Source organism: Scyliorhinus torazame, chromosome 17, assembly GCF_047496885.1.
Source record: "Scyliorhinus torazame isolate Kashiwa2021f chromosome 17, sScyTor2.1, whole genome shotgun sequence".
NCBI classification, from domain to species: Eukaryota; Metazoa; Chordata; class Chondrichthyes; order Carcharhiniformes; family Scyliorhinidae; genus Scyliorhinus; species Scyliorhinus torazame.
Genome location: NC_092723.1, coordinates 106,655,198 through 106,727,286, shown reverse-complemented (window position 1 = coordinate 106,727,286; position 72,089 = coordinate 106,655,198). Strand labels below are relative to the sequence as shown.

At 51.0% G+C, this 72,089-nt stretch overlaps 1 protein-coding gene across 1 annotated transcript; it reads right to left on the bottom strand.

Annotated features, from left to right (window-relative positions):
* Positions 1–37,028: 37,028 nt before the first annotated feature.
* On the bottom strand, positions 37,029–46,002 carry LOC140394045 (QRFP-like peptide receptor). Its single transcript, XM_072480835.1, has one exon. It carries the CDS (start codon positions 44,986–44,988, stop codon positions 43,639–43,641), a length of 1,350 nt encoding a protein of 449 aa, XP_072336936.1. The 5' UTR covers positions 44,989–46,002; the 3' UTR covers positions 37,029–43,638.
* Between the last annotated feature and the right edge of the window lie 26,087 nt (positions 46,003–72,089).

Genomic DNA, 72,089 nt, shown 5'->3' with positions numbered 1-72,089 from the left:
GGGGTCCGTGCCGGGGAGGAGGATGGGGTCCGTGCCAGGGAAGAGGATGGGGGGGTCCGTGCCGGGGAGGAGGATGGGGCCCGTGCCGGGGAGGAGGATGGGGTCCGTGCCGGGGAGGAGGATGGGGGGGGGTGGGGGGGGGTCCGTGCCGGGGAGGGGGGATGGTGGGGTCCGTGCCGGGGAGGGGGGATGGGGAGGTCCGTGCCGGGGAGGAGGTTGGGGTGGTCCGTGCCGGGGAGGAGGAGGATGGGGCCCGTGCCGGGGAGGTGGATGGGGTCCGTGCCGGGGAGGAGGATGGGGGGGTCCGTGCCGGGGAGGAGGAGGATGGGGTCCGTGCTGGGAGGAGGATGGGGGGGCGGGATGGGGGGGGGTCCGTGCCGGGGAGGGGGGATGGGGGCGTCCGTGCCGGGGAGGAGGATGGGGGGTCCGTGCTGGGGAGGAGGAGGATGGGGTCCGTGCCGGGGAGGAGGATGGGGGGGCGGGATGGGGGGGGTCCGTGCCGGGGAGGGGGGATGGGGGCGTCCGTGCCGGGGAGGAGGATGGGGGGTCCGTGCTGGGGAGGAGGAGGATGGGGTCCGTGCCGGGGAGGAGGATGGGGTCCGTGCCGGGGAGGAGGATGGGGGCGGGGCCGTGCCAGGGAGGGGGGATGGGGGGTCCGTGCCGGGGAGGAGGATGGGGGGGTCCGTGCCGGGGAGGAGGAGGATGGGGTCCGTGCTGGGGAGGAGGATGGGGGGGCGGGATGGGGGGGGTCCGTGCCGGGGAGGGGGGATGGGGGCGTCCGTGCCGGGGAGGAGGATGGGGGGTCCGTGCTGGGGAGGAGGAGGATGGGGTCCGTGCCGGGGAGGAGGATGGGGTCCGTGCCGGGGAGGAGGATGGGGGCGGGGCCGTGCCAGGGAGGGGGGATGGGGGGTCCGTGCCGGGGAGGAGGATGGGGGGGTCCGAGCCGGGGAGGAGGATGGGGGGGTCCGTGCCGGGGAGGGGGGATGGGGGGGGGTCCGTGCCGGGGAGGGGAGATGGGGGGGTCCGTGCCGGGGAGGAGGTTGGGGGGTCCGTGCTGGGGAGGAGGAGGATGGGGTCCGTGCCGGGAGGAGGATGGGGGGTTCCATGCCGGGGAGTAGGAGGATGGGGTCCGCGCCGGGGAGGAGGATTGGGGGTTCCATGCCGGGGAGGAGGTTGGGGGGTCCGTGCTGGGGAGGAGGAGGATGGGGTCCGTGCCGGGAGGAGGATGGGGGGTTCCATGCCGGGGAGTAGGAGGATGGGGTCCGCGCCGGGGAGGAGGATTGGGGGGAAGCCGTGCGGGGGAGGGGGACGGGGGGGTCCGTGCCGGGGAGGAGGATGGGGGGGTCCGTGCCGGGGAGGAGGATGGGGGCGTCCGTGCCGGGGAGGAGGAGGATGGGGTCCATGACGGGGAGGAGGATGGAGGGGGGTGGGGCGTGCCGGGGAGGGGGGATAGGGGGGCCCGTGCCGGGGAGGGGGGATGGGGGTCCGTGCCGGGGAGGGGGGATGGGGGGGTCCATGCCGGGGGGGAGGATGGGGTCCGTGCCGGGGAGGAGGATGGGGGGGTCCGTGCCGGGGAGGAGGAAGATGGGGTCCGTGCCGGGGAGGAGGATGGGGTCCGTGCCGGGGGGGGGGGGGAGGATGGGGGGTTCCGTGCCGGGGAGGGGGGTGCGAGGGCAAGTGAGTTGGTCCACCTGGCCAGGTGCCAGCCTCCAACAGTTGGACCAATGCGGTCCATGCCCCCTGGCTGGGGGGAGGAGTGGGTATGGGCAATGATGAAATGATGACATGTCGTCGTTCCCCCCCCCAAACCAGGCCGTCATGTTTTCCGATCATCCAGCGATGTTGGCCGCCGTGGCGGCAGCCGCTAATTTCTATGTTGCCCTGGATGAGGAGGAGGAGGAGGAGGAGCGTGCCAGAGAGGTGGCGCAGGCTGCCGCAGAGGGGCAGGCGGCAGCCGACCAGGCTGGAGGGACACCTGACCGACAGGACGAGGAGGGGGAGGAGGACGTCGGGGCCCCACGGCAACGAAGGCACCCAAGGGCGCCCCGTGTGTACCGGCCCCGGCTGTCATACCAGGACCTCACGGTCCGGGAATGCAGGAGGAGACTCCGGATGAGGCGGGAAACCGTGGCACACATCTGCCACCTGCTGGCACACCTGTCACCGCGTGGCACTGGCGGGGGACACCCTCTCCCCGTGTCCGTCAAGGTTACGGTGGCCCTGAACCTTTATGCAACGGGGTCATTCCAGGCACCGAGTGGTGACCTGTCCGTCATATCGCAGACATTGGTGCACTGGTGCATCCGGGCAGTGACAGACGCCCTATATGCCATGGCGCACCGCTACATCCGCTTCCCTGTGGACCGGGCCAGCCAAGATGCCCGGGCCGTGGGCTTCTCTGCCGTGGCCGGGTTCCCCATGGTCTAGGGCGCGATCGATGGGATGCACGTCGCCGTGCGGCCACCTACAGATAACAGGGCCGTGTTCACCAATAGGAAGGGGACCTATTCGATGAACATACAGGTGGTCTGCGACCACCGCATGATGATCCTGCACGTCTGCGCCCGTTACCCGGGCAGTGTACATGACTCATACGTGTTGTCGCGGTCACACATCACCGGCATGTACGAGGGACGCCATCCCCGGCTGAGGGGCTGGTTGCTGGGAGAAAGGGGCTACCCATTGTGATCGTGGCTGATGACGCCTATACGGAGGCCACGCAATGAGGCGGAGAACCGCTACAATGATGCCCATGTAGCGACAAGGGGAGTGATAGAGAGGTGCTATGGCGTGCTGAAGATGCGTTTCAGGTGCCTGGACCTCATTGGGGGCGCCCTCCAGTATCGGTCAGATAGGGTCGGCCGCATCATTGTGGTGTGCTGCGTCCTGCACAATATAGCCCAGCAGAGGGGTGATGTGCCGCAGGCAGAGGAGGGCGGAGTGGAGGAGCAGCAGGAAGAGGAGTAGTCCTCCCCTGATGAGGGGGATGGGGGTAATGGTCAGGGCAGAGGGGGTAGACACGGGCGGGTGGCTGTCCACCATTACCGGCTTGGCCAGCAGGCACGGGACAGGCTGATAGCCGCCCGCTTCACTGACTAGATGGGCGTGGGAATCGGGTAGTATGGCCACAGACCGCACACCATGGCAACAGCCGACCACCCACACCCCCTACCCATCCACCCACCCAACACCCTCACCCCCCTCCCCAACCCCACCCACCCCACCCCCCCATTGCCGATCCACCTGCGGCACAACGGCCGGGCTCACACAGTTGCGGGTGGACGCGTGTCTATTGCAGGCCATGGAGGATGATGACAACCCGCCCTGCGGTGAGCTCCTGACTCTACATCGTTGGACTATGTCTGACCCATGGTCACAGTACCACCATCCACCCGGACCATCCCTGCATGCGGCTGTGACACTGCAGCGCACGGTCCCGTCCTCTGCCCGGGGGGATGTTGATGGCGGCCCAGGGGGAAGGGGGCAGACTCACCTGGGGCTGAGGTAAGACCACCCCTCACACACACACTTGCGCTCAACGTACATGACACCCCCGCACGCTTTGGACAGAGCACAAAGGCAGCTTCTGTAGGTGTAACATTGACTTTAATAACCAAACGAGTTCATGCACGTGCCCTAGCCCCTAAAACTCATCTGTGCCCTGCACCCGTGCCAACTTACTCAGTGTCTAATTGTTTGGCCTTACGGGCCCTTTGACTACGTCTACGTGGTTCCCCAGACGGCACAGCAGAACTGGAGGTGGACTCCTGTGATTCCTGCCCTCTGACACGGGATCCCTTTGGCGGACGTTTCCTGGGGCCTCCTGGCCTAGATGGGCCAGGCTGCGGCCCGGGCGACTGGGATGGCGAGCTGCCAGCCTGTCCTGCCCGTTGTCCACCCGATGCACCTGGGACGGAAGGGGGGGGGAGTCCGAGGTGTTGCGGTGTTCCGGGACCTCCCCTACAGGGGGACCCGGGACGATCCACAGCACCTCCTCCTCCCTCGGGGTGCCCGATGGCACCCAGGCCTCTACATAGGTGGGGAATGCAAACGGACTGGCCATCCGATGCCCCCCCGACACCTGGCGCTGCCAGTCCTGGAGGCCCGTGCTGGTATCGACAGGGGTCTGCAGGTTTGCAGCCATGGAGCTCAGGGGATTGGCAAACCCTGTCTGTGACTGTGCGACGCCGGCTCGCACATGGCCAATGGCGCCGATGCCCTCAGCGATGGCCTGCTGAGACTGGGCCATGGCCTGCAGAGACTGGGCCATGGCCTGCAGAGACTGGGCTATGGACTGCTGAGACTGGGCTATGGACTGCTGAGACTGGGCTATGGACTGCTGAGACTGGGCTATGGACTGCTGAGACTGGGCTATGGACTGCTGAGACTGGGCCATGGCGTTGAGCGCCTCTGCCATCTGGCGCTGGCTCATGGCCTCCTGTGAGAGGGCAGACATGTCCTGGGCCACAGATGCCGCCTGCACGGAAAGCCCCAGGCCTCGCAAACCGTTCCCCATGTCTGACACCGTCGCACCCATTGCGTGGCACGCATGACCGGCACCACTCCCAGCTCCTGGACGCGGGTGGACTCCTCCAACTGCGACTGCAGCCGCCGCAAGCCGGCCGTCACCCTCTTCGCTCGTCTCTGGTTCGGTGGTTGCATCGGATCTATGGGTGGGTGTGGTAACTCCAGGAACCCGGGATCCATCTGGGCGGCAGATGTTCGCTTGGGCTGGGCTGCCCTCCGACCTCCCGGCCCCTCTGCTGCTCCTACCTCCACCTGCTGTACCGGGACGGCTGTGTTGTGCGCACCAGTGAGTGAACCAGACGCCTCATCACTAAAGTGCCCAACCGAGGTGAGTGTTTCTGCGATGGTGGAGGGTGTTGGTGACAGCAGTGGCGTTGTGTCGTGCTCTTCATCCCACTCTGAATCCATGGCACTTTGGGGTGGGGGTTCGTCTCCACCCATCCACTCTGTGTCACTGTCCGGTATTTCGTTTTCCTGGGTAGTGCTGTCCCGGGTAGGGGTGTCCTGGGTAGTGGTGTCCTGGGTAGTGGTGTCCTGGGGAGTGGTGTCCTGGCTCGGCTGTGACGGGGCCTGTGGCTGCCCCTCTCGTCGCTGGGTGGCACACGCCTGCGTCGTCGCACCCGCACGAGTCGGGGGCGTCGTCTCCCTGTTGCTCCAGGTCTCTCCGTCTCCAGTGGTCTCCAAGGGACATCCTGCGGGCGTCGCATGCCGGAGGGTCCGGGTCTCTCCGTCTCCCGTGGTGTGCGAGGGGCATCCTGCGGGCGTCGCATGCCGGAGGGTCCGGGTCTCTCCGTCTCCCGTGGTGTGCGAGGAGCATCCTGCGGGCGTCGCATGCCGGAGGGTCCGAGTCTCTCCGACTCCAGTGGCCTCCGAGGGGCATCATGCGGGCGTCGCATGCCGGAGGGTCCGAGTCTCTCCGTCTCCCGTGGCCTCCGAGGGGCATCATGCGGGCTGTCTGCATCTGCGGGGATGGGTGCCTCGACGTTTGGGCCTGCGATACACAATGAAGCATGCATGGTTAGACACGCAGGCAGTGATCAGGTGATATGGGGGAGGGGGGATATGGGGACGGGCTGTCGGTGGCTCACTTGCTGGTGGGCCCCCGACCTCTGCATCAGCAACCTCCCGGTCCTCAGGTCCGCCAGCCAGTTCCAGGGCCCTTCCCTCATGTTCGGTCAGTGGCCTCTCATCAGCGGGGCCTCCTCCAGTCCTCACATGCTCCCTGATGTTGTGTGCGCGCTTCTCCTGTGGGGGGTGGTGGCAGGGGTAAAAGGCAACAGTGTTAGACAGGTATATGAATGCACGCCATCGGTTGCGCGTGTGTTGCAGAGGTTAAGGTTTCCTCACACCGTCCAAAGATATGCAGGTTAGGTGGGGTTACAGGGATACGGTGGGGGATTTGGCCTAGGTAGGGTGCTCTTTCAGGGTGTCCATGCAGACTCGATGGGCTGAATGGCCTCCTTCTGCACAGTAAGAATTTTTTTGAGTCAAGCATATTGCTGTAGTCACATGTAGGTCAGGGAATGATGCCAGATTTCCTTCCCTATAGGACATAAGACCATAAGACCATAAGACATAGGAGCGGAAGTAAGGCCATTTGGCCCAACGAGTCCACTCCACCATTCAATCATGGCTGATTTCAACTCCATTTACCCGCTCTCTCTCCATAGCCCTTAATTCCTCGAAAAATCAAGAATTTATCAACTTCTGTCTTAAAGACACATCAGTGAACCAATTCTGACAATTAGCAATGGTCATCATCAGACTTTTAATCCAGATTTTTTTTATTGAATTCAAATTTCACCATCTGCCATGGTGGGATTCGACTTCAGGCCCCCGGAGCATTGCCCAGGCTATCTGTGTTGATAGTCCAGCAACAATACCACTGCACCACTGCCTCACCTGGAAGCTCAGTAGTAAGTGAGTGGTGCCCATGCAATCGGAAACCAGGTGGGAAACCCATGCATGGGGCAATATCAAGCACAATGCTGGCTTAGAGGTGCCCTGTCATCATGAAGCAAAGACTCATGCTCAGATGTGGGTGAAAGTTACATTGAGGTGGCTGAATGACTGCCTCAGCACCCCATAACCACAGGCATGGCATTGAACATTTACAGTGGGCGCGATTCAGCTGACTCAGGTTAAAGTCTGCAGAATGGCGCATTTAGCAGCTGCAGCGCCAAGAAACGTCCCGCTATCCAATGGCACGTTGCTGTTCTTTTTGGCCTTGGGGAGAGTCTCTCCACCAAGTCTGCACTTACAGTGATTTCCTGCTGGCGAGTGTCAACCTGGCACCTGGTCACCCTGGCACGGCCAGCCTGTCAGTGCCCCTGGCACCTTGTCAGTGCCACCCAGGCACCATGACAGTGCCAGGTTGACATTGCCAGGATGCCAGGCTGGCAGTGCCGAGGTGCCCAGATGATAGGGGGAGTTCCAAGGTGCCACCCTGCCTTGTCCCCGACCACCCAGGCACTCCAATGGCGTGGGAGACCCCCCAGGTGCTGTTATGCCTGGTCCACATTTGTGTGGACCTGTACTAAACCATGCCCTGGTGAGATCTCCCAGGTGAAGCCGGTGAGTTATGGGCGCTGGGTGAATCCGATGTCCAGGCATTTAAATGAGCTATAGGCACTTTTAAATATTCAGATCTGGATCATGGCACATGGAGCCAGTCAGGTGACTCGCGATCGGCCCGACGCAGAGCCCGATTTAGGGTGCGCGTGATTCATCCATTTCGTCTGTATCTTGCCCGTGGCTGAATCGTGCCCATTATCTCAGATGAAGCAGTACATAGGCACCGTGAGCCAACACTGACTTTGCCCATTTTCAGGTTTACAGCAGACGCACGTACAGAATGCCAGGGAGGGCCAACAGAGCAGCGATGGAGCAGCCGTTATCACTCACTTGATGCGGATGGAAGAGCACAAGGCTCTGGGGAAAAAAATTAGGTATCATCCAAAATTGCCGAGACCTTGTATGGCATTAGGCTCCTGTGAGGGCCATTGGAAACTCCTTACCAGCGGGAGGATGGAAAATAGGGGCAGGAGGAGGCCATTTGGCCCTTCGAGCCTCCCCGCCATTCATTGTGGTCATGGCTCATCACCCAACACAACGGCTTAATCCCACTTTCCCACATATCCTTTGATAGAAATAAAGAAAATAGAGACCACAGGTGGTAGAACCAACTGTTGCACTTTAGTGTCTCCTCTCCATCACACCTAGCATTAGCTGAGGAACAGATGAGTGATTCACCCACCCTGGAATGCTCACAGGATGTCATGCCTTCGAAGATACTGGCTGGGATTTTTCACTCCTGATTGGGGCAGGCGGGTTCGGCAACGATTGTAGAAAATATTGCGAGACCAGCCACATTGCATTTTGTCATGGAAATGTCATTTTAAGAAATGTTTGTCTTCTCAAGTGGCTGCAGTGATGTCATTGTGAGGGTGGAGCTGGGCTCTGCTCTGCTTTTTACTTTCCCTTTGACCTGGAAGCTATTTTGGGCTCTGAGGTTTTGTTTCATTTTTCAGTTGAGGAGCTGCATTCAAACCAAGGAGCTGTTCTCTCTCTCTCTGCCTATTAAAGAATGTCTCCAGATCACTTGATGACTTCAAAGTAATACCTGTTTCTGGAAGGAATGCAAATCTACTGGGCGCAATTCTCCCATCGGGAGTCTAAGTGCCGACGCCGGAGTGAAAACCGGAGTGTTTAACTCCGGTGTCGGAGCCCGCTCCCAGCCCCCTATTCTCCTTCCCCCGGGGGGCTAGCAGCGGCGTCGCGTCATTTACGCGCGCCGGGCCTTGGTGCCGTGTAAAAGCAGTGCCGCGTAAATGACATGGCCGGCGCTGCGTAAATGACGGCACCCGCGCATGCGCAGGTTGCCGAACTCCCCAAGGCCGCCCCGCATGAAGATGTCAGATAGCTCTTGCGGAGCGGCGGAGGAAAGGAGGTCCTCCTTCAGAGATGCCGGCCCGCCGATTGGTGGGCACCGATCGTGGGCCAGACCCCATTTGAGGCCCCCCCAGTGCAGGAACTTCCCCACCCCCACAGGCTGTCCCCCCCCCCCAGTGTTCCCGCGCTGTTCCCACCGTCAGCGACCAGGTGTGGATGGCGCCAGCGGGAAGCCGTCGTATTGGGCAGGCTGCTCGGCCTATCCGGGCCGGAGAATCGCCACCCGCCCATTGCGAACGGCGAGCAGTGATTCTCCCAGTGGCCAGCCGTGATTCTCGCCACGCCGGTTTGGGGGGGGTGGGAGGATCGCGTGCAGGCGTCTTGGCGGCGTGGTGGGACACGCACGGCGCCTCGGCGATTCTCCCACCCGGCGTGGGGGGGGGGGGGAATTCCGCCCACTATCTTTGTTAAAAAGGGTTTTTGACTTATGGATATTGTTAGGAAAGTTATTAAGGGTTACCTATAGAGTATTGTATCTGTGGGGATTATCAGTGTTGATAGTTGATAAGATGTTTACTGTGTGTTTATAAAATGTTATCTGGATTCATAGAATAAACATTGTTTTTCTTTAAACATACTTTAGATCTCTGTTGCATCACACCTGTAAAGTGTGCTCCCCATAACCAAACTCTATGAAACATTGTGGGTCGTGTAAACTCCATGATATACTTTGGTGTTCTCTAAACCCTCGCCCATAATAATTTCATGTTGATATAACTGCGTAATGCGATTGTCCCCTCCCCCGCCATTTCCTCAACATGGGAACATCATTTGCATTCATTAACACATCATTATCAGACCTCTATGCCTTGATCTTCTCCCCATCAGTCATCGGTGTGACGACAGAATGGCATAAAACCCGACTGGTCTCCCAAGGTGTGCACGTGGCGAGCAGACTCCCAGGGGAGCTCAGATGAGTGCATTGCTCAGGGGGCTGAGAGTCATACCTAGGGGGGGTTGCCAGGCAGTGCCAGGAGTTACTAAGTTGCTGGCGGGGCGGGCGAATCAGAGGGAACCCTGCCAGTGATGTGCCATGGAACCTGCCCCTTGATGTTTTCTTTTCCAAGTCCTGCAGTATATGCCATTGCTGTCGGCGGCTTGATCGCTACATTTCCTGCCCACTATCGGCCTTTGCCAATTTCTGGGAAAACCATGCCCATTGTTTTACTACATCCCTCTGGCAACGTGTATACACATATTTTGCCGGACCCTGCAGAATTGGTGGCACAGCCTGGTGAACACCGCACAGGCCCACAAACGAGATAGCTGCAGCCATGACCCCTCAGAGAAATAAGGGGTGGCCCAACCATGTTCAACTCTAAGCAGATGGTGAGCCAAGCAGCAAAGACTCCAGCTCATGCATCAAAACCTCCTTACCTTGCAGGTCAGCTGGGAGCGGGAGAGAGAGAGAGAGCCGGGACATTGAAAACAGCGCGGGAGATTTAAAAAGCCCGGGAGCTGCGAGTCAGAGCGGAGAGTTTAAAAGTTCGCGGCCTGGGAGAGGTAAGTGCTGTTTAAAAAGTTCCTTACCTTGCAGGTCAGCCGTTAGTTTCGGGAGTTCAGTGCCGGGAGCGGCCACAGGGAGCAAGTGCTGCTGGGAGAGGTAAGTGCTGTTTAAAAAGTTCCTTACCTTGCAGGTCAGCTGTTAGTTTCGGGAGATCAGTTTCGGGAGCAGGCCTATTGGCTGACTGTAAATCAGGAAGGATACAAAAGGTGTGGCTGAAGGGCCTTTAGAAATGGAGTGCTGGAAGCAAACAGAGTGTATCTGAGTTTGGGTAAGGCTGAGTTCGGGTAAGAGGTGAGTGAGGGCTGTGTTTTTTGGAGTTTGGTGTTTGGGGTTGAGTTTCCAAAAAAAAAAAAAAAATCCAATTAATTTAGTAAATTAATTAACTAGTTAAGGGAATTTGGTGCTCATCTTAAGGAGGTGCAGAGAAGCAGACCTGTGAGGGAGTCTCGGGAGCAATTACATCACAGCCAGCAGGTAAGTGATTGGCTTGTGACTGGTAAGTGATTTTTCTCTCTTTGACTTTCTCTTAGCTGTGTAGTGTAGTTCAAATTTAACTTCAGGTTTAAGTCATGGCAGGAGAGCTCAGACCCGTGTCATGCTCCTCTTGTGAGATGTGGCAAGTCAGGGACCCTTCTGGTGTCCCTGACTCCTTCATCTGCAAGAAGTGTGTCCAACTGCAGCTCCTGTTAGACCGCTTGACGGCTCTGGAGCTGCGGATTGACTCACTTTGGAGTATCCGCAATGCTGAGGAAGTTGTGGATAGCACATTCAGTGAGTTGGTCACACCGCAGATTAAAATTACTGAGGCAGATAGGGAATGGGTGACCAACAGACAGAGGAAGAGTAGGAAGGCAGTGCAGGGATCCCCTGCGGTCATCTCCCTCCAAAACAGATTTACCGTTTTGCAAACTGTTGGGGGAGATGGCTCACCAGGGGAAGGTGGCAGCAGCCAGGTTCATGGCACCGTGGCTGGCTCTGCTGCACAGAAGGGCGGGAAAAAGAGTGGCAGAGCTATAGTGATAGGGGATTCAATTGTAAGGGGAATAGACAGGCGTTTCTGCGGACGCAAACGAGAATCCAGGTTGGTATGTTGCCTCCCTGGTGCAAGGGTCAAGGATGTCTCGGAGCGGCTGCAGGGCATTCTGGAGGGGGAGGGTGAACAGCCAGCTGTCGTGGTGCATATAGGCACCAACGATATAGGTAAAAAACGGGATGAGGTCCTACAAGCTGAATTTAGGGAGTTAGGAGTTAAACTAAAAAGTAGGACCTCAAAGGTAGTAATCTCAGGATTGCTACCAGTGTCACGTGATAGTCAGAGTAGGAATGACAGGATAGCTAGGATGAATACGTGGCTTGAGAGATGGTGCAAGAGGGAGGGTTTCAAATTCCTGGGACATTGGGACCGGTTCTGGGGAGGTGGGGCCTGTACAAATCGAACGGTCTGCATCTGGGTGGGACCAGAACCAATGTTCTCGGGGGTGTGTTTGCTAGTGCAGTTGGGGAGGGTTTAAACTAATGTGGCAGGGGAATGGGAACCGATGTAGGAAGTCAGTGGGGACGGAAACAAAAGGCAGGAAGGGAGAGTGTGTAAAGCATGACCAGAGAAAGCAGGGCAGAGAGCAAGGAAAGTCTACATTAAACTGCATTTATTTCAATGCAAGGGGCCTGACGGGCAAAGCGGATGAACTCAGGGCATGGATGGGCACATGGGACTGGGATATTATAGCTATGACTGAAACATGGCTAAGGGAGGGGCAGGACTGGCAGCTCAATGTTCCGGGGTACAGATGCTATAGAAAGGATAGAACAGGTGGTAAGAGAGGAGGGGGAGTGGCGTTTTTGATTAGAGAGAACATCACGGCAGTACTTAGAGGGGATATATCCGAGGGTTCGCCCACTGAGTCTATATGGGTGGAACTGAAAAATAAGAAGGGAGAGATCACCTTGATAGGACTGTACTACAGGCCCCCAAATAGTCAGCGGGAAATTGAGGAGCAAATATGTAAGGAGATTACAGATGGCTGCAAGAAAAATAGGGTGGTAATAGTAGGGGACTTTAACTTTCCCAACATTGACTGGGACAGCCATAGCATTAGGGGCTTGGATGGAGGGAAATTTGTTGAGTGTATTCAGGAGCAATTTCTCATTCAGTATGTGGATGGACCGACTAGAGAGGGGGCAAAACATGACCTCGTCTTGGGAAATAAGGAAGGGCAAGTGACAGAAGTGTTAGTGAGGGATCACTTTGGGACAAGTGACCATAACTCCATTAGTTTTAAGATAGCTATGGAGAATGATAGGTCTGGCCCAAGAGTTAAAATTCTTAATTGGGGCAAGGCCAATTATGATGGTATCAGACAGGAACTTTCAGAGGTAGATTGGGGGAGACTGTTGGCAGGCAAAGGGACGGCTGGTAAATGGGAGGCTTTTAAAAATGTGTTAACCAGGGTTCAGGGTAAGCACATTCCCTTTAGAGTGAAGGGCAAGGCTGGTAGAAGTAGGGAACCCTGGATGACTCGAGATATTGAGACTCTGGTCAAAAAGAAGAAGGAGGCATATGACGTACATAAACAACTGGGATCAAGTGGATCCTTTGAAGAGTATAGAGATTGTCGAAATAGAGTTAAGAGGGAAATCAGGAGGGCAAAAAGGGGACATGAAATTGCTTTGGCAAATAATGCAAAGGAGAATCCAAAGAGCTTCTACAGATACATAAAGGGAAAAAGAGTAACTAGGGACAGAGTAGGGCCTCTTAAGGATCAACAAGGACATCTATGTGCAGAGCCACAAGAGTTGGGTGAGATCCTGAATGAATATTTCTCATCGGTATTCACGGTGGAGAAAGGCATGGATGTTAGGAAACTAAGGGAAATAAATAGTGATGTCTTGAGAAGTGTGCATATTACAGAGGAGGAGGTGCTGGAAGTCTTAAAGCGCATCAAGGTAGATAAATCCCCGGGACCTGATGAAATGTATCCCAGAATGTTGTGGGAGGCTAGGGAGGAAATTGCGGGTCCCCTAACAGAGATATTTGAATCATCGGCAGCCACAGGTGAGGTGCCTGAAGATTGGAGAGTGGCGAATGTTGTGCCCTTGTTTAAGAAGGGCAGCAGGGAAAAGCCTGGGAACTACAGACCGGTGAGCCTAACGTCTGTAGTAGGTAAGTTGCTAGCAGGTATTCTGAGAGACAGGATCTACAAGCATTTAGAGAGGCAAGGACTGATTCGGGGCAGTCAGCATGGCTTTGTGCGTGGAAAATCATGTCTCACAAATTTGATTGAGTTTTTTGAGGGGGTGACCAAGAAGGTAGATGAGGGCAGTGCAGTAGACGTTGTCTACATGGACTTTAGCAAAGCCTTTGACAAGGTACCGCATGGTAGGTTGTTGCAGAAGGTTAAAGCTCACGGGATCCAGGGTGAGGTTGCCAATTGGATTCAAAATTGGCTGGACGACAGAAGACAGAGGGTGGTTGTAGAGGGTTGTTTTTCAAACTAGAGGCCTGTGACCAGTGGTGTGCCTCAGGGATCGGTGCTGGGTCCACTGTTATTTGTGATTTATATTAATGATATGGATGAGAATTTAGGAGGCATGGTTAGTAAGTTTGCAGATGACACCAAGATTGGTGGCACAGTGGATAGTGAAGAAGGTTATCTAGGATTGCAACGGGATCTTGATCAATTAGGCCAGTGGGCCGACGAATGGCAGATGGAGTTTAATTTAGATAAATGTGAGGTGATGCATTTTGGCAGATCGAATCAGGCCAGGACCTACTCAGTTAATGGTATGGCGTTGGGGAGAGTTATAGAACAAAGAGATCTAGGAGTACAGGTTCATAGCTCCTTGAAGGTGGAGTCGCAGGTGGACAGGGTGGTGAAGAAGGCATTCGGCATGCTTGGTTTCATTGGTCAGAACATTGAATACAGGAGTTGGGACGTCTTGTTGAAGTTGTACAAGACATTGGTACGGCCACACTTGGAATACTGTGTGCAGTTCTGGTCACCCTATTATAGAAAGGATATTATTAAACTAGAAAGAGTGCAGAAAAGATTTACTAGGATGTTACCGGGACTTGATGGTTCGAGTTATAAGGAGAGGCTGGATAGACTGGGACTTTTTTCCCTGGAGCGTAGGAGGCTTAGGGGTGATCTTATAGAGGTCTATAAAATAATGAGGGGCATAGATAAGGTAGATAGTCAACATCTTTTCCCAAAGGTAGGGGAGTCTAAAACTAGAGGGCATAGGTTTAAGGCGAGAGGGGAGAGATTCAGAAGGGCCCAGAGGGGCAATTTCTTCACTCAGAGGGTAGTGAGTGTCTGGAATGTGCTGCCAGAGGTAGTAGTAGAGGCGGGTACAATTGTGTCTTTTAAAAAGCATTTAGATAGTTACATGGGTAAGATGGGTATAGAGGGTTATGGGCCAAGTGCGGGCAACTGGGACTAGCTTAATGGTAAAAACTGGGCGGCATGGACTGGTTGGGCCGAAGGGCCTGTTTCCATGCTGTAAACTTCTATGATTCTATGATATGTTTGGGATGAAGTCGTAATTTCCAGTTGCAGTGAAGTCGCATGCTCAGATATTGGAGGAGTCTCTCCATAAGATCAGTGGCTCCCCATTCTTGGCGTGTGAACATATGGGGCGAAATTCTCCGTAATCGGCGCGATGTCCGCCGGCCGGCGCCAAAAACGGCGCAAATCAGTCCGGGATCGCGTGCCCCAAAGGTGTGGAAGTCTCCCCATCTTGAGCGGCCGAGCCCTAACCTTGATGGGCTAGGCCCGCGCTGGACTGATTTCCGCCCCGCCAGCTGGCGGGAAAGGTCTTTGGTGCCCCGCCAGCTGGCGCGGAAATGACATTGCCGGGCGGCGCATGCGCGGGAGCGTCCGGACCCCGGACCCCGGAGCCCGCCCGTGCCGCCGTGTCCCGCCAGTAAGAGAGGCGGTTTAATCCACGCCGGCGGGACAGGCATTCCAGCAGCGGGACTTCGGCCCATCCGGGCCGGAGAATCGCCGGGGGGGGCCCGCCAACCGGCAGGGTTCGATTCCCGCCCCCGCCGAATCTCCGGTGCCGGAGAATTCGGCAACTGACGGGGGCGGGATTCACGCCAGCCCCCGGCGATTCTCCGACCCGGCGGGGGATCGGAGAATCTCGCCCGTGGTTTCCTCCATTGAGAGAATGGCAAACCTCATGGAGAGATATATGGGGTGGGATTCTTCATCAGCCAACGCCGTAATCGGGAAAGACGATTGGGCGGAGAATCGGTCGGGAGGCCAAAATTGTGGCTGGCACCAGGCGGTCACCAAAATGCCAAGCCCCGGTGCCTCGACAGCGGCATCAATGTGTTCCACTTTGCACGTACAGTAAACACTGTTGGCATTTCATTAGCAGTCCTGACCCTGTATTCTCTGGGGCCTCTATGATGCTCCGCCTCAGCCCGGAGGAATTGCCGACGAGTCTCACTTGTTGTTTTAAAAATCAGGAAATAGGCGTTGTGGCCGACGAGGGAGAGAGAGGAGGCAGGACATGCAGGGGCGTGACCATGGGCTGCTGGTCCTGCCACTGGCGGTATGGTTGTGGGGTGGGGGAGAGTATGGCAGGCCTGGGGGAGGGAGGGGTGGGAGCAGTGGGGGGTGATGGGGGATGACCGGGCCATGGGCCATGGGCTCGGGATGATGCCTCACGGACCGGGGCATCCAGGTACGGACCGCCATTGCTGTGGCCTGCAAGGCAGCCATCTTGCTTCGCACTCCACTGACCGACCTCCGAAGCCTGTGGTTGCACAGGATGACACCGGCCGCATGGGTGCCCTCACCTCACTACCTCCGCACACCGCCAAGGTCGCCCTGAACCTTTATGCCATGGGTCCTTCCAGGCACCGAGTGTGGACCTGTCTGGGACCTCTCAGACTTCTGTGCACAGGTGCATCTGCACTGTCACAGAGGTCCTGTATGCCTGGGCGGCACGATATATCAAATTCAATGTGGACTGAACCCACCAGAATGCCCGGGCAGCAGGGTTCACCATGATTGACAAGATGGCCCAGGTCCAGGGGGTCAGCGACGAGATACATGTCGCCCTACAGGCAACTGCAGATGACAGGCCACTCTACACAAACCAAAAGGGGTTCCACGCAATGAACGTGCAGCTTGTCTGTGACCATCAGCTGCACATCATGCACGTCTGCGCCAATGCTCGGGCAGTGTGTACTACGCCTTCATCCTGGCACACTAAATGGTTCCTAACATATTCAAGGCGCAACCCCAGCTTAGGAGTTGGCTCCTGGGTGACAGGGGTTATCCGCTGTGGTCGTAGCTGACGACGCCTATCCGGAGGCTACAGACCGACGTGGAGACGCCTTACAATGATGCCCATGCTTTGACCAGGGGCATGAATCATGCAGTGCTTCAGCATCCTGAAGATGCGGTTCAGGTGTCTGGACCGCACTGGAGGGGCCCTCCAGTATAACAATAGGATGGTCTCCCACATAATGGTGGCCTGCAGCATCCTCGACGTCATTGCGCAGCAGAGGGGCGACGTACTGCAGGCCTCGTCTGATGAAGAAGGTGCGGGGAGGGAGAGGATGGGCAGGACACGGGGCACGGGTAGGCACAGGTGACCGCACAATGTGTGAGCCAGGGTCTATCTGCACGGGATGCGCTAATCGGCTCCAGGTTCACCGACAAGGGGGCCTGGTCAACGGCACGGACAGCCTGTCCCACCCCCACAACCCCTCCGGCCAACCGCCCCTTACCATGAACACCCTCCTTATGTCACCCCCCCCCCCCGAAACCCCCTCCGTGATTCCTCATGTGTTATGCTTCTTTGTGTAGCATAAGCTGCTTCCTTGATGTATGCTTTGACAAAAGAAGGTCCAGACTTTGTAATGAGTTCAATATGTTTATTGAACTATTAACACAGTTCTTAAATGAATTCGACTCTCCTGCTAATCTAACTGTAGTAACTCAGTCTAACTAAACCAGTCTGCCCTAAGCCACGTGCTGGGTGTGATGCTTCTGATCAACCCTGATGTACTCTCTAGATGTCTGTCTGCGGAAAGAGACAGAGCATGTGTGCCCTGTCCTTTTATATGGGTTGTGTAATGCCCCCTTGTGGTAATGCCACCTCTGGGTGTCTTGACTGCTCATTGGTTGTGTCCTATTATAAGTGTCCATTAGCTGCATGTTTGCATATCATGATATCTCCGGTGCTCCCTCTAGTGTTTACTTAGTTGTAGTGTATTTACATTAACCCCTTATGTATATACAGTAATGCATATCACCACAATTCCTACCTGCCTCACTACTGGGCATGGGCCCTGGACTGGCAGGAACAGCGGGTCTGGCCCATGGGATGGAGGATGATGACAACCCGCTCTGCAATGAGCTCTGGGGCTCCGCACCCTTTGACAATGTCTGACTCTTGCCCATGATAGCACTTTCTCCCATCCACCTGGGTGACCCCTGCATGTGAGCTGGCCATTCTATCATACGGTCCCATCGATTCCCTCGGGGTGGTGGAGGTGGGGATGGTGATGATGGCGGTGGGGGGGAGGGGGGGGGGGAGTGGTGGAGAAGGGGGGTAGGCGGGGGTGTATGGGGGGGGGGGGAGGGATGGGAGTGGGGCACCAGAGCGGCGAGAGCTGGCTGAACTGGGGTCCCTGGCCCAAGCCCACCCCCAACGTCTGACCAACGCCCCCCCCCCCCCCCCCCCCCCCCCCGCCCCCTCACATCCCCTCTGCAGCCAGCCTAGCCACGTCCTCCCCTCACACCCTTCTGACAAAGCACCAAGGCAGGTTGAAACGTTGTGACTAGGTGTTGATTGTGCAACGGCGAACACATATGTACAGGTTTGTGTTTATTTTTCTTGTGCTGATTCAAACATGACAAGATTTATTAACTTCAATTTCATGACTTTCCAGGTCGAGATTTGAGCTCACAGCCTCCACTATGGTCATTGCTATACTATCCAATTCTATTTTCTGTTTGCTAAATTATTAAGTACTGCTCTAAAATTAAGTCATTATCAGTGCATCACACCTTTATTGATGCAGTCTTTAAGATTTTAAAATGGTGCAATTGTTCTCCGTACGAGGGCTTTCCGCTGCATTGATCTTCATCAAAAAGCATTGGGGATATTTTGACATAACAACAATTTGCTCCATATTGTTTGATAATTTTTCCCATTCCTGAAGTACCCAAAGACAAACGATTTCTAAAGTTGTGAGGCATGTTGACATAGGTCTCAAATGGACAGCTAGCAAACATCTCTTAACAGTGGCAGATAGATTTGAATGCAAACTCAAGATTGGCAGCATCTGACTTACTGGTTTGGCAGCACTGTAATTTCAAAACTCTTCCACTTGGAGATGATTTTTGTGAAATGCTTTATTTCAACAACTTGCTGAGGTAGTTCTGAATGTTGTGAATCCGTTGGGCACACTAATTCAGACTATTATTTAGCAGCGGAAATCTACTTAAGTGTCAATCTCAATGGCAAAGGCATATATATCAGGAACTGGCACAGGCAGAATGCTTTCCAATAAACTGGAATGGACAATATATCAATATTATCCAGGCAAACCTTTATTTACAGGTAAAATACCAGCATATGAATGAAAGAGAAATCTCAGAGAGGAACAGATTATGGGACAAGAGAGAACCATCTCCAATGCATGAGTAGTGAATATAAAGATCACGGGCGGGATACTCCGGTCGCCAACGCCAAAATGGCATTCGCCGATCGACCGGAGAATCAACGTTCGCGCTGGAACCGGGGTGGTGCCGCTATTGCGATGCTCCGCCCCCTCCAAAGCAGCGTTCTCCCGCACGCCATATCAATGGCCTCAGGACGTTGCCTGAGGCCCGCCCCCGACCCGCCGAGTTCCCTATGGCGTGGGCCTCGCATGCGATTATTTGTTGGGAACTCGGCGTGGCAGCTGCAGACTCAGTCCAGTGCCGCCACAGTTGGGGGACAGCCGATTTGCGGGCAGGGGGGACATTGGCAGGAGCTGGAGGCACTGTTGGGGGGTAGTCCAGGGGCACTTTGGCTGCAGGCCACCGCCATACGCATGCGCGGTCACGGACCCGGCAATTCTCTGGCTGTATCGGCAGCTAGAGCTGGGTGCTCTACGCTAACCTCCACCAACCGGAGGATCGGTGGCCGTTTTCCGCCAGATTTTCGGTCATAAAAAGCCACCGTTCCCACGCTGGTGTCAGGACATAGCCTGAGAATCGGAGAATCCAGCCCCGGATGTAATTTTTTGAAAAGAAAAAGCATTATTAAAATGCACACTGCTAGCTCATAACACACAAGGCAAAATATGACTGTACAGTCGGAGCTCCATTGTCAACTTACATTAATGTTACATGGTCTTTGCATCTTAAAACGGAAACAAACTTATCGTAAAGATACACTTTCTCACACCATATTCATGAAGCCCCTGCCTTCTCAACATTTCCCCTTGCCTGAAGTGTGGTGATCCTCAGGTTAAACCACCACCTCAAAGGGGAAAGCAGCCTCTGGTCATCTGGGCTATGGTAACTTTACCTTACCTAATGAACACAAACGGCATTAATAAGAATTGTTCAGCAGCCTCATGCCTGTAGCTAGCTCCCAACATGTCTCTTGCCTAAGAGGACTCCACCCCCGGGGTGATTTTCCACTCTGAGCCCCAATTGGACCCTTACTCTGCTGTGTTGCCCTTAAAGGGACAATCACCACATCCCTCCCTCTTTAACTCCCTGATACAATTTTTAATAACTAAGTTACTCAATCCTAAATATATATGAGTTGGATGCTTATACAGCGAGCCTTTGAGGGTTCTTTCTGTTTCTTGTAGAGCAGTGTAATTCTGTTGTGTGAGATGCTTCCACAGGACCGACACGAACAGGAACTGCAAAACGGATACCTCTTCTGGCACAGGAAGCTCATTACTACTTGCTACTTTTGTAAGGACCCTCTTGTGAATCCTCGTCAGACTCTTGTTTCCCATTTAATTCCTGTTCTTTCGACTGTTATCCTTCCTGTACCTGGGCATTGTTGGGGCCTACCCCTTTAATAAAAACAAAACAAAAGCAGGGGCAGCATGTGGCGCAGTGATTAGCACTGCTGCCTATGGCGCTGAGGACCCAGGTTCGAATCCCAACCCTGGGTCACTGTCCATGTGGAGTTTGCACATTCTCCTTGTGTATGTTCACGCTCACCCTGTGTCTTTCTTGTGTGTGTCTGGGTGGAGGGTGGGATGGGGTTTGGGGAAAAGTTAAACTAGTATGCCATTGTTCTATTATTTCCATTGCATGTTTATCTCTTCTCTTATTATAAATAAACCGTTTTTTAAAGTGTTTTACTTACAAATCTGGTGCCTGTAAGTTATTAGAGCAGTCAAGGGTCAAATAGCTCAGGGAAATATATGAATTATTGGTTAATTCACACTTATGTTGGGACTCTGGGGTCTGTGGGGCTGGAATTGACCGTGCACTCACGCAATTCCCATGGGTAGATATGTTATGCCGCAGGTGAGAGTTACTGCCTAGCGTCCCAACCAGATTGAGGCTTGGACACCTTGCCTGAACACTAATGCTTCAACACCACAGAGGCAGAAGCCGACATCCAAACACCCAAGCATTGGGGCCATCCCTGCAACCAGAAGGTGGATGTGTGCACCATAAAGGGAACCAGTGCCCGATCCAGGTAACATTACCAGCGGGAGTCCGGGGTACAGGGTCTGGGGTCCAGTGCCAGTGGCTGGGGACTCATGTGCAGGGCATGTGAGATGGCACCCTGAGGGATGGCAGTGGATGTAAGGGGGTTGGAGGTGGGAGCCATGTCTTGTGTGTGTCTGGGTGGAGGGTGGGATGGGGTTTGGGAAAAAGTTAGACTAGTATGCCATTGTTCTATTATTTCCATTGCATGTTTATCTCTTCTCTTATTATAAATAAACCGTTTTTTAAAGTGTTTTACTTACAAATCTGGTGCCTGTAAGTTATTAGAGCAGTCAAGGGTCAAAAAAGGGGGCCTGGTGGAGGGGAAGGAGCTAATTGACGAACAAAGCCTCATTCAAGTGGGCGTGGATGAGGGCTTCCCTTGTCCTCCAGGCATGCCAGACACTTGCTGATGCCTGTCCTCCTTTCCCCCCGCTGCTTCCACAGGTCCTTCCTGGTGTTGTCCTGCAGCCCCTCCAGTCTGGCCCCTCCTCTTAATCTTACTCAGTTGGAGAAGCATGTCCCTCCTCCTCCACCTCCAGCACATCGCCCCGCTGCTGTGCCAGATTGTGGAGGGCACAGCAGGCCACCACAAAGTGTGAGATCCTCTGGGGGGTGTACTGCAGTGCACCACCAGGGTGGACTAGGCATCGGAACCGCATTTTCAGCAGCCCGATGCACCGCTCAGTGACAGCACAGGTGACAACATGGGCCTCGTTATAACGGGTCTCCGCCTCAGTCTCCGGTCTCCGTACTGGTGTCATCGGCCAGTGCCTCAGCAGGTACCTCTTATCCCCCAAGAGCCAACCCTTCATCCTGCAGTGGTCTTTGAAGACACTGGGATCTCTGAACATCCCATGATGTTGCTGTCATGCACACTCCCTGGGAAGCATGCACACCAATGCATGATCTGGAGGTAGGCATCGCACACGAGTTGAACATTCAGGGATTGGAACCGCTCCCTGTTGATGAAGGGTGTCCCCTAGTGCACGCAGGAGACTACGCATGCTAACTATTACCCCCGGACCTGGGGCATCCTGGTTGCAGAGATGGCGTTTAACCTACGGTGATGTGCCAGTTACATGCAGCACTTACCGCACCAGCAACAAAAGCATCAGCAATCTGCGAAAGGATTTCTTCAATGGCGTCAGCAGATGGTCCATTTGGAACAATATCACGTACAGGTCCCGCAGCGTCTTCTTGCTTCAAACCGGATTGCCTTCTGGACTCGTATGTCCCCCTGAGCCCGGTGTTCCAGGAACCAGGTATCTGAGAAAGAATTTTCCTTCTTTCCGGCTACAAAAAGGAAGGAAACAGCAACAGCAACCTCCAGGCATTTGCAGCCACCAGCGGGAGTAAGCAGCAAAAACACCCTGCAAATGTGAAGTCCTCCCACAACTGACAATGCCAATTACTTATTTTAAAAAAACCTTCAGCTGCTCACAGTCAGAGGGAGTTAAAAAGATCTTCCCCTAGCTTTCTCTCTTCCTTTAAGATGCTCCTTAAACCCTGCAGTCATTCAACTGCTGGAGTGGCTGAAGGAGCAGTAACCTTAGGAAGATCAACAGTGGGAGGTTCCACCGATGTATCCGTGGCAGAGTTGGTGGTTGAAGTCAGCATGAGATGCGTTGTTTGTTGTGATGTCCCAATAAGAACATCGCTGTGACTGCATGATGTGAGGGCACAGATCCAGTCTCCACCCAATGAAGTAAGAAGTTCATTGACCTCTCAAAAGTGGCCGGGATAAGTGAAGACACTGTTACCCATTACACAATGCTGGTCAATTTAATGGCCTCTTACCTCGAAAGGACAGGACCCTGTGATCACTCACTGCATTAATAACATATTTAGCATTTCAGGCAGCATCTAAGGATGACAGTTGGAGTTACGACTAACTTTTAAATTGACCTGTTTTAACGTTCCTGACTCATCAGCAGGCTTCACACATAGTTCACAAACTGATTAATCTGGCTTGTTTCACACAGCTTCCCACCTCGACGGAATTGGCAACCTCAAGGAAAATTGTTCTCGGAAAAGTCACTTAACTCGCAAACCCAACATCACTTTAAGCGGACTCCTGCTCACAACCTGCCACACTTCTCACCATAGGGAAATTGGCAGGATTGGGAATGGTATGACAAGTATAACATTGCGGTCCCACATGCCTTCCATTTGGTCCTCCTGACACGGGTTTGCTCAGCATCATGGGGGTGAACATTCAGACATAATTGCTTGAACCACGGAACATGGGACAGAAAGGCAGCCGATGGCAAAATCCCAATCATGGGACATTAGTTCCTGAAGTGAATATATGGCAAAAGGTTAAAAATTTCATTCTGAAAAATAATTGTTGAGGCTTAAATATGATCCTTAAACTTCAAAAACATAATTCTTGCAGTTTTTTGCCATTTTATACATACCATTTTATGACACTCTCTGACTGAGAATATTTGGATAAAGTTGATTGTTAGGAAAGTGCTCATAAACCCCCATGGAAAACCATTCATTCAGGCCGGAGTCGATATTTAAAGGCACAATCATTGACCGGCAGGGTAACTGATTGGATTGGAAGATTAAGAATTTTAACCTTTAAAATATTAAGTTAACTTTTTTTCATTAAGTGTAAGGGCCTAAAATTTGGGTTGTGCCCAAATTTGAAATATATTCTCTGCATATGAAACTCAACCCCAGTAGCACTAAGTCAAGAAATTTACTGTCGTGAATATTTGGATTTCTGGCTGAATTTTTTAAAAAAATCTGTGAAATATTTTCCAGTTAACTAGAGGCCAGTTTTCTTTTTCAACTTCAGAATACACAGTGGGAAGCAGGAGTCAGACCTAAACGGCCAAATACTGTTGCGTTTTTAATCTAGAATAGAGAACAAGGCTCCCAATGATCTAGTGGATAAATGCACCATGTAATAGTATGATTCTGTACAAACCAGAACTAGGGCAGCACGGTAGCATTGTGGATAGCACAATTGCTTCACAGCTCCAGGGTCCCAGGTTCGATTCTGGCTTGGGTCACTGTCTGTGCGGAGTCTGCACATTCTCCCCGTGTGTGCGTGGGTTTCCTCCGGGTGCTCCGGTTTCCTCCCACAGTCCAAAGATGTGCAGGTTAGGTGGATTGGCCATGATAAATTGCCCTTAGTGTCCAAAATTGCCCTTAGTGTTGGGTGGGGTTACTGGGTTATGGGGATAGGGTGGAGGTGTTGACCTTGGGTAGGGAGCTCTTTCCAAGAGCCGGTGCAGACTCGATGGGCTGAATGGCCTCCTTCTGCACTGTAAATTCTATGGTAAACCAGAAGGACCCAGGTTTCCAATGTTCCCTAGTTTTATTTTTTAGATGCATCCATGAGTTATGTCTTAATCTCACAGAAACAGAAAAACAACAGTTGCTGAGTCAATGATAAGCTGAGAGGTGTTTTGCTGAAATGTTTAGCTAGGTTTCTAATCGTATAAAGCTTAAAAATCCCACAAATTATAGAAAGGGACTCTTGCATTTTACTTGTAAGCCAAATGGATAAATAATTAATTCAATTAAATTTAAGAAGGTTAGTGTAAACAGAAGGTGGGCCTATCAATAAAGAGCTTTCTTTTTGAATGTTGTACCTTTCAAGGAAAGGGGTGTTACAATTGGAAAATGGAACACTTTTTCACTTCAGGCATCCAATGTCATCATTACATTAATAAAATGTTTTGATTGAATGGTGTTTGTCAGGGGACTAAGGGATATTAATTAAACGCTCATATTATCTGGCTAGTATGCACAACTGAAAAAATAATGTTGCAAGATCCTTGTGGTTCAGTATTTATTAATTACAGTGTTCCCACCACCTTCTATGAGTAACTTCCAGAACATGCTATCATCAATCTCCGAGATTGTCTTTCCTTCATATTTACTGATGGATCAAGATTCTGTCTCCTGAGCCTGTTCCGCCATTCTGTTATATCATAGCCAATCTGTACTCCATTTCCCATATTGCTTACCTGACATAAATCCATTAACCTCAGTCTTGAAAGTTTATATTAACCCAGCATCCACAACCGTCTGGGGGAAAGAGTTACAGATTTCCACTACCCTTCATATAAAGAGATACTTTGTAATTTCACTCCAAAATGAACTAGCTCTAAATATAAGATTATGTTCCACTTAATTCTGAATTCCACGCGAGGAAGTAATTCCTCTTCACCTATCCATGTCCATCCATCATTTAAAGGACCTTGATCCGATCAACCATAACCTTCTAAACTCGAGGGAATGCAATATGAGTTTGTTGGTGCTTGTAATTTAACTGTCTGATCCCAGGGTGAATTGGCATTGTAGCTCATTTAAGGTCAACATAACCTTCCTCAGATGCAGGCCAGAATTGGCCGGCTGTTGGGATTCTCTGTTTCCACCGGAGGCGCACATGCGCCCGTGGGTTTCCCAGCGGTGTGGCGTGGCTTCAATAGGAAATCCTATTGACAAACGATAGGAAGAAAAAATCCCACCGTCAGCGGGTAGTGTGCCGCTGAGAAACCCGTGGCTGGGGCCCCTGTTTTAAACTTATTTGTTACTGCTAGCTACTGAAGAATCATAGGCTGAGCAGGCCTGTATCCTTCCATAAGGATGGGTGGCACAGTAGCACAGTGGTTAGCACTGTTGCTTCACAGCGCCAGGGTCGCAGGTTCAATTCCCAACTTGGGTCACTGTCTGTGTGGAGTCTGCACGTTCTCCCCATGTCTGCGTGGGTTTCCTCCGAGTGCTCCGGTTTCCTCCTACACTTCAAAGATGTGCAGGTTAGGTAGTTTGGCCTTAGGTAAATTGCCCTTAATGTCCAAAAAGGTCAGGTAGGGTTACTGGGTTACAAGGATAGGGTGGAGGCATGGGCTTAAGTAGGGTGCTCTTTCCAAGGGCCGGTGCAGATTTGATGGGCCGAATGGCCTCCTTCTGCACTGTAAATTCTATGTAATTCTATGTGATACGTTTTGTCATTATGTGACTAATTTTCAAAACTAAGGAAGGTAACATTTTAATAGACAGCCGACTACATACCAACTAAAGACCTTGGCCAGAATTCTCAGACCTTGCCGGGGACTGGGATTTTTCAGTCCCACTAGATGGAATCGAGTTTTGGCTGAACGCCAAAGTCTCTGTTCTCACTGGCAGTGGTGGCAGGGTGGACGAGATCAGAAAATCCCGTCCCAAATGATTTGAGACCATCGTGCAGAATGAAGAGGAGCAGGAGTTATAGTTACCGCACCCCTACCCCCATCCCACACCCATACCTCATTCCAGTACCCAGTACTGGGACCTACCTTGCGGGTTACTGTGTATGAAGGTGCTCAGCATTCCACTGAGGCCTGGGGACCAGTTTCAGTCAAGTCTCTTGGATCAGACATGCTCTACTCAACCGAAAATAGTCACAGCCCAAATCTACCCCTTCATCACTGTAGCAAACAAATGGATTCTGTTAGATTACAAAATTCGCTGATCTAAGTTGGAAGCAATTTTATTTGATATAATTGAGATATCAACATGTGGGGCGTCATTCTCCGACCCCCCAGAGGGTCGGAGAATGGCCGTTGGCCGCCGTGAATCCCGCCCCCGCCCCCGCCGAAGTCTCCGAAGGGAGAAAAGTCGGCGGGACGTTAATGGCGCCGCTGCCGCGAAGAATGTCACGGGTCTGCGCAAGGCAGCCGATTTTCGGCCTGCCGATATTCTCCCTCCCGGATGGGCCGAAGTCCCGTCGACGTGATGACCGTTCACGTCGATGTGAATCAAACCTCCTTTTCATCGGCGTGACCCGGTGCTCCAGGCTCACGCCGACCAGCGAGGAGGTGAGTGACGGCCTGGGGGGTTGGCTCTGGGCAGGAAATGGCATGGCCGCAGACTGATTGCGTGAGGAGAGGTGTGTCTCGGCTTGTGTGTGTGTGTGTGCGGCGGGGGGGGGGGGGGGGTGGTTAGAGTAGGCTGGGCTCCGGGGGAGTGCCGGGAGGGGGTCCGTGCCGGGGTGGAGGTTGGGGGGGGGGTCCGTGCTGGGGTGGAGGTTGGGGAAGGGGTCCGTGCCGGGGTGGAGGTTGGGGGTTGGGGGGGTCCGTGCTGGGGTGGAGGTTGGGGAGGGGGTCCGTGCTGGGGTGGAGGTTGGGGAGGGGGTCCGTGCCGGGGTGGAGGTTGGGGGTTGGGGTGGTCCGTGCTGGGGTGGAGGTTGGGGGTTGGGGGGGGTCCGTGCTGGGGTGGAGGTTGGGGGTTGGGGGGGGTCCGTGCTGGGGTGGAGGTTGGGGGTTGGAGGGGGTCCGTGCTGGGGTGGAGGTTGGGGGTGGGGGTCCGTGCCGGGATGGAGGTTGGGGGTTGGGGGGGGGGGTCCGTGCCGGGGTGGAGGTTGTAGGGGGGGGTCCGTGCTGGGGTGGAGGTTGGGGGTGGGGGTCCGTGCCGGGGTGGAGGTTGGGGGTTGGGGGGGGTCCGTGCTGGGGTGGAGGTTGGGGGTTGGGAGGGTCCGTGCTGGGGTGGAGGTTGGGGGGGGGGGGGGTCAGTGCCGGGATGGAGGTTGGGGGTGGGGGGGGGGGTCCATGCCGAGGAGGGGGATGGGAGGGCAAGTAAGTTGGTCCACCTGGCCAGGTGCCAGCCTCCAACAGTTGGACCCATGCGGTCCATGCCACCTGGCTGGGGGGAGGAGGGGATATGGGCAATGATGACATGTCGTCGTTCCCCCCCACCAGGCCGTCATGTTTTCAGATCATCCAGCAATGTTGGCCGCCGTGGTGGCAGCCGCTCATGTCTATGTTGCCCTGGATGAGGAGGAGGAGGAGGAGCGTGCCAGAGAGGCGGCGCAGGCTGCCGCAGAGGGGCAGGCGGCAGCCGCCCAGGCTGGAGGGACACCTGACCGACAGGACGAGGAGGGGGAGGAGGACGTCGCGGCCCCACGGCAACGGAGGCACCCGAGAGCGCCCCGTGTGTACCGGCCCCGGCAGTCATACCAGGACCTCACGGACCGGGAATGCAGGAGGAGACTCCAGATGAGCCGGGAAACCGTGGCACACATCTGCCACCTGCTGGCACACCTGTCACCGCGTAGCACTGGCGGGGGACACCCTCTCCCCGTGTCCGTCAAGGTTACGGTGGCCCTGAACTTTTATGCAACGGGGTCATTCCAGGCACCGAGTGGGGACCTGTCCGGCATATCGCAGACATCGGTGCACCGGTGCATCCCGGCAGTGACAGATGCCCTTTATGCCATGGCACACCGCTACATCCGCTTCCCCGTGGACCGGGCCAGCCAAGATGCCCGGGCCGTGGGCTTCTCTGCCGTGGCCGGGTTCCCCATGGTCCAGGGCGCGATCGATGGGATGCACGTCACCGTGCGGCCACCTGCAGATAACAGGGCCGTGTTCACTAATAGGAAGGGGACCTATTCGATGAACGTACAGGTGGTCTGCGACCACAGCATGATGATCCTGCACGTCTGCGCCCGTCACCCAGGCAGTGTACACGACTCATTCGTGTTGTCGCGGTCATCCATCCCCGGCATGTACGACGGACGCCATCCCCGGCTGAGGGGCTAGTTGCTGGGCGACAGGGGCTACCCATTGCGATCGTGGCTGATGACGCCTATACGGAGGCCACGCAATGAGGCGGAGAACCGCTACAATGATGCCCATGTAGCAACAAGGGGAGTGATCGAGAGGTGCTTTGGCGTGCTGAAGATGCGTTTCAGGTGCCTGGACCTCTCTGGGGGCGCCCTCCAGTATCGGTCAGATAGGGTCGGCCGCATCATTGTGGTGTGCTGCGTCCTGCACAACATAGCCCAGCAGAGGGGCGATGTGCCGCAGGCAGAGGAGGGCGGAGTGGAGGAGCAGCAGGAAGAGGCACAGTCCTCCCCAGATGAGGGGGATGGGGGCAATGGTCAGGGCAGACGGGGTAGACACAGGCGGGTGGCTGTCCACCGTTACCGGCTGGCCCAGCGTGCACGGGACAGACTGATAGACGCCCGCTTCACTGACTAGATGGGTGTGGGAATCGGGTAGTATGGCCACAGACCGCGCGCCATGGCAACAGCCGACCACCCACACCCCCCACCCATCCACCCACCCAGCACCCTCACCCCCCTCCCCAACCCCACACACCCCACCCGCATGCACACTACCCCCCCCCATTGCCGATCCACCGGCGGCACAACGGGCCGTGCTCACACAGTTGCGGGTGGACGCGTGTCTATCGCAGGCCAGGGAGGATGATGACAACCCGCCCTGCGATGTGCTCCTGGCTCTACATCGTTGGACTATGTCTGATCCATGGCCACAGTACCACCATCCACCCGGACCATCCCTGCATGCGGCTGTGACACTGCAGCGCACGGTCCCGTCCTCTGCCCGGGGAATGTTGGTGGCGGCCCAGGGGGAAGGGGGCAGACTCACCTGGGGCTGAGGTAAGACCACCCCTCACACACACACTTGCGCTCAACGTACATGACACGCCCGCACACTTTGGACAGAGCACAAAGGCAGCTTCGGTAGGTGTAACATTGACTTTAATAACCAAAGGAGTTCATGCACGTGCCCTAGCCCCTAAAACTCATCTGTGCCCTGCACCCGTGCCAACTTACTCAGTGTCTAATTGTTTGGCCTTACGGGCCCTTTGACTACGTCTACGTGGTTCCCCAGACGGTACAGCAGAACTGGAGGTGGACTCCTGTGATTCCTGCCCTCTGACACTGGATCCCTTTGGCGGCCGTTTCCTGGGGCGTCCTGGCCTAGATGGGCCAGGCTGCGGCCCGGGCGACTGGGATGGCGAGCTGCCAGCCTGTCCTGCCCGTTGCCCACCCGATGCACCTGGGACGGAAGGGGGGGAGTCCGAGGTGTCGCGGTGTACCGGGACCTCCCCTACAGAGGGAGCCGGGACGGACCACACCACCTCCTCCTCCCTCGGGGTGCCCGATTGCCCCCAGGCCTCTACATGGGTGGGGGATGCGAACGGAGTGGCCATCCGACGCCCCCCCGACATCTGACGCTGCCAGTCCTGGAGGCCCGTGCTGGTATCGACAGGGGTCTGCAGGTTTGCAGCCATGGAGCCCAGGGTGTTGGCAAACCCTGTCTGTGACAGTGCGACGCGGGCTCGCACATGGCCACTGGCGCCGATGCCCTCAGCGATGGCCTGCTGAGACTGGGCCATGGCCTGCTGAGACTGGGCCGTGGCCTGCAGAGACTGGGCCATGGCCTGCAGAGACTGGGCTATGGCGTTGAGCGCCTCTGCCATCTGGCGCTGGCACTGGCTCATGGCCTCCTGTGAGAGGGCAGCCATTTCCTGGGCCACAGACGCAGCCTGCACGGAAGGTCCCAGGCCTCGCAAACCGTTCCCCATGTCTGACACCGTCGCAACCATTGCCTCCACCGCGGACGCCACCCGTGCGGTGTCAGCCTGGGTGGCACGCATGACCGGGACCACTCCCAGCTCCTGGACGTGGGTGGACTCCTCCACCTGCGACCGCAGCCGCCGCAAGCCGCCCGTCACCCTCTTCGCTCGTCTCCGGGTCTGTGGTTGCATCGGATCTATGTGTGGGTGTGGTAACTGCAGGAACCCGGGATCCATCTGGGCGGCAGATGTTCGCTTGGCCTGGGCTGCCCTCCGACCGCCCGGTCCCTCTGCTGCTCCTACCTCCACCTGCTGTACCGGGACGGCTGTGTTGTGCGCACCAGTGAGTGTACCAGACGCCTCATCACTAACGTGCCCAACCGTGGTGAGTGTTTCTGCGATGGTGGAGGGTGTTGGTGACAGCAGTGGCGTTGTGTCGTGCTCTTCGTCCCACTCTGAGTCCATGGCACTTTGGGGTGGGGGTTCGTCTCCACCCATCCACTCTGAGTCACTGTCCGGTATTTCGTCTTCCTGGGTAGTGCTGTCCCGGGTAGTGCTGTCCCGGGTAGTGCTGTCCCGGGTAGGGGTGTCCTGTGTAGTGGTGTCCTGGGTAGTGGTGTCCTGGGTAGTGGTGTCCTGGCTCGGATGTGACGGGGGCCTGTGGCTGCCCCCCTCATCGCTGGGTGGTCGCTCCCGCACGTGACGGGGGTGTTGTCTCCCTGTTGCTCCTGGTCTCTCCGTCTCCCGTGGTGTGTGAGGGGCATCCTGCGGGCGTCGCATGCTGGAGGGTCCGGGTCTCTCCGTCTCCCGTGGTGTGCGAGGGGCATCCTGCGGGCGTCGCATGCTGGAGGGTCCGGGTCTCTCCGTCTCCCGTGGTCTCCAAGGGGCATCCTGCGGGCGTCGCATGCTGGAGGGTCCGGGTCTCTCCGTCTCACGCGGTCTCCGAGGGGCATCCTGCGGGCGTCGCATGCTGGAGGGTCCGGGTCTCTCCGTCTCCCGTGGTGTGCGAGGGGCATCCTGCGGGCGTCGCATGCTGGAGGGTCCATGTCTCTCCGTCTCCCGTGGTCTCCGAGGGGCATCCTGCGGGCGGTCTGCATCTGCGGGGATGGGTGCCTGGACGTTTGGTCCTGCGATACACAATGAAGCATGCATGGTTAGACATCAGGCAGTGATCAGGTGATACGGGGGAGGGGGATATAGGGGAGGGGGGATATGGGGACGGGCTGTCGGTGGCTCACTTGCTGGTGGGCCCCCGACCTCTGCATCAGCAACCTCCCGGTCCTCAGGTCCGCCAGCCAGTTCCAGGGCCCTTTCCTCGTGTACGGTCATTGGCCTCTCATCAGCGGGCCCTCCTCCAGTCCTCACATGCTCCCTATTGTTGTGTGCGCGCTTCTCCTGTGGGGGGGGGGGGGGTGGTGGCAGGGGTAAAAGGCAACAGTGTTAGGCAGGTATATGAATGCACGCCATCGGTTGTGCGTGTATTGCAGAGGTTAAGGTTAGGGCTGGATTCATTTGGGGATATGGGGGATATGGGGGAGGGGGGATATGGGGGAGGGTGTATATGGGGGATATGGGGGAGGGGGGATATGGGGGAGGGGGGATATGGGGAGGGGGGATATGGGGAGGGGGATATGGGGAGGGGGATATGGGGGAGAGGGGATATGGGGGAGGGGGGATATGGGGATATGGGGGAGGGGGGATATGGGGGAGGGGGGATATGGGGAGGGGGATATGGGGGAGGGGGGATATGGGGGATATGGGGGAGGGGGGGATATGGGGGAGGGGGGATATGGGGGAGGGGGGTAATGGGGAGGGGGGATATGGGGAGGGGGATATGGGGAGGGGGATATGGGGGATATGGGGGAGGGGGATATGGGGGAGGGGGGATATGGGGAGGGGGATATGGGGGATATGGGGGAGGGGGGATATGGGGGATATGGGGGAGGGGGGATATGGGGGAGGGGGGATATGGGGAGGGGAATATGGGGAGGGGGATATGGGGGAGGGGGGATATGGGGAGGGGGGATATGGGGGACGGGGGATATGGGGGAGGGGGGATATGGGGGAGGGGGGATATGGGGGAGGGGGGATATGGGGGAGGGGGGATATGGGGGAGGGGGGATATGGGGGAGGGGGATATGGGGGATATGGGGGAGGGGATATGGGGAGGGGGGATATGGGGGAGGGGGGATATGGGGAGGAGGGATATGGGGAGGGGGATATGGGGAGGGGGATATGGGGAGGGGGGATATGCGGGGATGGGGGAGGGGTGATATGGGGGATATGGGGGAGGGGGGATATGGGGGAGGGGGGATATGGGGGAGGAGGGATATGGGGGATATGGGGGAGGGGGGATATGGGGGAGGGGGGATATGGGGGGAGGGATATGGGGAGGGGGGATATGGGGGATATGGGGGAGTGGGATATGGGGGAGGGGGATATGGGGGGGGATATGGGGGATATGGGGAGGGGGATATGGGGAGGGGGGATTTGGGGGATATGGGGGAGGGGGGATATGGGGGAGGGGGGATATGGGGTTATGGGGGAGGGGGGATATGGGGAGGGGGATATGGGGGAGGGGGATATGGGGGATATGGGGGAGGGGGGATATGGAGGAGGGGGGATATGGGGAGGGGGATATGGGGGCGGGGGGGATATGGGGGAGGGGGTTATGGGGAGGGGGGATATGGGGAGGGGGGATATGGGGGAGGGGGGATATGGGGATATGGGGGAGGCGGGATATGGGGGAGGGGGGATATGTGGGAGGGGGCATATGGGGGAGGGGGGATATGGGGGGGATATGGGGGAGGGGGGATATGGGGAGGGAGGATATGGGGGATATGGGGGAGGGGGGATATGGGGGAGGGGGGATATGGGGGATATGGGGAGGGGGGATATGGGGGAGGGGGGATATGTGGGATATGGGGGAGGGGGGATATTGGGGAGGGGGGATATGGGGGATATGGGGAGGGGGATATGGGGCAGGGGGATATGGGGAGGGGGATATGGGGGAGGGGGATATGGGGGATATGGGGGAGGGGGGTTATGGGGGAGGGGGGATATGGGGGTTATTGGGGAGGGGGGATATGGGGGAGGGGGGATATGGGGAGGGGGGATATAGGGGAGGGGGGATATGGGGGATATGGGGGAGGGGGGATATGGGGGAGGGGGTGATATGGGGAGGGGGATATGGGGAGGGGGGATATTTGGGATATGGGGAGGGGGGATATGGGGGATATGGGGAGGGGGGATATGGGGAAGGGGGATATGGGGGAGGGGGGATATGGGGGATATGGGGGAGGGGGGATATGGGGGAGGGGGGATATGGGGGAGGGGGGATATTGGGGAGGGGGGATATGGGGGAGGGGGGATATGGGGGATATGGCGAGGTTCACCCTGCCTGCTCTGACGAGGTCGTTCACCTTCTTGTGGCACTGGGTGCCTGTCCGTGGTGTCAGGGCCACAGCGGTGACGGCCTCTGCCACTTCCCTCCACAGACGCCGGCTGTGGCGTGGGGCAACTCTGCGGCCGTGCCCGGGATACAGGGCGTCCCTCCTCTGCTCCACCGCGTCCAGGAGCGCCTCCACATCGCGTGACTCGAACCTCGGGGCTGAGCGACGGCCAGCCATCCAGTCGGGTGCTGCAGTCGGGTGTTCCGGTCGGGTGGGGGGGAGCAGCGCGGCCTTATGAGCCGTCACGCCGTGCAGCGCGTATGACGCTGCACGGCATGAACCACTGCGCAAGCGCGGATCCCGTTATGTCGCTGCTAGCCCATTTCGGGCCGGAGACTATCGACCCATTTTTCCGACGTGACGTAAGTCGGATTTGCGCCGGTTTTTGCGCCGATCGGCGGACTTTCCGCCGATAACGGAGAATTTTGCCCGTGTTCTTTGTAAGATTTCTCTAAGAATAAGGGAGCTGTGAAGAATGTAAAAGAGGTTTATGGCTGGAATTCTCCGACCATTGGGATTCTCTTTTCCCGCTGACCGTGCACCCCAGCAGGTTTACCAATGGCATCGGGTAGCTTCAGTGGGAAACCCCATTGACAAACGGCGGGAAGATAGAATCCCGCTGCCAGTGAACAGCGACTGCCGATAAATATGCAGCTGGGGAACTAGAGAATGCCTCCCTATGTGGCTGTGTCAATGTTGTCTCCCACTGTAGAACCAGGAGGTAATGGACAGTCCTTAAGAAACATTGCCTGCTTTTTCAAATGGACGTAAATATTCCCCTGGCACCTCTATAGAAAATAAGCAGGACATTCTCCCGGTATTCCGGGTGACATTCATCCCATAACCAACAGCACTGAAACAGATTATCAGGGCAATCATCTCATTACTGTTTTGTGAGACTTTGATGACACAAGTAATTGAAACTGCACTTCAAAAAATAATTTGTTAACTGTCAAGTACTTTGGCAAGCCCTGAGTACATGAAAAAGTACAGCTCCTCACACTCAATAAACATATGGCAACTGGGGTGAATGCACTATGTGTGTTGAGGTCATCCTGGCTGCACTCATTAAGAACATTTGCCTGGTAAATCTGTGGTAATTACCAACATTTGCAAAAGCAAGATTTAGTGCATTTAGGAATGCACTTGGCAATGGCAGGCAGCCATTGTGTTTCAATCATTGTTTTAAGCTGCTTAGTCAGCTTGTCATTAAGCCTTTTCCTGAAATATTTAAGACATATGGAGTTGAGGCAGATATTGACCTGGAAGCAAACTTGACTGCAGCTCAATGTTGTGCCCAAAGCAGCAGGTCAGAAGCTGGGAATTCAAGGAGAGTAACTGATTTCCTGATCCCCCGAAGCCTGCCCACCATCCACAAGGCAAAGGTCAGGATAGTAATCCTGATCATGTTAATAATCTTCACTTGTCTGAATGAGCGCCAGCTGCATCAAAACTGAACCAACTCAACACCATCCAGACAAAGCTGCCCCGCTTGTTCAGCATTCCATCCACCACCTTAAACGTTCACTTCCTCCACCATTGGCACACCGTGTATACCATCTACAAGACATCCTGCAACAACGCATCGTCTCCTTTGCCAACACCTTCCAAACCCGCGACTACGACAGCAAACACAAGAGAACACCAATGCCTGTAGATTTCCCTCGAAACCACAGAACCTGCTCTCCACCCCCCCCCCCCCCACCCCCTACCCCACCCCTCCGCCCCCACCAACACTCCCGCCTGCCGACTTGGAACAATGGCCGGAATTCTCCATCCATTCACACCATCGGGATTCTCCGGTCCGGCTGCAATGAACGGAGTTTTGGCTGAGCGCCAAATTCTCCATTCTCGCTGGCAGTGGTGGTAGGGCGAACTCAGATCGGAAGATCAGAAGATCCCGGCTTCTGTCACCATTCCTTCCACTATTGCTGGGTAAAAAACGTACAAATCCCTCCACCAACATCATCTAGACTAGGCAGGATCAAGGACCAATGGAAAGTGACAATAATGCTGGCCTTGCCAGCAACTTCCACATCCCCACTAAAGAGGAAAGATGAGTTGAGCTTCCAACTATTGACCAATACCAATTTATGAGGCTCAGGAGTCTTTTCATAGCTGAATATAACCAACATGCTGTCACAGATGATTTTTGGTTGGGCACAACTGTTGTGACATACTACCGTTGAGGTGGAAATGATGGAAGCATTGCTGTTGCTATAATAATAATTAACAAGTTCATGGTCAGCAAATTCTTCTAACAGATCACTGTTTCATATCCCGAATCTATTCTTACCCTGTTCACTCTCTGATGTTGCCAGGTAGTTGCTGACAAAATAAATGTTCCACCCACAAGGACTGCTGCAGCTTTCATAATATGGCTAAAACCCTTTTATGTACCAGCACTATTTCACCCAGCTTCAATTGTGACCTACAATCCAAATCAATATTTAATGTGCTGAATTATTGATTGCTCACCAGAGTCAACTCCACCACATAGTAAATGGTTAAATTCATTTGCCAGTGTGAGTTTGGCTGAGGGAGCAATCCCTGTTCTTGAACTGGTAGGTTTGAGCTACACCCAATATTCACCTCTAGCCTTATTTACACATGCCTGGCAAGCTGCAGTCTCCTGTTGAATGGTCTTACACATCTCGCCGCTGTTTCAGGCTCAGGATCGAGGCTCTGTCCTTTTCTACCTTTACCGATGTGGTGACTGGGGAATACCTGGTGTGGAATGATATATTTTTTGTGACATTTAGCAAGATGGACTTCAATGCTGCCTGATCAGAAAATACTGGACAGCAAATGCCTGGTGAATTTTCAGAGCTCTTAAACAGCCTCAAACTGTCTACCTTTCCTCAAACATCTGGCTTGCATATGTGTAACTGGTGTATATGCTGAAAGAGCTGCGCTAAAGTGTATCTTTGAAATCTTTTCTAGCTGCTGTTCTTCTCTCCTCATCTCACTTGAAGGCACCCTGGAATAAAGAACAAAGAAAAGTACAGTACAGATATAGGCCCTTTGGCCCTCCAAGCCTGCGCTGACCATGCAGCCCATCTAATCTAAAATGTCACTCATAAGACTTTAATTTGTGTGTGAGTTTAACAGATTTTCAATAGAGACATAACAGCCAAGTGTGCCCAATTCCAGGAGACCACACACACACACACACGCACACACGCACTGACAATAGGTGTCACTGAATGACAATCACAAGCTAGAAGCTTGCCGGATTTTCCCCTCTGCAACTTGAGTACCTGTGGCATTTCTACTGTAGCTCTCGCTGAACTATCATATTCAGTAAAGAGCAGGGCCTAACCCTGAGGCTTTCCTGGTTTCTATATCCCAGATATGTGATGGATGGATTTGCTGAACCACTTTAATTTCGATCAAAATACTTATCCAATTATTAGAAGTTAGAACATTTTATGATCTGATATTCTTTTCCAAAAGTTCAGAATACTACATATCGTCCTTTAAGCTCAAAGGTTTAAAAATGAACATTTGGACATACAAAGTATTGCGTTTTATATTATATTAATTAAAGGAAATATTGGATTCATGTTAAACACAGAAATAATTTAAACTTTATTTCCACATCAATTACAGACATTGAATGGTACGTTGCAATAAACCTTTCTGAAATTGACAGGTTCCATCTATAGAAATCTTCAAATTCAAAATGTAGAACATCACCCAGGTAGTTATGATATTGGCTTAGCATTCTGCGAATATTAAACAAAGTCTTACGGAAACAATGATACTATTTGTGAAGCCATGACAAGTGCTATACATATTCTAGAATTTCTTGCCTATGAGCTGTGCAAGAAATTACACTGTCCATCAATATAGACACACACAAGATTTTGAGAGAGTGAGAGAAAGTAGTGTTATGACTCTGTAATGGAAAACATTCATTTTATTGTCTTCCTGGACACAGCTATACTTCAATCGTCACATGGTAATTTATTTATTATTTCATATCCAACATGCGATCATTTTGGATGGTAAGATACAGAAATAGAGAAACAGTGTTCATTGTCTGTTTATTAACACTGATTCCTAAATCTGCAGCGTTAATAAATCAATGTTCAAGACGATATGTACATGGCACCGCACATTGGATGAACAAGATTCCAGAATAATCATTAATGTTGCAAACAATACTTGTGGTATAAAAGCATACATATCATTACTGTCCTTTCACTCAACAGTGAGATGTTTGTAGCTTAAAGCATCAAAGGTGCCCATGAGTTATGCTATTTTTACCCATAAGCGCAGTGGATTACGATGTGGAACAGACTCAATCGGTCAAATGGCTTACTTCGGCTCCTATATCTTATGCTCTTAATTGCCACCATTGGAAGCACCTTCCTACATGATAAATCTTGTTGAAGCGTAGAACACGAGACAAGGCATATTAATGCATACAGTGTCTGTGCTGCTAATATTGCAGTCACAGATACAGCCCAATATAAAACTGTGACAGGTTTATTCTAGAAATGCAAAGCAGCATTATTATCCATTAACATTGGTACCTCTGACAATACAATTTGCTACATGTGGATAAATAACAGGGTCAAATATAATAAAATGACATGTTTGGTAAATTCTGGCACTGATTTAGATTGTTGCTAACTATCCATTGTTTGCATTCTAGTACTTTACCTTGGTAAATATTTGCGATTTTAAAAAATATATAGTTTTAGTAATTACTTTATTATATTTCAGGTTGGTAGCTGCAGGCTACTGCATCTCTCCCTAATCTAAGTAAAAGAAATGCCAGTCATTTGTGACACCTATACTCAGTTGTATAACCATCTACTATGGATAGACAATTCGAAATAGCTGAATCTGTTTTCACCGAAATGGCTTACCAGCTCCATATATTAGAACTGTCAAGTCTGACCTTGAAATCAATGATATAGGCAGATTCTTGTCCCATTTCATAATAATCATGAGATGGGACTATTGCCGGATCTCATACCCACGGTTGAATCCTGCCTGTCAGAACGTCCCAGAAATGGCCAATTAAGAGGCCATCTCCAGTGACACTATGCAATTAAGGACAGTTGGCAGGTTTCTGAGTCTTTAGGCCCAATCAGAGAGTCTGAAGCCATGGAGGGTCGGGAACCTCGCCATCAGCGGTGGGCGTTATAACTGTAGGAGGGGGAATACAAGGGCATCTCCACCTTGCGGTGCCTCCTGAAGAGGTCTCAATTTTAAACAAATATTCTGCGGCCACTGCTGCCTGGTCACTCTTGTGGATGGGAAGTCCATCTACAAAAGGGCTTGTGGTCACAGTAGTGGCCCTATGATCTCTGCTAATTCAATTCAGGATTAGGGGGCAAAAACAAACAGGCTTTGAGGGTCCTGCCTGGCCTGCCTCTGGCAAGCCGCCTCCAATATCTGCCGTCCTTTGACTCAGTTATTGGAGGGGGAGCCAACCATTACCAGGAAGATTGTCCCAATTTTAGAATTTCCTCCCATCCCACCTTCAAGCTGCCTTTACAGGATTGGAAAGATGCTGCTCTTCATGTTCATTTGCCTTAGAGAGTGTTGCCTCATTCCTTTCCAAATATGTGCGGGTTAGCTGGATTGGACATGCTAAAATTTGCCCCTTAGTTGTCCAAAGATGTGCAGGTTAGGTGGGATTTTGGGGTTGTGGGGATAGAGCTGAGGAGTGGGCCTAGGTAGGGTGCTCTTTCAGAAGGCCAGTGCAGATTCGAAGGGCAGATTAGCCTCCCTCTGCACTGTAGGGATTCTATAGGGATTATATACACCTAATGTATTTTACCAACCAATTATGTAAATCCACTTTACAAGTGATCAAAATCACAACCACCTTCAGTTTCCATGAACTTATTTTTACATAATTTGAGGAATATCTAAGGGCTAAATTGCTGTAAGATATTGTTGCTAATTTGCTTAAGCAACTTCTGTGCAAATTCAAAATCTGCAACTAAATTAGTGCCCAAAACTATGGTATTTATAATCTTGAGGAAATCACAATTGGCCACATGATTAAACATTTCAGATTTGACATTAGGTTGGTCACTGATTACATCGAAGGATATGCAGATATAAAAATATTCAGTGGGTCTTTAAGTACAGAATTGTAGTTGCCAATATGTTAAAATACAATTGCAGTTTTTTTTGTTTGTGTTTAACTGAACTGAGACACTGGGGAAAGAAATTTCAGTCAACTGCTCCAGATTTGAGAGGGTTACGGCGTGTCATTGTGCATGTCTTCATTTGACTATTTCAGACCTGAACAAAGATTGTAAAAAAAACAGCTGGAACTTAGTTCCCTGTGGTAAATTTCTTCTATTTTTAATGCAGAAATTAACAAAATGCACTTATTTCTATTTTAAATTTAGAGTACCCAATTCTTTTTTTTTTCAATTAAGGGGCAATTTTGAGTGGCCAATCCATCTACCCTGCACAGCTTTGGGTTGTGGGGGTGAGACCCATGCAGACACGGGGAGAATGTGCAAACTCCACACTGACAGTGACCCAGGGCCGGGATCAAACCCGGGTCCTCGGCGCCGTGAGGCAGCAGTGCTAACCACTGTGCCACCGTGTTTCCCCCACTTATTTCCATTTTAGATGTGGTGAGGCATCCATGGATCAGCAACAACTGAAACAAACTTCCAGGGGGCAAAATGTATTTAGCATATTTGTTGTCAAGTGAGGAATGGAGTTGCTTTATGGACCTTGAATCTCTATTGGCCAGAATTCTCCAGCCATTGGGATCCTCTGGTTATGCTGGCAGCGCACCCGCGCGTTTCCCGGTGGTGTGGGATGACTTCAATGGAAAATCCCATTGGCAAGCGGCGGGGGTATAGAATCCCGCTGCCAGAGAATGGGGCGCCGCTGAGAAACACAGAGTGCCCGGAAAATCCAACCCTTAGTCTCAAGCTGGTTAAGCCACACTGTGTGCTAGTGTCAATGTCACATAATCAGTTGTAAAATGCAATTAATAAAACACTGCTATTTGTGTAATAGGATTCAATTAGAAAAGAAAATGATGTCTCGAACTTGAGTCTATCATACAATCATAGAATCCCTACACTGCAGAAGGAGGCCATTTGGCCCATCAAGTCTGCACCAACCCTCTGAAAGGCACCCCACCTGGGGTCAGGCTCCTATCCTTTCCCTGTAACCCAGTAACCTACCTACCCCTTTGGACACTAAGGGGTAATTGACCATAGCCAATCTTTGGACTGTGTCCATTATTAAAATCAAATGAACTGATTAGTTCATGGGGTCTGTACTTAATAACTGCTGTGGGATGGAGAGATAATTTGCACAACATTGTATTTATTGATTGAAAGCTAACCCTAACAGCTACAACTGAAATTATGTTCATACTTTCCAGGTAGGTTGCTTTTGTTGATGATGGAGTTTTCAAAATAGAATCACCTTGTTCTAGCATCTCCTCTCCCAGCTGGTTGTAAAGAGAATGAGTGTCTATCGTACAGAAACAGAAAAAACCCCAAAAAGCTGCGATTGTTTAAAAATTTCTCAAGATTGTCGCAACTTCTGGAGGTTGCATTTACCATTTGGAACATCAGTTGTGATTTTGATTCCCCTTCTGCAATCTTGTGTCAACTCTGCACATATCAACACATGAGAATAAGCCAACAACAACTTGTCTGAGAACTGTCTACATTTATCACACACATGACTTTAAGATTGGAGTGTTGACCATAAAGTACTAAGCCAAAAATGCCTTCAAGGGGAGCTCAGCATGAATTAAGTTTATGACAGAGCAGAACTGCCATTTATTAACATGATTGCTTTTGTTTTATTATACATATTCACGAATTGCTGGTAGCTTTGATGGGTCTGCCTTCATTTGCAATTGTTGATAAGAATTTCTAGTTGTCATTGCAGCCATGCAGCTTTATCTGGGTACTGTGGCATTGGAAATATTTGCATGAAATGCTATCATACAATCAATCTTTAATTTCCATAGCGATAGTAAATGTGCATCAAAATCAGGTGGGCTGAACCTCTTGTCTAACAAATGCACCCTAGAGTTCCTGTTAGAGCAAAACACAGACATAGGACCAATACAAATATCAGGGTGGGTTGGTAATGGTTGCAAATCCATTTTGTATTTCAGATTTTCTTTTCAAAACTAGAGTACGATCGCGATAACAAATATAGTTAGTTCCATCAGTGCCTAGCATTTCCAAACTAGTTTCACATGGACAAAATAAGCCTCTCTTTGTGTAACTGTTGCACACTTGTGTGTCATCTCTCTCCATCCTGTATGTACAATTTTCTCCATCTGGTGTATATCTCTCCATCTTTCTGCAGTATTTAACTACTTTTCTTCCCTTTCTCTCTTTCTTCCATCCAAATGGCTCTGAAATTTTGTTTTGTGTGCTTCGTTGCATCTGTTATCTCAGATTATTTCTCAGTCTTTCTATAAGACTACCCGTTGTGTCTCATTATTTTGTGCATCTCCCTTCTCACTGTGCGTGCTTGTGATATAATATGTATCTTGTTGTGTATCTGCTTTTTTCACAAAGGCCTAATATTATACCTTGTCATAATTTCAGTTGTGGCTGCTAGGCTTAGCTCAGCTGAAGTGTGATATGACTCACTTATCCAGTTTTACCGACATATAATAATAATCTTTATTAGTGTCACAAGTAGGCTTACACTAACACTGCAGTGAAGTTACTGTGAAACAGTACAAGGACAAAGAAGTGAAACATAGAATTATCTGACCAGAGTACAAATTTTCACCTTCACCCATGGACAGTTATTTTGCGCAGTGGATTGACTACCTATTGCAGAATCCACCCAAGAGAACGGAACAAAAGGTTCTACAAGAGGCAGGTAATTTGTTCTGTCAGATTATCACTGAGGAGTTGAAGACAAAACCTTACTCCTACCTTTGTTCCCTTTAAAGATGTTTTCACTAATGGCTCATTGGTAGAGGCACAATTCATGGAGATGTGTGGACCCAAAGATCACTGGGACAGTCGGGCATAACATACAGCAGTGCTTCAAGATTAGAGATGGAAAAGTTCATCCAAGCTCCACTATCCAGTGCCGATAGCCGAACTTTAATGAACATTGAAGGAAATCAGGATTTGGATCAGCTATGAGCCCCATTCATCCCCAGGTCAACATCATTCAGTGTTAGATTCACTCATGGAGATGAGTCACCCAGACAAGGTACTAAATTGAGTCTGGCACCCATAGATCCAAACCCCATATCAATCTTCAGGAGTGGAGAGCACAAATTAAATAAGTTATTTATTATAAAATGGAAATGGCTACTTTCTAGAGGACATTTAGTGATTTGAGCGCAACTGAACTGATTAATGTGCTCTAAATGAAAGCTGACAGACCAGTATACTAGGCATGATCAGAAAAATATCATAAAGCATTCACTGTAAAACAATAAACATGAGCATTGTTGACATAGATAAAATAGATATGTATCACCAGGGTGGTCATGATATCTGAATTCAACTGCATGTTAATATTGATTCTACTTGCTATGTTGTTGAGGTCTCAATATGAAGTGTTCTTACTAAAGATATGTTTTTGTAATACCAATTGAAGAAGGCTGCACGATGCTGGATTCAGTTCCGTACTGAGTTTTTTGATCACAGCTGGCACAGTTACAAGGGAGCAACAATTGATTCCAGTATCCAAGGGTTCCAGAAGAACAATTAGGTAACGTTCCCATCCTGGTGATTGCGCAGTGTCCTAAGCTGGCAAGCATGTGTGTCAGATAAAAACAATATTAGGCTTGAATGTGGAGTTCCCCATGGTTGAATAGCATACCTACATAATTTTCTAGACTAACAAGTGGTCACTTGTGAGGACACTCAAAGGTGTTCCAGTATTTATGCAAACATGGTCTGGCAGGTCAGTAAGAAAATTTACACAAAATGATATGCACAGGTAAGAAATTTGCACTATTCATTATGGAAGGTCTCGGGTTGTCCAAGTTATGAATGATAGATTTGCACATGTCACAATCTTTGGCTTTACGTAACTCTTGTCGGTTACCTAGAGAGTACTAATAAAGCCATTTATTCTCACCCAGGTTGGTTTCAGGGGTATTATTACACTAGGAATGATAGTGGTGAATTAATTAGTGACAAAGTGTTAACTCAACAGAAACAGATTTCTACAAGTTCTATGTGGTCTCTTTGTTGTTCCTGGTGTTGGCTTCATCAGTTACAGCAGTAGGTTTTGGGACAGGGTGGCATGTACTCAAGGATGTCTCACAAATCCCAGAAGGTGAACAACAATCCTTAAATTTCTCATCCTTTGACTCAATGAAATTGAATTCTTTTGTGGAATTCTGACAAGATTCTCTGTAGGAAAGAAGCTTGGGTAGGGATGACCTTGTGGAGCCTTCAGACATGGAATAGTTAAAGAGAGAGACAAGGGTCCTTCTATATTTGTTCTTTATTTCCTTGGCTGATCTGTACAGGTCTCCAACAAAGCAATAGCAAATTGGGTTGAGGGAAGAATTGGTGAGACCAAGCCACTGAGCGAATGGTCTAAAGTGCATGATCCACTCTGAAGATGTATCATCATCCCTTGAGGCATCTTCAGTATTGAAATCTAGCCAGATGTCCACCACATAGACGGGTAACCACGAAAGGGCGAACAGAATCACCAAAGCCACCACCATTTTGGCAATCTTCTTACGAATTTTCAGCCTCGAAGATGGAAGGGATTGACTCCTGGAGTCACACTCTTTGAAGTGACTGGATGTGCTCCAAAGTTTGTGCCAAGTGAGAAAGCAAATCACTAGATTAAATAACACAGGCAAACCATAGAGAGCGCAGAAGAGGAGGAAATTGTAGGCCTGTTTCAACCTGACTTGGGACCAGACTTCACTGCAGAAAGGAACCCCGAATGTAGGGTCAATCACTTCCAATTTGTTCATGAAAATAAGAGGCAGACAGATACCAGATGACAATAACCACACAACGAAGATGGTCCAAAAGATTTTTCTCCAGGTGAAGAATGATCTGGCATTCAAAGGGTTGTGGACATTATAATACCTGTTAACACTTATAACGGTGATACTGAGGACACTGGCCGAGACAGACACAGCTTGGGTGAATGGAGCTGCTCTGCACATGAAGTCACCATAAATCCAAGCTTTGTAGATTTGGTAACCCAGGGTTGTGGGCATACACACACAGACCACCATCAGATCACAGACAGCAAGGTTTATCAGCAAACTGCGAGTGGCACTCACCCCAGTCATCCTGTTATTCCTTTTGCTGGTCAGTACTTTGATTGACATAATGTTCCCAACGAAGCCAACAGCGAAAGATATGCTGTACATGACCGTCAGGGCGATGGTGGACGGCTCTCGGATGGTCAACAGGATATTCTCCAGGTTGCCTAAGTCTTCATGCAAGAAAGCGTCCGGGAGGTAGAGCGAAAGATTGTTCTTCATTAAATGTTCAGCCAAGGGGAAGTTGGAGTAGGGAAGACCCAGCGAGGAATTCATCTTCTTCAGCATGATGTCCAGGCAAACTCCACTCGCACTCCAGCCCACAGCATGGTCACATCACAGGTGATTGGAGATATCTTCCAGCATTGAAAGGTCTGCCTACTCGGACGCTTTTTGAAACCTCATTTCCCGCTATCTCCGGATGCAAACTCCCTCTGATCCTGCCCGGCAGTGCAGAGCTGAACAAGTGCTGAAAAAACAGCGCCCCAGTCTCAATCCTCAGGACAACTTGAACCTTCTTCAGCTGCCAATCAGCACACTGCAGCCTCCCCCAGCTGCAAAGTTGACAGTGTTTTCTTCATTTGAGTCACACCAGGAGGAGCCCAACATTCCCAACATTCATGTCAGTTCTGTATCCTCAGTGTTCTAACACACTTGGTGCCTTCGCCTTTAACACTGCTTTCTGAGAGATTACAAGACGTGAGTGTTTGTCGCCTGTTTCGCTCTTCTCCATTACCAGCTTCCCATGTATATCATTCCCTCCAACAATGTGAAATTCAGTCCCTCGCCACTTAGCTGCACTAAGTTAACACTACACTGTCTGTAGCTCGGATTTTCATCACTTCTGTTTAACCTTTTCACCGCAAGTTTATCATTTTTCTTTTTCTGCCTTTATTTCATGTCTCTCTCTCCCTCTTGCCTTGGCCAATGCAGTCTCTACCTTTCCAGTTGTTGGCCCCTCTTCCTATTCGCTGCAATCTACTTCTGACTCGCGTCTATCTCTTTCCGCGACTCTTCTCTCTGGTTTGCCTTTCCGTCTCTGCCTGATCTCCTTCCCAATCTGATCTTTGTTTGTTCTCTCCCCTTTATCCATTCCTCATCTCGGCAATACAAGGGTAATTAAAATCTTGGGAGGAACCGATTCTTGCTCCGAACAAAGTCAAAGGTGGTGGATTCAGCCTCGATTCCCGTTTGCAGAGAGACAGAGAGAGAGATAAAGAGAGACAGAGAGACAGCGAGAGAGCAAGGGAGACAGAGAGTCACAGGAAGTCAGAGAGAGACAGAGAAAGGGAGACAGAGAGACAGTGACAGGGGGACACAGAGAGAGGCACACAGGAAGGGAGAGAGTCAGGGAGGGAGAGACAGAGAGTCGGAGACAGGGAGACAGAGGGAGAGACAGGGAGACAGAGAGAGAAAGGGAGGCAGAGAAACAGAGACAGAGAGAGAGATAGAGACACACACAGGGAGGCAGAGAGAGCGAGAGAGAGAGAAACAGGAAGACAGAGAGAGAGAGAGAGAAACAGGGAGACACAGAGAGAGCGAAACAGGGAGACAGAGAGAGAGAGAGAGAGAGAAACAGGGAGACACAGAGAGAGAAACAGGGAGACAGAGACAGAGAGACAGAGAGAGACAGAGAGAGAAACAGGGAGACACAGAGAGAGCGAAACGGGGAGACAGAGACAGAGAGAGAGAGAGAGAAACAGGGAGACAGCGAGGTGACTCCTTCAGCTTTAAGTCATTTGTCACGGCGCTTTCAGGACCAACTGCTGCTAATCCGCATCAAAAGTTACCACAGCCACCCTGCAACAACAGAATCTGGAAGTAGCAATCGTGAAACCCGAAACTTTTTCCCAGGAGGAATCCTGACTGCTGGGAGCTGTCTCTGACCGCAGCCAGCGATTTAGTGGGAGGTGGGGGGGGGGGGGGGGGTAGATCTAAATTAATCTTCGTCTGAACTCAACTGCTGTCCTGCACACTTCACACTTCACTGCACACGGAGTGGTGCACACTCCGCCAGCCAGAGTTATTGGACCTGTTGAATGGTGAAGGAACAGCGATGTTTGCTATACATGATTAAACCCCTGTTTAATCATGTATAGCAAACACCACCCAACGGTAAAGTATCAGCGTTGTCTCAGTGGGTTTGCTGCACCCCTGTCCGTGTCAGAACCCCCTGCAGCTGAAATCCCGCTCCGAAGACTGGAGCCCAGATTTCTGATACTGTTTGGAAACTGCATCATCAGAGGCTGGCATTTGAAAATGTTCCAGCTTGTCCTGACCAATACCGATCTATCCCTTTGCCAACATCACTAAAATTGATCTTCTGGTAATTGATTGCATTGTTGGTTGTGGGAGCTCGCTGTGTTGGAAATTGCTTTCTTACATTAGAACAGTGAATACGATTCCAAAGCATCTCATTGATTGTAAATCCCTTTGGGAGGTTGTGCGGCCGTGTCGTGCGTTTTTTAAAAGCAAAGGAAAGATTTATTACTTCACATGGTGGGGGGAGTTTTAAAAATAACTATTTTTCAGCATCATAGACAGCGGCTGTTGGAATGAGAATTGGTGAAATCCATTAGCATCGCCACAGATGCTGCCTGACCTGCTGAGTATTCCCAACACTTTCTATTTTCCCAATCAATGCCTATTGATTGAAATGAATGAAAGTCGCCACAGTCCCTGAGGACAATAGGGAGAGCTGTTTGGTGGTGATTTAACCTAAGGGTCACCACACCTCATATTAAGGGCAAGGTTGAGAAGGTGGTGCTTTCATGAATAACCTCAGCCGGTATAGGAGTTGAGCCCGTGCTTTTGGCATCGCTCACCATCACAAACCAGCCATCTAGCCCACTGAGCTAAACCAGCCCCACAGTAACAGTACATAGAACATAGAACATAGAACGATACAGCGCAGTGCAGGCCCTTCGGCCCACGATGTTGCACCGAAACAAAAGCCATCTAACCTACACTATGCCATTATCATCCATATGTTTATCCAATAAACTTTTAAATGCCCTCAATGTTGGCGAGTTCACTACTGTAGCAGGTAGGGCATTCCACGGCCTCACTACTCTTTGCGTAAAGAACCTACCTCTGACCTCTGTCCTATATCTATTACCCCTCAGTTTAAAGCTATGTCCCTTCGTGCCAGCCATTTCCATCCGCGGGAGAAGGCTCTCACTGTCCACCCTATCCAACCCCCTGATCATTTTGTATGCCTCTATTAAGTCTCCTCTTAACCTTCTTCTCTCCAACGAAAACAACCTCAAGTCCATCAGCCTTTCCTCATAAGATTTTCCCTCCATACCAGGCAACATCCTGGTAAATCTCCTCTGCACCCGCTCCAAAGCTTCCACGTCCTTCCTATAATGCGGTGACCAGAACTGTACAGAATACTCCAAATGCGGCCATACCAGAGTTCTGTACAGCTGCAACATGACCTCCTGACTCCGGAACTCAATCCCTCTACCAATGAAGGCCAACAAAAGTAACAATGCGTTACATCTGGCTAGTCAGAGGCTTTGTCACAATTAGCTATTAACATGGCCTGTCCCTTTAAGACAGTTCCTGACACAACCTGTCAGAGTCCATCTGATGATAGCTGCTAAGTCCAGATCAATACATTCTTTTTAAATTTCAGGCTCAGAACGCAAAATGGACTGCCTTCCTGTCGGGTTTAAGGTCGCTTTAATGCATAACGAAGTGTGACATGGAGGGTGTGAGTTCCACAGCCTGATGGATGAGAAGAAATTATGTCAATCTCTGACTGCTCAGACATCCCAGGTAAACTGTGGAGAAACCACTGTAATGTGAACCTAACATGAGAGACCTTCTGCTTCATGAGCACAGAGTGAATAACCTTTAAAATCAGGTAGAAAAGAGGCAGTGATATCAATGGAAGTGATAATTGGCTAGAATGTAAAGGAGTTGACTTAATTGCTTTTGCCTCCCACTTGATAGTGAAAATGTTAATTCACCACCATGTATTTGCTAATTCACATTAGAAACAGTGATAAGAGATGTCCATAGAGCGAGCTCTGTTTCTATAGAAAAAGTCTCCAGTGGTCTTTCCATAAATCATCTGCTTGAAGTAAATGCTCCATAAATGTTATCCTGAAAACCATTGATGTTAACTGGATACAGGTTTAAAACGTGGTTATGATTCCTGCTCCCCATCTTAGCTCAGAAATATAAACAAAGGAATAGACTGTCACCCCCGAGATGACTTTGGGCAGCTGGCCAGGGGAATGTGCCAACCAGCTGTCTGACAGAATGCCCAGTCTATTCAGAGGGTATAGTCTCTAGAGCGAGACAGAATTTGACCATCCCAGGGCATCAATTGAAGACACAAAAACAGACCATAGAACAATAATAATAATAATAATAACCTTTTATTGTCACAGGCGTCCAACTTGAAATCACAACTATAGACTGGAGTAGGATCAACTGCGGTTTATGTCTGGCTTTAACCTAAAGACTACAGTGTGAAGCCTGAACTCCCAAAGAAGAGAAGAAGGCTGTGAGGAGATTTGAAGGAGGTATCAAAAATCATGAGGACTACAGAGTAGATGGGAAGAAATTGTTCCCACTCATGAAAGGATCAAGAATGAGCAGGTACTAATTTAAATTAATTGGTAAAAGAGGCAAAAACAATAGGGGAGAAATAAAATCACATTGCGAGTGGTTAGGGTTTGGAATGTGCTGCCTGAGAGCGGTGTGGAGGCAGGTTCAATTGAAGTATTCAGAAGGGAATTAGACTGTTATCTGAAAAGGAAGAATTACAGGCAGAAGGCTAACACTCGGGAAATTACTCATTCAGAGAGCTAGTACAGACATGATGGAACGAATGGCCTCCTTCTGCCTGTGATTCTGTGAAAAGCCTGTCACAGCTCCATGGTGCTGCTTGCCTATATATACATGGTAAGAAGTCTTACAACACCAGGTTAAAGTCAAACAGGTTTCTTTGGAATCACTAGCTTTTGGAGCGTAGCACCTTCATCAGGTGAGTGAAGAGGTAGGTTACACAAACACAGTATATAAGGACAAAGCTGATGATGCAAGATAATATTTTGAATCGCGTCTTTGCAGGTAATTAAGTCTTAAGCAAGTCCTCTTCGTTACACTGGTTGATGAAATTACGAATCAAATGACTCAACTTCTTTTAAATTCTGACAAGCAATCATAGCTCAGTCAATAGAACTTTTACTCTTGAATCACAGCACTGTGGGTTCAAGTCCCACTTGCAGAGAATTCAAACAGAAAAATTGAGGTTGATACTCTTCAGATGCAATATTAAACTGGGGTCCACTTTGCTAGGGGCTGGTTTAGCACAGTGGGCTAAACAGCTGGCTTGTAATGCAGAACAAGGCCAGCAGCGTGGGTTCAATTCCCCAACCAGCACCCCCAAACAGGTGCCAGAATGTGGCGACTAGGGGCTTTTCGCAGTAACTTAATTGAAGCCTACTGGTGACAATAAGCGATTATTATTATCTGAGGTGGGCATAAAATTGTCCAACAATCTGAAACCAGCTGTTACTGCCAAAACAAAGCAAGCCCATTGGTCGAGCAGGTTATTTTTTGTAAACCACAGTATTTTTCCTTCTTGGTCTTACAAAATCGCTGAATTTTGGGTAGCTTGAGAATGGCGAGGTTGGGAAGCTGGGTTCAAGAACTCAGAAGCTAAAGAATTGGAGGTGGATGGCTGGGTAAGTCAATCTATTGCTTCTGACTGTGATTTAGAAATGTTCTATTCTTATTGTGAAATTCTGTGAATAGAAGAGATGAATCATAACCTGCACCGTTGACCCTGCGTCTGCAAAATGCTGACAGCCAAATTCCAACATGCAAATTAGGAGCAGGAGTAGGCCACTCAGCCCCTCGGGCCTGCTCCACCAATCAATAGCATCATGGCTGATCTGTTTGTAACCTCAGCTTCACATTCCCGTCTACCCCCGAATACCTTTGTATTTCAGATTTCCAGCAAAAGCAGTATTTCCCTTTTATTGCAACATAATGTGCTGCATTCTTTGAGAACATGACACAAACAAAAACAAATAACATCTAAGAGATAACAGTGTGAGTTTTTTAAAATGAGTTTTTTCCCCAGCATTTTTGTAATGAAACTTGGAATAAAAATCCTGAGTTGATGATATGGTTTGAGATGACATTCCTTTTGTGTGTCTGTGCATGCTGGGACCAGAGGGATGCTGATGTGGTGCTTTCATTCTCAGCTCAGACACTGCGGCTGGAGTTGATCAAGTGTGGGCTTGGAGCACAGTTAATGACTACCTGTTTGAAGAGCAATAACAGGAGACGGGACAATGGGGGGGGAAACCAAGCCACTGCAGTCATGAGCAAAGGACACTTTGGCAAGATTAAAATCATGGAAAATAAAGGAGAAGAGGAAAACATCTCCTTTAGAATCATACTAAGAAATAGTTTTTAAAATCCAAACGCTTTTGAAACTGGAAGGCAAAGAAAGACTTGCAGCCCTCTGAGAGGAAAAAGCATTCTCCTTATGTCTGTCTTAAATGGTCAAAATGCTTGCCAATTGGTTGCTGGAAATGGAAGAAAGAATGTAGAGCACGATTCAGCGACTCCGTTGCGCCCCGCGCGGATCCGGGCGCACCCCAAATTGGGGGCAGGATTTTCCGTTTTGGAGACTAAGTCCCCACGCCGGCGTGAAAATGGTGGTCTTTTAGGCCAGGACAAATGGCGCCAAAAGGCCACCGACTCCCTATTTTGCTGGGGGCTAGCAGGGAGCCGGCATAGAGCTCGCAGCTCTAGCTGCCAATACGGCCCCCAGCACATCTGTTTCAGAGGCCGCACATGCGCACGGCGGCAGCCTGCAGCGGCCGCGCCGTGCTCTATGGCGGACTCAGCACTCGGACCTGGACCGCCAAAGTAGTGCCCCCCTCAGACCTCTCGCGCGCCCCGGACCACACGCCCACATTGCCCCCAGCCTCCAATGAAGCCACCCCTGCCCGCCGATCGGCCCTCCCCTGACTGTAGCAGTGCCGGACTGAGTCCGCTGCCGCCACGCGAGGATCCCCGATGGTGTGAGCAGACGTAACCCACGCCTTCGGGAATTCGACCCATCTGCAACGGAGCATCACGGGGCAGGCCTCAGGCAATGGCCTGAGGCGGTGATTTTCAGGGGGCAAAGAACAGAAAAACAGGCGCTGTTCATGATTTTGACGCCAAAATGGATTCTCCACCCTCACCAAGCGCGATTTCGGCGTCGGGGTGCGGAGAATCCAGCCCCGGGCTCTGAGACCTCGAGCGAGTCACCCGACTCAAACCACCCGCCCCAATCTGGATCTTGCCCCTCCTGGGAACCACTGTAGCCATCGAGAAACACCCCACTAAACGTTCTCTACAGCAGACTTTAACTTGAGTCCGCTGAATCGCGCTCGTAAATTAACGAGAATCACAGGTTTTGGGGAGAGCAGAGTAAGCAATCTATTGGACCATAACCAAGTCCTATCCCATGGTTGGGAAGCTGTACTGCAGATATTATGCATGAGAAGTCTGCATCGTTCAGTATCAAATTATTTATACCTCATGTCAGTTATGTCATACATTGTTTCAGTAAATTTTCTAATATGCAATGATAGGGTAGTCCCTGTTATAGTCAAGCTGGAATGGGACTGCAGAAAAAAATCAGAAAGCACACCTTGGTCCTTGGATTAAATCAAAACACCAGGAAAGAACTTGTAGTAATAATGATGACGGATGAAAATCGGGAAATATGATTCTCTCAGGAGAGATTGCGTTTCCCGATTTTCCACACCCTTTGCCAGAGACAGAAGGGTGTGAACTTCATTTGAATAGAGTTTAATGCATTTAAATATTATTAGCGGGTCCCTCATCATAAAATTGCCCCCTCACTGAATAATCATACCTTGCCGATGTCACATCATGTTGGTCAGTTTCCAACAGGTTTGGTCAAACTAGAATCTGTCATGGGGATCCCTCCGGAGTTTAGCCCCCGGGGTGGAGAGGCATATGCCTATGGAGCGCCAAGGGGAGTCCCTCTAGTCCCTAGAGTCACCATGGGGGGGGGCTTCATTTAATAATAAGAATAATCTTTATTCGTGTCACAGGTAGGTCTACATTAACACTGCAATGAGGTTACTGTGAAAATCCCCTGGTCGCCACACTCCGGTGCCTATTCGGGTACACTGAGGGAGATTTCAGAATGTCCAATTCACCTAACAGCGCATCTTTCGGGAGCTGTGGGAGGAAACCGGAGCACCCGGAGGAAACCCACGCAGACATGGGGAGAAAGTGGTGACTTCACACAGACCTGAGCCAGGAATCGGACCCAGGACCCTGATACTGTGAAGCAACAGTGCTTACCACTGTGCTACCTTGCCGCCCTACGTGTGGTGGGGAAGGTGAGGATCAGACACTGAGTGGGGATGGGGTGCAGGCAATACTTCCATGGTGGTGGTGGTGGGGATGCCGGCAATGATTGTCAGGACGGGGAGGGGAGAACTCCCAATATCCCTGATACCTCCATGGTGGAACCCGGGGCCTGTTAAGTTGCAGTTCTAATTGGGACGCCCTTCAAAGATGGCGCTGTATTTGACGCTAATTATACACTGGCTCTATCAGGCCCCGCCCTACCAGAGTGATGGTGAAGGCCCCTCCCTTGATGGCCTAAATTACGCCCACTCATTTTTCTTTCTTTAAAGAGACTCACGATCTGGAGAGAAAATTGGTATGTGCAACCGGAGGGCTACCGTTTTCAGTCTGAGCCTGACCCTTTGCCAAATTCTGGTAGAATTCAAATTTCACCATCTGCTGTGGTGGGATTCCAGCCTGGGCCCCCAGAGCATTACCCTGGGTCTCTGGATTACTAGTCCATTGACAATACCAATACGCCACCACCTCCCCACATGATGGGTTTTATATTTTCGCTTTACAATAATTTAGTGTAATGCTTACCAAACTGTGTGCCTTTTTATATCCAACAGAAAATCAATGCATGAAAAGTGTTACATTTTTGCATTCCCACCTCAGTTTTCCCATTATATGTATCGTGAAACTTCATTAACTCAGATGGCCATATCAAGGGCTCTCGCAAAGCAGTTTGAAGTCTTTGAAGCCGCATTTGATAAGGTTCCCCATGGTAGGCTGCATTTGATAAGGTTCCCCATGGTAGGCTGATGGAGAAAGAGAAGTCTCATGGGGTCCAGGATGTACTAGCTAGATGGATAAAGAACTGGCTGGGCAACAGGAGACAGAGAGTAGTAGTGGAAGGGAGTTTCTCAAAATGGAGAACTGTGACCAGTGGTGTTCCACAGGGATCCGTGCTGGGACCACTGTTGTTTGTGATATACATAAATGATCTGGAGGAAGGTATAGGTGGTCTGATTAGCAAGTTTGCAGATGACACTAAGATTGGTGGAGTAGCAGATAGTGAAGGGAACTGTCAGAGAATACAGCAGAATATAGATAGATTGGAGAGTTGGGCGGAGAATTGGCAGATGGAGTTCAATCCGGGCAAATGCGAGGTGATGCATTTTGGAAGATCCAATTCAAGAGCGAACTATACGGTAAATGAAAAAACCCTGGGTGTTCAGGTCCATTGTACCCTGAAGGTGGCTGCGCAGTGGTCAAGAAGGCTTTCCTTCATCGGTGGGGTATCGAGTACAAGAGTTGGCAGATCTTGTTATAGTTGTATAAGACTTTGGTTCGGCCACATTTGGAATACCTTGTACAGTTCTGGTCGCTACATTACCAAAAGGATGTGGATGCTTTGAAGAAGGTGCAGAGGAGGTTCACCAGGATGTTGCCTGGTATGGAGGGTGCTAGCTATGAAGACCGGTTGAGTAGATTAGGATTATTTTCATTAGAAAGACGGAGGTTGAGGGGGGACCGCATTGAGGTCTACAAAATTATGAGAGGTATAGACAGGGTGGATCGCAAGAAGCTTTTTCCTAGAGTGGGGGTGTCAATTACATCGGGGTCACGAGTTCAAGGTGAGAGGGGAAAAGTTTAAGGGAGATATGCGTGGAAAGTTCTTTACGCAGAGGGTGGTGGGTGCCTGGAACGCATTGCCGGCGGAGGTGGTAGAGGGGGGCACGATAGCGTCATTTAAGATGTATCTAGACAGATACATGAATGGGCAGGGAGCAGAGGGATACAGATCCTTAGAAAATAGGCGACAGTTTTAGATAGCGGATCTGGATCGGCGCAGGCTGGGAGGGCCGAAGGGCCTGTTCCTGTGCTGTAATTTTTCTTTGTTCTTTGAGTTTATCTTTTTGCTTCACTTTTCTCCCTGCTAATGTTTCCCATCCACTCCTCTCTGAAAACGCTGGGGTGGAAATTTGCCTTGGGTGGTAAAACAAATGGAACAGTAGCTCAGTTTGTGCTTTGGCCAGTTTTCAATTTTCTTTACATTCAATTAAAAGAGACTCACATTTGTCTTTCCTGATTTGTACTGACGCCCAATATGAATTTATACCCCGTTGTTTCTTTGTAAGGTTCCTCAGGCAGCAATTCCCCTCTGCACCCTGCTGAAGTATTCATGCCTGAGTATTAACAGTGGGTGGATTCTTCCCACAAATGCACAGAATGTTGTTTCAGGTGAGGAAACTGCTGGTGTGAAACTCTGCACAGTCAGCTTTTCCCGCCATATTGAACAACATCAATTTTAAAAGAGGGAGCGAGGTGGGTGGGCTGCGGGGCAGGGAAGATCTCAAACTGAGATCTCACCGGCGCAAATATCCCGGGCGGGATTCTCTCACCCCGGGGCCAGGCCAGAGAATTGCCGGGACCGGCGCGAATCGTGCCATGCCGCCCCGACGCCGGTCTGGAGAGCGGAAAACCGGCGCCATTTGCGTTGGCGCGGTCGGGGGCCGCTCTCCGGGGCCCCACCAGCGATTCTCGGTCCGGGATGGGCCGAGCGGCCACGCTAAAAAAGCCGAGTCCCGCCAGCGCCGTTCACACCTGCTCTTACCCGGCAAGACTTTCGGCATGGATGCACCTGCGGGTGGCCTGGTGGGGGCGGGGGAACCGACCCCTGGGGGGGGCCTCCGCTGTGGCCTGGCCCGCAATCGGCAATCGGGGCCTATCGATCGGCGGCCTGGCCTCTCGGCCTGGGGGCCTCTTTTGTTCCGCGCCAGCCCCTGTAGCCCTACGCCATGTTGCGCCAGGACCGGCGCAGGGAAGGGAGCCACCGCATGCGTGGTAATCACGACAGTCCCACCGCGCATGCGCGCATTGGCGCCGGTGCCACTGCGCATGCGCAGACCCGCGGCGCCCGTTTGACACCGGGGATTGGCAGCTGGAGCGGCCTGGGTCGCTCCAGTGCTGTGCTGGCCCCCTGTAGGGGTCAGGATTTCTGCTCCTGAGTGCATATTGATGCCGTCGAGAAACGCAACGGCGTTTTCGACGGCGTCAACACTTAGCCTCAGGGTCACAGAATCCCGCACCCTATTTTTGGGCGCTCACAGGATTTAGTGGCCATTGTGTGATGTCCACCCACGATCAGCAGGGCTGCTAACCGTGACCAGTAAGTATTGAATGGCAATTTGAGAGAGTGAGACAAATCTAGTCCTTTATCAGCTTGATAGCAACTGAATATTGCAGCATTGCACACCCAAGATAAGCCATTGAAGACACTTGAAGCACTACCTGAGTGTAGTAATTCATAGAATCATAGCATTTACAGTGCAGAAGGAGGCCATTCGGCCCATCGAGTCTGCACCGGCTCTTGGAAAGAGCACCCTACTCAAGCCCACACCTCCACCCTATCCCCATAACCCAGTAACCCCACCCAACACTAAGGGCAATTTTTGGACACTAAGGGCAATTTAGCATGGCCAATCCACCTAACCTGCACATCTTTGGACTGTGGGAGGAAACCGGAGCACCCGAAGGAAACCCACACACACACGGGGAGAACGTGCAGACTCCGCACAGACAATGACCCAAGCCGGGAATTGAACCTGGGACCCTGGAGCTGTGAAGCAATTGTGCTAACCACTATGCTTCAGTATAGACTGGGAATGAACATAGAACCTTCCTTGTCAGAATGTCTCTGTTAGTCACTGCATTAACTCACTGAGCTAATTACCAACACTGCCTCACCTAGTGAGTTTCTTCCTCTGTCTGTATCCTTCAGCTAGGAGTACGTGGACAGGGTGGTACAGTATTACAGAATGCTCTGAGCTCTCGTTGAAAGAAGCTCAAGTGAAACATATGCATAATTCCAATGCAGGCAAATATGCTCCTCACATTTATTATAATCATTCTTGTTTTCACCACTCAACTTAATTACTATTGAATATCATCAATTTAGCAAGGGAATTTTATTTGCCCATTAAGATCTTGCAAAAGTTGGTCTGGGTGACAAATAATCCAAAAGTAGCCCAAGAGCAAATACTACTTTTAGTTTTTTGATCTAGTTCACAGAAAACCTGAGGTAAGTGTAATATTTTGCGTGAACTCATGGATCTAGCAATTCTTTGCCACTGATTCCATTTAGAGGCACAAAACAGCTGCGTAAGCTGTCAATATGGTGCGCACATGTATTCCATGTCAGAAGCTCACTGTTTGTCTTATTGGTAAAGGTATGTGGGTCAGAGACTAACACTTAGTCCAGACATGTAACTTAGACACTTTTACTGTTTAACAACTCTTTCCTGAAATTAGGCTGCTGTGATGTGGCAATTAAATACTTTTTGAAATGTAATCACTGTTGTGAAGTTATAGTCAGCCTCTTCATAACAAGGTCCTATGAATACCAATGTGATAATGACCAGATATGTTTTGTTTAGTGAGCTGCTTCAAACATAATTATTAAGGGCAGCATGGTGGCGCAGTAGTTAGCTTGCTGCCTCATGGCGCCAAGGTCCCAGGTTTGATCCCGGCTCTGGGCCACTGTCCGTGTGGTGTTTTCACATTCTCCCCGTGTTTGCGAGGGTTTTGCCCTCGCAACCCAAAGATGTGCAGGCTAGGTGGATTGGCCACGCTAAATTGCCCCTTAATTGGAAAACAAATTAATTGGGCGCTCTAAATTTATATCAAAAAAGCATAATTATTGGCCAAGGCACTGGGGAAACTCTGTTGAAATACTGCTGGGGATCTTTTATATCCACCTGAGAGAGGTAAGAGACACTGGTTTAACATCTCATTTGAAAGACAGCGGGCGAGATTCTCCGGACCGTATTTCCTGGCAGCGGGAGGCGCTGCATTGTTCACTGACGGCGGGATTCTCTTCTCCCGCCGCTGTCAATGGGAATTCCCATTGAAGCCACACCATGCTGCCGGGAAACCCGTGGGAAGGGGTGCACTGCGGCAGGACCATGGTAGCATAGTGGTTAGCACCATTGCTTCACATCTCCAGGGTCCCAGGTTCGATTCCCGGCTTGGGTCACTGACTGTGTGGAGTCTGCACGTTCTCCCCGTGTCTGCGTGGGTTTCCTCCGGGTGCTCCAGTTTCCTCCCACAGTCCAAAGATGTGCAGGTTAGGTAGATTGGCCATGCTAAATTGCCCTTAGTGTCTAAAAAAGCTTAAATGGAGTTACTGGATTATGGGGATAGGGTGGAGGTGTCGGCTTGGGTAGGGTGCTCTTTCCAAGGGCCGGTGCAGACTCGATGGGCCAAATGGCCTCCTTCAGCACTGTAAATTCTATGCTGATATCTATGATAGGACCAGAGCCGAAAGCAAACGGCTAGAGAATTCCGGCCAACGTCTCTGACGGTGCAGTGTTCCTTCAGTGCTAGGTTTAAGTGATAATGTGTCGGGAGTGGAATTTGAAGCCATAATCTTCTGCCACCACTGAACCAAGGCTAAATTAAGCAACTAAGTAGATCGCATTTTGAATCCTTTTATCAGTGCAGTGACTAGAATTAGCCACACTGTGCATGCTTCTTCAATGGCTTCACTGGTGGTGCTTTGTGCAGTTTCAGTATCAATTCCCTAGATGTCCAAAGACGTGGTCCCTCCCAGGGCACCCCCCAGGGTGCCCTCTGGCCCCAGCCGATGCATCAGCTGTATGGGCGTGCTCCAGCACAACCAGTGCTATCTTATTGGCTGGGATGGTGTGTGTGGGGAGTGAAGTGTGTATATGTGGCTGCAGCTTGTCAGCCTCCCGAGTGTCAATTGTGGACGCGGTGAATCCCGCACCATTTTCCATTGAAATAGATTGTGTTCCACGTGGCGCCTGTGCTAGATCCTCCACAGTTGCTGAATCGACGCAGGTTGGGCGCCAATTTTCCTGTCGTGAAATTCCATGAATTCTGCGTTGGCGTCAACGCTAGTCTCAGAAACGGAGAATCTTGCAGTCACTCTCCAGGATAATGGGCTAGATTCTTTGTTTGTGCTGACGCTGGGACCTGAATCGGTGATATTCCATAACCACGGAAGCGGAGCTGGTCCCGGAGCAATTCAGGATCAGCTAATGGGCTAGCACATGTGGAACTAGACCAATTCCAATGAAAAATGGTGTCCGATTCGCCCGAGTCAGGATTGCAACTCGAGGGGCTGGCAAGCTGTAACCGCAGGTAAGCACTCCATTCCGCACACACAACATTCCAGCCAACAAGATGGCAGTCCGAAGAGCCGTGGTTTGCAGATCCGCAGCTCGAGACCCTGCTGGACGCCATGGAGGAGAGGCGAGGCACCCGGTTCCCTGGGGTGGGAAGGAGGCTGCCACCCACTGCCATTCACCCAGCCTGGGTGCAGGTGGCAGAGGCTGTGAATGCCATGGGCTCCACTGCCAGGACCAGCCAGCAATGCCGGAAATGGCTGCACGACCTCCTTAGCATGGCCAGGGTGAGTAACCAGCTCCATACTCCTTGTGCCAACCTCCTTCCCACACACCCATAAACTCACTCACCCTCCACTCCCCCCCACCTGGACAAAGACCCCCACTCGCTGGCAGTCTGCTCGCACCCACTCTGCACCACATGCCAGCACCCATACTGCCCGCATGGCCAGGTGCCCTGTTCGCAAAGGCCACCACTGTTCTGCCTGCGCCCGACTGCCGGCTAACATTGGGCATTTTGTGTAGAGGGGATGCAGAGGGGATGTTGAGAAGTCCAACTGCCTGCAGGGGCAGGAATGCGGTAACAATCATGCATGCCACCCAGGCCAACACTGCATGGATGGCGCCTGCGGTGGAGGCTTTGGGGGTGAAGATATTGGCCGTGGGCAGGATGTCCAAGGCCTGGGCACTCTGTGCGGGCGGAGGCTGAGGCACAGGTCAGGACAGCAATAGAATCATCGAATCATAAAATTTACATGTCACAGGCAGCTATGTACCAGGGCTACCTGGAAATTGCAACGGTGCTCCAGAGCTTCACCCAGTCACAACATGGCTGCGGGCGACAATTGCATTGTCTGGGTGCTGGCTGGCATGGGCCAGTCACAGAGGGATCTAGCACAGTCACATGGCAAGGTGGCCCAGTCCCAGAGGGAGATGGCCCAGTCCTTGTGCTCCATGGCCGCGAGCATGGAGACCTTGGTCGAGATGAGAGAGGACCTCCAGGCCTGGCAGTACCAGGAGGCGTGGGAGCGCCAAGAGCTCACTCTGGCCACACCCCCATCCCATTGAGAAGCCGGGGTCAGTGGGTAACCCGAGGGAGGAGGAGTTGATAGAGCTCGTGCCGATAACCCCTGCAGGGGAGGTGCTGGAACACAACGCCTCGGATTCCCCCCTCCTGTCCCTGATGCATCCGATGAGCAACGGGCAGAACAGGGTGGCACCGCACTACCTGGGATGCCCAAGAGATTGCTGGGCCTATCCAAGCCTGGTCGCTCCAGAAGACGGCTGCCAAAGGGACCCAAGTCACAGGGTGGGAATCGCAGCAGGCTGCCTCATCCCCTGATGTACTGACTGGGGATCCACCAAGACGTAGAGTTAGGGCTTATAAGGACAGAAAGTTGGGTTGGCATGGTTGCAGCACACAGGATATCGTTATAGGCTAGCGCACAAACCTGTAGAAACATGTTTACAATAAACACCTGTTCACAAAGGTTACAACCTGTCTCGGCGCTCTGTCAGAAGGGTGTGAGGGATGGACTGGGCTGGCTGCAGAGGGGATGTTGGTGGGGATAGGCAGCCACTGGAGGGGGGCACGGGCCATGCCCCTCGGTCAGCCATCGCGTACCATAAGACGATAAGACATAGGAGCAGAATTAGGCCATTTGGCCCATCGAGTCTGCTCCGCCATTCAATCATGGCTGATATTTTTCTTATCCCCATTCTCCTGCCTTCTCCCCATAACCCCTGATCCCCTTATTAATCAAGAATCTATCTATCTCTGCCTTAAAGACACTCAGTGAATTGGCCTCCACAGCCCTCTGCGGCAAAGAGTTCCACAGATTCACCACCCTCTGGCTGAAAGAATTCCTCCTCATCTCTGTTTTAAAGGATCGTCCCTTTAATCTGAGATGGTGTCCTCTGGTTCTAGTTTTTCCTACAAGTGGAAACATCCTCTCCATGTCCACTCTATCCAGGCCTCGCAGTATCTTGTACGTTTCAATAAGATCCCCTCTCATCCTTCTAAACTCCAACGGGTACAGACCCAGAGTCCTCAAACGTTCCTCATACAACAAGTTCTTCATTCCAGGAATCATTCTTGTGAACCTCCTCTGGACCCTTTCCAAGGCCAGCACATCCTTCCTTAGATATGGGGCCCAAAACTGCTCACAATACTCCAAATGGGGTTTGACCAGAGCCTTATACAGCCTCAGAAGTACATCCCTGGTCTTGTATTCTAGCCCTCCTGACATGAATGCTAACATTGCATTTGCCTTCTTAACTGCCGACTGAACCTACACATTAACCTTCAGAGAATCGTGAACAAGGACTCCCAAGTCCCTTTGTAATTCTGCTTTCCGAAGCATTTCTCCATTTAGAAAATAGTCTATGCCTAGATTCCTCCTTCCAAAGTGCATAACCTCACACTTTTCCACATTGTATTTCATTTGCCACTTCATTGCCCACTCTCCTAGCTTGTCCAAGTTCTTCTGCAGCCCCCTTGCTTCCTCAATACCTGTCCCTCTACAGATCTTTGTATCATCTGCAAACTTAGCAACAGTGCCTTCAGTATCTTCTTCCAGATCATTAATGTATATTGTAAAAAGTTGTGGTCCCAGCACAGACCCCTGAGGCACACCACTAGTCACCGTCTGCATCCTGAAAAAGACCCCTTTATCCCCACTCTTTGGCTTCTGCCAGTCAGCCAATCCTCTATCCATGCCAGGATCTTACCCTTAACACCATGGGCTTTTAACCTATTTAACAGTCTCCTATGCGGCACCTTATCAAAGGCCTTCTAGAAATCTAAATAAATCACGTCCACTGATTCTCCTTTGTCTAACTTGCTTGTTACCTCAAAGAACACTAACAGATTTGTGAGACACGACCTCCCATTGACAAAGCAGTGCTGACTTAGTCCTATTTTACCATGCACTTCCAAGTGCTTCGCGATCTCATCTTTAATAACAGATTCTAAAATCTTACCAATGACCGAAGTCAGGCTAACAGGTCTGTAATTTCCCATCTTCTGCCTCCTTCCCTTCTTAAACAGTGGTGTTTAACAGTGGTCCTCTGGGACCCTTCCTGCCTCCAGTGATTCCTGAAAGATCATCGCTACTGCCTCCACAATTTCCTCAGCTATCTCTTTTAGGGCCCTGGGGTGTAGTCCATCTGGTCCAGGTGACTTATCCACCTTCAGACCTTTCAGTTTCCCAGAACCTTCTCCTTAGTAATGGTAACTGCACTCACCTCTGCTCCCTGGTTCTCCTGGAGCTCTGGCATCCCACTGGTGTCTTCCGCCGTGAAGACTGATGCAAAGTAACTATTCAGTTCGTCTGCCATTTCTTTGTTTCCTATTATTACTTCTCCAGCCACAATGGTCCAATGTCTATTTTTGCCTCTCTCTTACCTTTTATATATTGAAAAAATCTCTTCCTTTCTTTATATTACGAGCTAGCTTGCACTCGTACTTCATCTTCTCCCCCCTTATTGCTTTTTTAGTTGTCCTCTGCTCGCTTTTAAAGGCTTCCCAATCCTCTGGTTTCCCACTAATTCTCACCACTTTGTATGCTTTTTCCTAGCCTTCATGCTGTCCTTGACATCCCTCGTCAGCCATGGATGCCTTTATCCTCCGCTTAGCATGTTTCCTCCTCCTTGGGATGAATTTCTGTTGTGCCTCCCTAATAACCCCAAAAAACTCCGGCCATTGCTTTTCCACTGTCTTCCCTGCTAGGCTCTTACTCCAATCAACTCTGGCCAGCTCCTCCCTCATGTCTTTATAGTTACCCTTATTTAATTGTAATACTGTTACATCTGATTGCAGCTTCTCCCTCTCAAACTGCAGGGTAAATTCTATCATATTGTGACACTGCTCCCTAAGGGTTCTGTCATGGCCAAAACATCGTACCGGCCAATTTCAATGTGCGCAACAAGCTCATTTACCTTGTTCCGTATACTGCGTGCATTTAGGTACAACACCCTCAATCCTGCATTGGCCACCTCCCTTTTCACACTCTCCTCAGTCACTGTACCCTGTACTGTGGCCCTTTTTGATTTTTAACTATGGCTTCTCTGCCTTACACTTTCCCCCTTACTGCTTTTTGTTTCTGGCCCCATTTTACTTCCCTCCGACTTCCTACATTGGATCCCATCCCCTGCCACATTAGTTTAAACCCTCCCCAACAGCTCTAGCAAACACCCAGGTACCACTCTGGTGCCTGGCCCCATTTTATCCCTCTCCACCCTAATCGCGCCTCCCCCATCCACCTTGTGCAGGAGTTAGACATTGTCATACAATATGGAGCACGGAGCTCATTGCAGAGCGGGTCATCATCATCCTCCATCCCATGGACCAGACCCGCTATTCCTCCCAACTCAGGGCCCACATCCCATATTGAGGCAGGTAGGAGTCATGGAGGGGGTTGAATGTGCAGATGGGGGGGAGGGGGTTGGTTCAGGGAGAGTGGCCATGGGAGTGGGTAGTTGGCTGGGGGGGGGGGGGGGGGTGGAGGGGCAGTATGTGGGGGTGGGACGGGATGTTTGTGATGCCAATGGCCAGGCCCCCTAGTCAGCGAACCTTGGGGTGATTAGAGCGTCCTATGCGCACCGGCCATGGATCACACATTGTGTGGCCTCCTGTGCCTGCCTGAGCCCATCCTAATCCACCTCATCGGACGAGGCCTGGTGTTCATCTCCCTCCTCCAGCATGTCATCCCTCTGCTGCTCAATGTTGTGGAGGACACAGCAGGCGACCACGATGTGGGAGACCCCCCTGGCGCTATACTGGAGGACACTTCCAGAGTGGTTCAGGCACCTGACCCGCATCTTCAGGATGCCAATGCACCGCTCGATTATGACCCTGGTCGTGGCATGGGCATCATTGTAGCGGGTCTCCACATTGGCCTGTCCCGTTCGGCATCAAAGAATAATACTGCACAGGAACAGGCCCTTCTGCCCACCAAGCCTGTACCGGTCATGATACTAACCTTTGTCAAAGCCCTCAGCAGTTCCTTGTGCCGTATTACTCTTTACCCATCCTAGCCTTGTGTTTGACAAGATGCCTTTTGAATGCCGTTAATGTATCTATTTCCACAACTTCCCCTGGCAATGCGTTCCAGGCACTCGCCACCCTCTGCGTAAAATTCCTGCCTCGCACATCTCTTCTAAACCTTGCCCCGGACATTAAACCTATGCCCCCTGGTGACTGACCCCTCCACCCTGGGATAGAGTGCCTGCCCATCCACTCTATCCATGCCCTCATAATCTTGTAGACCTCTATCAGGTCACTCCTCAGCCTCCTTCATTCTAATAAAAACAGTCCGAGCCTATTCAGCCTCTCCACATAGCTAACATCGTCCAGACCAGGCAACATCCTGGTAAACCTCCTCTGCACCCTCTCCAAAGCCTCCACATCCTTCTATTTGTGTGGCGGCCAGAATTGTGTGCAATATTCCAAGTGCAGCCTTACCAATTTCTATACAAATGTAGCATGACTTGCCAGTTTTTATACTCGATGCCCCGTCCAATGATGGCAAGCATTCCGTATGCTTTCTTGACTACTTTGTCCACTTGTGTTGCCACCTTCAAAGATCTGTGGACCTGCACGCCCAGATCTCTCTGACTTTCTATATTCCGAAGAGTTTTGCCATTTACGGTATATTTACCCTCTACGTTAGACCTACCAAAATGCATTACCTCATATTTGTCCGGATTAAACTCCATTTGCCATTTCTCTGCCCAAGTCTCCAACCTATCTATGTCCTGCTGTATCCTCTGACAATCCTCAACACAACTGCCACTCCACCAACCTTGGTGTCATCCGCGAACTTACTAATCAGACCAGCTACATTTTCCTCCAAATTGTTTATGTACACTACATACAACAGAGGCCCCAGCACAGATCCTTGTGGAACACCACTAGTCACAACCTTCCATTCAGAAAAGCACCCTTCTACTGCTACCCTTTGCCTTCTATGACCGAGCCAGTTCTGCATCCATCTTACCACTTCACCTCTGATCACGTGTGACTTTACCTTTTGTGCCAGTCTGCCATGAGGCATCTTGTCAAAGGCTTTACTGAAGTCTATGTAAACAACATCCACTGCCCTCCCCTCATCAATCATCTTTGTCACCTCCTCAAAAAACTCAATCAAGTTAGTGAGGCACCACCTCCCCTTCACAAAACCATGCTGTCTATCGCTAATGAGTCCATTTGTTTCCAAATGGGTATAAATCCTGGCCCTGAGAATTCTCTCCAATAATTTACCTACTACCGACGTGAGACTCACCGGCCTATAGTTTCCAGGATTATTCCTGTTACCTTTCTTAAACAGCAGTACATTAGCTATTCTCCAGTCCCCTGGGATCTCACCTGTAGCCAATGAGGATACAAAGATGTCAGTCAAGGCCCCAGCAATTTCCTTCCTTGCTTTCCTCAGTATTCTGGGATAAATTTCAGCTGGCCCAGGAGACTTATCTACCTTAATATCTTTAAAAACACCCAATACCTCCTCCTTTTCGATGTTAACATGATCCAGACTTTCCACCCACACTACCCAAAATCGTCTTCCACAAAATCCCTTTCTTTGGTGAACACTGATGCAAAGTACTCATTTAGTACCTCGTCCATTTCCTCTGGCTCAACACACTGAATACCCCCACTGTCCTTAAGCGGTCCAATCCTGTCCCTGACCACCCTCTTGCTTCTTACATATGAATAAAAAGCTTTGGGATTCACCTTAATCCTACTTGCCAAGGATATTTCATGACCCTTCCTAACCCTCCTAATTTCCCGCTTCAGTACCTTCCTACTTTCTTTATACACCTCAAGGGTTTTGACTGTCCGCACCCTTCTACAATGTAGAAAAGTCTCCTTTGTCTTTTTGACGAAGTTCACAATATCTCTCGTTATTCAAGGCTCCCTAAACTTCCCTTACTTATCCTTCGTTCTCTCAGGAACGTGACTTTCCTGAATCCTAATCAACTGTCACTTGAAAGACTCCCACATGTCCGATGTTGATTTACTATCCAACAGGCGCACCCAATTCTTCAATTCCTGTCTAATGTTATCGTAATTTGCCTTTCTCCAGTTTAGCACCTTAACGCGAGGGTTACCCTCACCCTTGTCCCAAAGTACCCTAAAACTTATGGAATTGTGGTCACTACTCCCAAAATATTCCCCTACTGAAATCTCAACCACCTGTCAAGGCTCATTCCCCAATACCAGATCCAGTATTGCCCTTTCCCTAGTTGGACTCTCTACACATTGCATCAAGAAGGCCTCCTGGATACACCTTACAAACCCGACCCATCCAAACCCCTAGCACGAAGTGAGCCCAGTCAGTATAAGGGAAATTAAAATCTCCGACCACAACAATCCTGTTACTTTTGCACCTATCCAAAATCTCTATACCTATCTGCTCCTCTATCTCTTGCTGGCAGTTGGGGGTCCTGTAATAAATGTCCGACATTGTGATTGCCCCCTTCCTGTTCCTGAGCTCTACCCAAGTTGCCTCATTGTATGAGCCATCCAAGGTGTCCTCCCGCAGTACGGATATAATATTCTCATTAACCAGTAACTACTCCCCCACCCCTTTTACATCCCCTCTGTCTCCTGAAGTATCCATATCCTCCAACGTTCAGCTGCCAATATTGCCCCTCCTTTAACCAATGCCGTAATTCCAAGTACTAATAAGTGATCTAAGTTCATCTGCCTTACCCGCTATACTTCTTGCGTTGAAACAAGTACACTTCAAACCATTGCGTTAGAGCAGACAGGGTCATGTTGTCCTCTTATTTTTGTTCGCTATTTCCCCTTCAGTTATTTCACCTTCTAAGCTAGCGCTCTGGTTCCCACTCTCCTGCCATATTAGTTTAAATCCTCCTGAGTGACTCTAATCTCCCAGCCAGAATATTGGTGCCCCTCCAGTTTAGATGCAACCGGTCCTTCTTGTACAGGTCACATCTGCCCCGGAAGAGATCCCAGTGGTCCAGAAATCTGAAACCCTCCCTCCTACATCACGTGTTTAGCTGCATTATCCTCCTATTTCTAGCCTCACTGGCACGTGGCACAGGGAGTAATCATGAGATTACAACCCTAGAGGTACTGCTTTTTAGCTTATTGCCTAACTCCCTGAACTCCTCCTGCAGGACTTCATCCCTCTTCTTGCCTATGTCATTAGTACCATGACCGCAGCGGATAACCCCTGTGCATGATATGCATCTCGTAGTCGCACACCAGCTGCACTTCATCGAGTGGAACCTCTTTTGGTTTGTGAAGACCGCCCCCTCATGCTCCGGTGCTCGTAGGGGGGGGGGGGGGGGGGGGGGCATGTGTCCCATTGATCATCCCCTGAACCTGGGGCATCCTGACGATGACGGCGAACCCCACAGCCGGGCATCCTGCTGGGCTCAGTCCACATTGAAATTGATATATTGTGCCGAGCAGGCATACAGGGCCTCTGTGATGGCGCGGATGCACCTGTGCACCGAGGTCTGTGAGATCACAGACAGGTCCCCACTCGGCGCATGGAAGGACTCCGTGGCGGAACTGTTCAGGACGACTGTCACCTTGACAGCCACCCGGAGCGGGTGTCCTCCCCCATACCCTCCCAGTTCCAGCTGCGTCATAATCCACCAGATATGCTGTATGGACCTCCTTCTCAGCCGCCATCTTCAATGGCATGCCAGGTCCGGCTGGTGCCTGAATGAGAGGTGTTACCGGTACACATGAGGCCTCATGTGGCGCCTCTTTTCCACCTCCTCCTCGGCCGGTTGGGTGGCCGACTCTCCATCCCCACTAGCTGGCTCCTGTTCCTCTGGGGCACGCTCCGATGCTGCAGGGTCCTCCTAGAGCAGCTCCTGCTTGTACAGCCTCAGTGCTGAGGCTAGGATGATGGCAACCATTCCTGGCTGGGTTCTAAAATCCACTGTCTGTTAAAGGCAGGCATGTTAGCATGGTGCAGACCCCCGTGTCCAACCAGGTCCAACGGACTACATGGTGGCCCCGGCCTGCACTGTAGCTCCTGCCCCGTATGTCCCCCTCTCTCCCCCCCCATCTTCCCCATCCCCACACCCACCCCCATCCCCACACCCATCACTGGCAATCAGCCCTTGCGCCTGGCACCGTGGGGGCCTCTGGCTCCGGCGCCTATCCCTGCTTGCAGGGGTACTGATGGCTGGTGCCACAAATGTGCCATCCAGCGTCTTCCTGTAGGGGCTACCTTCGGTATTTACTTGGGTGCATCATGTGGTGCACTGCCAGCAGGTGGCGCCCGGCTCTGGGGGTGGGGAGGGTTGGTGGGATGGAGGTGGTGTGGAGGGAGTGGTTGGGGTTGGGAGTGTGTACCCATATCGCGCTACACAATTACGGGCCATGGTGGGTGGTCAGTGGGGTGCGCGGCAAGGTTACCTGAAAACCCCAACACCGTGGCCTAACCCCTGGTCACCCCCCGCTACCCCTCCCCCTCCCAACCCTGGCAGATGCCCCCACCACAGCCAGCGCTGCCAGCGACAGGACTGGCAGTCCACAGTCGCAACTCTTGGAACATGGTCTATCTCCGCTCTCCCCCTCGGCAGCCACTGCGCCTGGTTCCTGATTTTTAAAACCACAAGTGCACCTCACCATCGGTAATTCCTTTCTGGTGGAGGCGAAGCATCGCGGGAGCCCTGGAGAATACCAGGACGGGCCCGTTAGTGATATGCCAATGGCGTTTACTGTACATGCAGTGTAGGATGTTTTCACACTGGTGTCGAGGCACTGGAGCATGGCATTCCGTCGGGTGCCCGGCGCCGGCCTCGATTTTCGTTTGGCGCGCAATTCTCCACCCTTGTTTCCCGAATCCAGCGTCGGCTGACGGAGAATACAGCACACTATATTTGCTGATGGTCATCAGTTTATGCTATTATCCAACATTAGAATCCGATGCCTCATCTACCTATATTTCACAATATAAACTGGATTTCTTAATCATACTGACCTCTTTAAAATCAGTATTCATTAAAGTGTGCCTCTAAGTGTTGGATACTCTCTTCCCATTGATTAAGATTTGCAGATGTTAACGATTGGGTTATTTTACTTTAAAATCAGTATTCATTAAAGTGTGCCTCTAAGTGTTGGATACTCTCTTCCCATTGATTAAGATTTGCAGATGTTAACGATTGGGTTATTTTCAGTGGAAAATCCTTCTTCCGGTCCATTATCCCAAATCAGACATCCACCAAAAACCGAAGCGTGCTACTTCAATTGTCCAGGTACTGACACCCAATATGAATTTTTACCCCATTGTTTCTGTGTAAGACTTCCCAGGCACCAGCTCCTCGCTGCGTCCTGCTGAAGTTATTCTGGCCTGAGCATTAACGATAAGAATTGGTAGGCAGAGAGACAAACTGTCCTTTATCCACTCAATAGCAACTGAGACACTAACATGCTATGTCCCCCAACCCACACCACTGAAGGCACTTGAAGCACCACGACCTGGTGACTCAGTACGAGCTGCAAATGTCAGAATGTCGCTAACACTGACCGTTTTCATGTTGTGTTAATCACAGAGAGTCAAAGGGAGCAGCGTTTAGGAAGGCATGGGGATGGGTTTGCAAGGGAACCATCCCCAATCTGAAAAGGAAATGGTTCAGAGGAGTAAGCAATTGTTTTTTGATTGTTATCCTAAAATCTGCATTCTCCACCAAAGATCTCTTGCGAATTGCCAGTGTGCTTTCAGAATGTTAAGATATATTACCTGAACCATATTGTAATCATTTGCACAAAACCCTTTCATATTCAAAGAAGGCCAGTAAATGTGTTCATGTGAAAAGTGACTCAAAAGCTTCTGATAAGATTGAACTTTACTTAGCGTATTCTCATAAAATGCGTTTGAATTGCTCTCAATATTTTTCCCATCAAGAATGTCAGGCTTAACAAGCCTATAATTCCCCTGATCAATCGTGCCAAAACAGTTACAAAGCTCAATGAAACCAGGGCTTGTGATCAGCACATTAGGAAGCAGGCTAATCCTGTTCAAAGCTTTCAAATTACAGAAGCAGTTTTGGCACGGTTCACTCACTTCTCCCGTAATTTCTTCAAGTGCCCTTGGATCCATTCCATCTGGACCTGTTGCCTTTATGAATATTCAGATACACCAGCTCCATAATGATCATTTCAGTGCTAACCTTTAATTTCATGGGGAACATGAATACATCTCCTGCTGCTCCAATTATAGGAATCAGTCAATTTCTGCAACGAAAACTGTTATCAAATCATCTTTTCATCTTTCTGTCGTCCTGCTTGCTTCCCCATTATTATACTTTCCCAGTGATCATTTATTTCTGCGATCCTTTTGTTAGCTGCTGTCCCCCCTTGCTCCACCCAATTCCTGAGTCTATTTCTTCATTCTTACTTACTTTTTAACCCTAACCCGTTAGGGGCACTAACATGCTCCTTCGTAAATGTAGCTATGCATTACTTATTCACCCACTACAGTTTTAGAAATATTATCTGTGAGATAATATTATCTGTGAGATTCATAGGATCCCTACAGTGCAGAAGGAGGCCATTCGGACCACCGAATATGCTTCGATCCACTTCGCCTATACCCGTAGTTCCGTAACCTAACCTGCACATCTTTGGATACCAAGGGCAATTTAGCAAGGCCAATCCACCTAACCTGCACATCTTTGGACTGTGGGAGGAAACTGGAGCAGCCGGAGGAAACCCACGCAGACACGGAGAGAATGTGCAAACTCCGCAAAGACAGTGACCTATGGCCGGAATTGAACCCAGGTCCCTGGCGCTGTGAGGCAGCGGTGCTAACCATACATGAGTGATATTATGCATTGGTTCATTGTCATTTTGCCTCCTGTAACTGAACCGAATAATCTATTCCAGCTCCGCTAATGTTCACTCTACATCCTTTCAATTTTCTCTGATTTGTATTTAGTGGATTTTGCTTTCAAGTGTTGTTCAGTCTTCCTATTTGGAATTTTGTATATCATTTAAAATATTAAGTTGTTCTTTTCCCCTTTTCCCAGATAACCATTTAAGACAAGCTTTTGTAATTGTTTTTCTATTTCTAACCCCCAGACTGATTGTCTCAATTTGGGGAGGCGATGGTATAGTGGAATAGTCACTGGACTAGTAATCCAGAGACCAAAGGCAATGCTCTGGGGACCCGGGTTCAAATCCCACCATGGCAAATGGCGAAATTTTAATGCAATAAAAATCTGGAATAAAAAGCTCATGATGACATGAAACCATTGCCGATTGTCGTAAAAACCCATCTGGTTCGCTAATGTCCTTCAGGAAAGGAAATCTGCCATGCTTACATGGTCTGGCCTACATGTGACTCTAGACTTAAGAGTTGTGGTTGATTCTTAACTGACCCCAATGAAATAGCTTAGCAAGCCACTCGGTTCAAGGGCAGTTAGGGATGGGCAACAAATGCTGGCTCAGCCAGCAATGCCCCCATCCAAGAGCAAATTAAAAAAATTGTACTCTCTTCAATTTATCCTTTTGTGTGAGGTTTTTTTGAAAGATTCCCACGCTCTACATTCCCAGATTCTACAGCATAGTAACACAGTGGTTGCACGGTTGCTTCACAGCGCCAGGACCCCAGGTTCGATTCCGGCTTGGGTCACTGTCTGTGCAGACTCTGCACGTTCTCCCCGTGTCTGCGTGGTTTTCCTCCGGGCGCTCCGGTTTCCTCCCACAATTCAAAGATGTGCAGGTTAGGTGGATTGGCCATGATAAATTGCCCTTAGTGTCCAAAAAAAGGTTAGGTGGTGTTACTTGTTTAAGTGGGATGGGGCTTAAGTGGGATGCTCTTTCCAAGGGCCAATGCTGGCTCAATGGGCCGAATGGCCTCCTTCTGACCTGTAAATTCTATGTTCTATGTT

Coding starts and splice junctions, on each gene's coding strand:
- LOC140394045 (XM_072480835.1), bottom strand. CDS start 44,988: ATGCTGAAGAAGATGAATTCCTCGCTGGGTCTTCCCTACTCCAACTTC.